The sequence below is a fragment of the Apostichopus japonicus genome, chromosome 17 (assembly GCF_037975245.1).
Source record: "Apostichopus japonicus isolate 1M-3 chromosome 17, ASM3797524v1, whole genome shotgun sequence".
Classification (NCBI taxonomy): domain Eukaryota; kingdom Metazoa; phylum Echinodermata; class Holothuroidea; order Aspidochirotida; family Stichopodidae; genus Apostichopus; species Apostichopus japonicus.
Genome location: NC_092577.1, coordinates 23,823,075 through 23,894,946, shown reverse-complemented (window position 1 = coordinate 23,894,946; position 71,872 = coordinate 23,823,075). Strand labels below are relative to the sequence as shown.

General features: G+C 39.8%; 4 protein-coding genes, 1 long non-coding RNA gene and 3 pseudogenes across 7 annotated transcripts; 6 read left to right on the top strand and 2 right to left on the bottom strand.

Annotated features, from left to right (window-relative positions):
- The first annotated feature begins 2,327 nt into the window (after positions 1-2,327).
- On the top strand, positions 2,328-4,516 carry LOC139984775 (uncharacterized). Its single transcript, XM_071998815.1, has 3 exons — positions 2,328-2,876; positions 3,572-4,010; positions 4,376-4,516. The coding sequence occupies exons 1-3, from the start codon at positions 2,328-2,330 to the stop codon at positions 4,459-4,461; spliced, it is 1,074 nt and encodes a 357-aa protein (XP_071854916.1). The 3' UTR covers positions 4,462-4,516.
- A 172-nt stretch (positions 4,517-4,688) lies between these two features.
- On the top strand, positions 4,689-7,607 carry LOC139984776 (uncharacterized; annotated as a pseudogene).
- A 3,190-nt stretch (positions 7,608-10,797) lies between these two features.
- On the bottom strand, positions 10,798-14,620 carry LOC139984773 (ATP-dependent DNA helicase RecQ-like; annotated as a pseudogene).
- Position 14,621: 1 nt separating this feature from the next.
- LOC139984774 (uncharacterized) lies at positions 14,622-25,092 on the top strand. Its single transcript, XM_071998814.1, has 11 exons — positions 14,622-14,958; positions 17,048-17,527; positions 18,173-18,281; positions 18,407-18,627; positions 20,019-20,186; positions 20,668-20,804; positions 22,059-22,164; positions 22,591-22,674; positions 23,507-23,599; positions 24,121-24,198; positions 24,818-25,092. Exons 2-9 carry the CDS (start codon positions 17,054-17,056, stop codon positions 23,549-23,551), a joined length of 1,344 nt encoding a protein of 447 aa, XP_071854915.1. The 5' UTR covers positions 14,622-14,958; positions 17,048-17,053; the 3' UTR covers positions 23,552-23,599; positions 24,121-24,198; positions 24,818-25,092.
- Positions 25,093-35,552: 10,460 nt separating this feature from the next.
- Positions 35,553-42,301, bottom strand: LOC139984968 (uncharacterized). 2 transcript variants are annotated; one of them, XM_071999131.1, is made up of 6 exons: positions 41,028-42,301; positions 40,452-40,539; positions 39,595-39,764; positions 38,871-39,015; positions 37,771-37,848; positions 35,553-37,138 (listed from the first exon to the last, which is right to left on the bottom strand). In XM_071999131.1, exons 1-6 carry the CDS (start codon positions 41,064-41,066, stop codon positions 36,966-36,968), a joined length of 693 nt encoding a protein of 230 aa, XP_071855232.1. In that variant the 5' UTR covers positions 41,067-42,301; the 3' UTR covers positions 35,553-36,965. The 2 variants fall into 2 exon arrangements, with proteins under 2 accessions (XP_071855232.1, XP_071855233.1); XM_071999132.1 differs by lacking the exon at positions 40,452-40,539 and having other exon boundaries at positions 39,595-39,717; positions 41,028-42,297.
- Positions 42,302-44,702: 2,401 nt separating this feature from the next.
- Positions 44,703-47,045, top strand: LOC139984976 (uncharacterized). The gene is made up of 3 exons (XR_011799249.1): positions 44,703-45,623; positions 45,993-46,072; positions 46,823-47,045. It is a non-coding gene; the product is annotated as an uncharacterized lncRNA (long non-coding RNA).
- A 7,712-nt stretch (positions 47,046-54,757) lies between these two features.
- LOC139985200 (uncharacterized) lies at positions 54,758-67,096 on the top strand. Of its 2 annotated transcripts, XM_071999459.1 has the most exons (7): positions 54,758-55,327; positions 63,208-63,413; positions 63,738-63,837; positions 64,237-64,496; positions 64,820-65,043; positions 66,169-66,328; positions 66,909-67,096. In XM_071999459.1, exons 1-7 carry the CDS (start codon positions 55,323-55,325, stop codon positions 67,079-67,081), a joined length of 1,128 nt encoding a protein of 375 aa, XP_071855560.1. In that variant the 5' UTR covers positions 54,758-55,322; the 3' UTR covers positions 67,082-67,096. The 2 variants fall into 2 exon arrangements, with proteins under 2 accessions (XP_071855560.1, XP_071855561.1); XM_071999460.1 differs by lacking the exon at positions 66,169-66,328 and having other exon boundaries at positions 54,766-55,327; positions 66,909-66,932.
- On the top strand, positions 59,412-63,199 carry LOC139984496 (uncharacterized; annotated as a pseudogene).
- Positions 67,097-71,872: the final 4,776 nt, after the last annotated feature.

Genomic DNA, 71,872 nt, shown 5'->3' with positions numbered 1-71,872 from the left:
GAACGAGATCTGTCATGTGCATTGGTGTCTCTGGACCAGCAGAAGGATCGTGGGTTTTTAATGAATGTATTGGAGACGTTTCAGTTGCACCCGGATTTTCGTAAATGGATTTCTGTATTGTATGAGGAAAGTTTTAGTTCTGTTATCGTAAATGGGTTTTGTTCGGAGGTTTTCAGCGTGGAGAGGGGGTGCGCCAGGGGTGCCCTCTGTCTCCATTACTTTATGTTTTGTTTAGCGAGTCCCTCTCTCGTCTTTTGGAAAGGGACTGAAGACTTGTTCCGTTCGTTGTGCCAGGGGGTGCCAAAGTGAAATGCGTTCAATATGCAGATGACGTCACGTGTGTTGTTTCGAGTCTGGGCTCATTTCGTGCCCTCTCGCAGGAATTATCTATCTTTGAGAGAGCTACCGGGGCGAAGTTGAATCCGGAAAAGACAAAGGGCCTTCGCCTTGGTAGCTGGAGATACAGAGACTTACCATTCGGTGCATCGTGGTCGGATCAAAATATCAAATTTAATGGTATATGGTTCGGCTGCGATGCACCTTGTGATGTAACCTGGAACGAGAGGGCTGAGGTACTTGAGAGCAGGCTGGAAACCTTTGGCACCCGCTGGCTTTCGATCCTAGGGAAAGTCACCGTAATTAATCGTTTTGTTTCGCCCATCTTGTGGTACCCGGGCGCGGTGTATTCCATTCCGCGTCGCGTCCTGGTGCGGTTGGAGAGAGCGATATTTTCATTTATTTGGTCGGGTGGTACAGAGCTTGTCAAGAGGGCGGTAATGTACCAAAAACTGGAAAAGGGGGGGGGGGGCTAGGGGTGGTTCATCTGGGGAATAAATTTACTCTTTTGTGATTTAAGCAATCCTTTGTATTGGTAACTGACCCAGGGTTGCCTTGTTCATATTGTGTACGTTTTTGGGCCGTTTGCACCTGCGTCGATGGGTCCCGGCGCTGTTTAGCAACAAAGAACCGCATAGTAGTACTTCAAACAGGGTGGTGCGTGTCATTTGCTCCGCTCTGATTGAGTTGCCCCCTGTTGACCTGTCACAGCCGGCCCTCGTTCACAGTTCGTTGCGGGATAGGGCCTTCAATGCAATTTTTGTCCAGGGACGTCATTCTGCCGAAGTATGGCGTTCGGTGCATTAAAGGCTGAATGGTTGCAGGCTCCGTGATCTTGCACGGAGAATTGCACACGGCGCCTTGGTGACCAACCTCAAAAAATATCATTGGCGATTGGGTGATGGACTGTGCCCAAGGACCGGCTGTGACAGCTTAGAGAGTACAGCTCATGTTTTTTGGCATTGTTGCTTTGTAGTAAACTTATGGGAGTGGTTCCAGACCTGGACCGACCGTGTTACGGGAGACCGCTCATGGTCGGTAGGACAGGGCTTTATTTTATATGGGGTAGACCCTCCAGTTTGTTCGGTTGCTGTGTTGCACCGCATTATTTCGGTTTGCTCTATTGTGAAAAAAACATGTTTGGCGGAATAGATGTGATGTGGTTTTTAGGGGGAAATATGCCAGTTGGCAGGTTATCTGTGCAACCGATGTGAATGCTCCGCATTCGACATCTGTAGTTGTTTACCACTTTCCGATTTCTGACCCTGTGTCGCTAATAGACTCGACCAACAGTTGATTGGTTCTGAAAAATGAATACACGTTTCAAATGGGCGGAGCTCGGACACAACTCTAGTACGTTGAATATAATCTAGTACTAATTCGAACAAATGTCAGAAAATTGTGAGGCTCAAAATATATCAGCAAAAATCCTATTCGTCATGTATTCCCCTACACAATACTCATTAAAGTGTAATAAATTATAAAAAAATACGCAGCATTCGCTACATTTATTATTTCGGACAAAAAGCCCTGGTCCAGAATGTATCTCCCGCGAACACACACTTCTCGTAAATGTTGCTATGCTCGTGTCGTCGTCCGTACGTGCTAGCCATACTAGGCCTATACAGTTTCTACGATTCTTGACTCCTGTCACTTGTAAGTTGTAAGTTGCATCGCAACTTAGTCGCCTGAACTACTTAGTACTGTGACATTTCCAACTGGGAATGTAGAATATTGGGAAAATTGTAACTCATTGAAAAACATTTATCGTCACTCGTGTGACATGGAATGGCTTAGGCTTGGCCTGACACTGTTACTGCTTAGGCTTGGCTTTATGCCATGGCCTAGGTTACCGAACGCTAGCTTTCAAATCAAATTATATCAATTATCTTGTGGATCAACTGCTTTCTAATGAGAGCCCTCTCTTTCATTGCAATATTATCACGTAAGTGGAATTATTACTGACCGTGCTGAGCATTTTGGCTTGCAATATGGCATTTACAGGCACTCCACTGAAAACTGTACGTATACTACGTAACTACTCCGGTACAGGCCAAACTTCCACTTCTGGAAAGAATTGTTTTGTGTGTGGCAGAAATGTTGACATTCTAGGGAGAAACTGGAGCAGTATCTTTGAAAGTGGTATAACTGCCAAGCCAAAAAACTTTCATATAAGACTTGCCAAGATTTTGGATATACCACCCCTGCACAAGGAGAATGTTGGCTCCCATCACTGCATTTGTCGTGGGTGCATTTCTAAGCTTGAAAAAATTGAGAGAGGTCAGCAACTATTGTCTGAATTCACCAAACAATATGCCTCCCGATTTCAGAGGGTAAAGAGGGGGAGCAAAGACTCTCCTGGGATAAAAGTGGTTAAGCAGAGGCTCACTAGAACACCAACAGAGCAGCAATTAGGAACACGTACAGTTTTAAAAAGAAGTTCGATCCAAAGTGAAGGCGATCCATTCCATGTGGACCCAGTGCCGATCCCGACAGCCCAATGTACAGATGGAGAACAGAGTCATAACAGTATTACCAGAGTGAGTAACAAAAGTCATCATTACCAACATAGCATTAGCCTACTTCAACATTTAAAAGATTAATGATAAAGACATGCTGCTGGAAGAATTTGTGCCCAGCTGAGTTTTATATGTCATATAATTGAAACCGAGGATGAACTTTATGAATTTCATCGACAGAATTGTCAGTACTGGCCTAGGCTAGATTAGGCCTGGCTTTGTAATTGTCGAACAGTTCTAATCATCGTCCATTTGTCGATGCTGAGTAATTTTGCCACATTTGGAGTTTGAGGTGTACTACGATGTGCTATCAAATACTGTACAGTACATGTACCTTTGTTCACTAATCATGTTTTTCTCCTGAAGAAAGCAAATAATTTACTATGTGTTTCAATAACCTTCACAGCACAAGGGGTGACAAGGTAATTTTGGGCACCCTAAAGTTGTCTTTTGTTTGTGACTCTCCATCGTTCCATCATTGAAAACTATTTTGACGCAGGCATTGCTTTTCATTGAGCCAAAACTAAAGAGCAAGTTCTTCATATTTTACTATATGCTCCAAACAGCTCAAAAAGGTAGTTGTATACATATAGGCTACAAAAAAATTCCGCCAATTGTGAGACAGGCCCTACAATGATGCACAAAATTATTGACGGTGACCATCCTGGACATCAGATAACCAAATTTAACACTGTATACTTCAATCTCCTTCCCAGCTATTAATCGAACATCCAAAGAGAAGACCAGAGAGCTTTCAGTTCAGTGATGGAAACATCAAAGATGCAGTAACAGCCTTGGCTGAGAAGAAACTCAAGAAAGCTGTTCAGCACCTGACATTAGAACCAGAAGTGAAGGAGGAGATCCTGACACAGATAAGTAACACAGTGGACCAGGAATGTCAAATATTGTGCAGTACTGCGAACCCATCCTTACTGAGGAAATGTTCGCCCCTGGATATTGTGGGCCTCACACAAGAGAACATATTCGCTGAAGCAAAAGAGAAAGCCCCAACCATGATGAGACTTTTGGGAACCATAACCGTCAGCTTCACACATGAGCAGATAATCTTCATTACTGAAAGCGAGGAACAAGTTCATGAATGCTCTGGCATACAGGAATGGTGTGCTGCTACATCAATGTGGACTCAGCAGTCGGGTAGGTAGATTCTGATTTTATTCTACAGCGTACTCCAGTTGTTGATGTCTTTGTATGTTTTTTTGGTGTAGTAGGGGTTTGTGTCTGTTGTTTTACACCAAAGACTTTACATCACATTGAGGTCACATCATTACAGGCAGTGCCTTGATCCGCGTACTTGGTGAAGGATCCCAGAAGACATTGCAGTACTAAGGTCTGCAAACTCCAGCGAGTCATTCATTAACAAAATAATTTATTGTTTACACAGCAATGCCTGGATTCCTTGGAGAATGTACATCCCACACTTCGGATGGAACAAGTGGAGGTTATGTGCACATCGGACTGTTTTGTCTTGAATCTGATGATGTTGTTTCTTCCTGTTTCAGGCTATTACCATCATGAACAAACAACATGTCACTGTGTCAGCCCGGCGGATACAGCTGTTCCTTACCGAGCTCGGGAAGGGTCATGATGAGTCCGTGCAGAATTGGAAAGATGAACTGATCACTCACAGCAAGATGAAAGCCATGGCTTCAGCTTTGGAGGAGGCTGTTTCAAGACATGACATCAGCGGTAAAAATTTCAATTATGAACTTTCACCTGCTGATATTTCAGTGAACATGGAACCAACTGTTGATACTATCCTCTTCAGAGCTGCGAAAGACTCACTATCAACTAGCTTCTGTGAGTCCACATTTGATGACATGGAGGAGAGTCTGTTCCCTTGTTCGGGAGGGACATGCTGTTGACAGTGCAGCGGAGGTCATCAAGTCAGAAATTATGAAGCTCACTCCAGACAAGTACCAAATAATTGGGGACAATATTGACCTTGAAATCAGGGCAAAGCATATGTCTTCAATTCGCCAGAACCAGTCAATTCACTGGTTCAACATGTATGCAGTAAAGGATGCTGTAAGTGGACGAGAGTATGCCACAACTGAGGCCACAAACCTGAATGACATTCCAGAGTCCACCTTCTTACCAACCCCTGAAGATAACACACTGCTGCAAACCGATTTTGCCTTCCTCTGGTCACGAGTTATTGTGAACTCTATACCTGATCTGGAATCACTGAGGACAGCTGCTGTGTGGCACATCCCCCATCCATATTCTGAACAGATGCAGCAACCTTCTGAACAGGTAATTAATTAATCCTTGTAAATGTGGTAACAGAATGTAATGGGGGAGACAGGGGATCTATCCTGTGCAATGGATGTATTCTTTTATGATTATTATGATGGTCTGTGAAGCAACTAGGCAATTGCCCCAAGTACACAACAATGAAATTCAGTGGCAATGAACAATTTTGTATGTTGGTCAATAACATGCTCCTCTATAATGTCAAGGAAATTACTTATTTAAACCATCTTTACCTACAGGTTCCACTGAGCATCATTTGTCGAAATGAAAACAAGTCTGAAGAGATGATAGCCATCTTAGAAGAAATCCACAACAAGTACCTTCCTTGCCTAGATGATGATGAAGCCACTAAGAAGGTAACTGGCAACAATGAAATGCATTCTGTTAACCATGACAACGCAGTGGACAGACAAACAAGAAAACATGTTACTCATCTCAATGTCTGGAGCAATGAGTACACCTTCCTCAGTAGTGGAGTGTCCATCTTGTGTGACTTGGTTGTGATGGCATGGAGAAAATCTGATCTATTCCAGTTTCATCATCCTGGGAATTTCTGTAATTTAATAATTCTCTCTTAACTTGCAGCTGTTCTTTGGAGGTGACCAACTGACTGATGAACGGTGTCGCAGTGCCCAGAGGGCTCGAGCCGACGGTGACACTACCCTGCAGAAATTGTCTGGACTTGTTCCCAAATTGGAGGACTGGCATGCTTTCAGGATAGCTTTCCAGGTTGGTAAAATTGCTGCACCTATTGTACTTCAATATACAATGGTTTATTTTCTGATGCTGACAGACAGGGCCTCACTAAGCCTGTGAATGGCCTGGTGCACACATTTTATGGCGGGCCCTATACTGCAGTTTTGTCAAAAGAAATTGGCGACTGTTTCAAATTAATAGCGACATACAGTATAACGCTGTAATACCTCGTGATGGACCAGCATCATGTCAAGGAAATAGAGATGAGAGCCAATCTAATGTTTATTATATATGTCCTTTCACCACAATAGTTATAGGCATTGATGAAGGTCAACATGCAATCTTGTTCCCGACAATTCACAATATCACTGTCTTATTTCACAGGTTGTCATCAAAATTTTACGCAGCCCGGCATCATCAGTCGACAAAGGAACATTTTTCGCTAATGCCAACTGTGTGAATAATTCGAATGCAAAGAAGGATGCACTGCAGTTCTATGCTGAAGTCAAAGAATTCTTCAACACACAGCTGCGACTTTGAGCCATTGGAAGATGGACTCCATCAATGAAAAAGTAGTTCCAGAAGAGGTGAAGAATGGTACGCCACAAGAGCAACGGAAGTGGCTGCACCAGAAGTGTTTAGAGCTAGTTGAGAATTTTGCTATGCTGCCTAGTTTTAAAAGGTTGGAAAGAGTTGAGTCATTCCTTTGCAGGGCAGATGGGTGCACAAAGGTGCTGCAACTTGAAGCAACTCGGAGGAGCCATGAAAGTCATGTGCACGGGAGAGCAGACCAACACACTGAAGAAAGTCAACGCCAAGAAGAGGAGGATCACAAATCCAACTATGGATGTGCAACAATCGGTCTCGGTCTTCTCCTGCGTAATGCAGATGATGCAGTTAGAGAAGGAGATGGGGCCCGAATAATTCAAGTTTGGAAATTCTTGATGCCTCTATTCAAGTTGCACAAGCACAACAAATATGCACTAGCAGCACTGAGACTTCAAGCAGACATTTATAGTCTACTGCCCGGGGACCTCTCTCATGAACTGATATGGAACAGAACTGTAACTAATCGAGGTGGCAAAGGGAGGCACATGTCTAGGGACCTTCGGTTGGAGCACATCAATAAGGTTGCCAAACAAGCTCTGAAAGCCCAGGGAGCAATGAACATATCAGAGACACTAGCACAAAGAGCTGGTTATGCCATTGGAAAGGTTGAAAAGCTCATTACCAATATTGAAAATGATTTGTCTTTGTCAAAGCCAAAAGGTTACCACAAATCAACATACTGCATGGAGGATTTCCAAACACTCCTCACGCAAGTGTTTGATGAGGCTGACATCTTCACCCCCAACTCGGGCAGATCATTCACTGCTTTTCCCGATTTCAGTCGCGACATTTTGCATCAATTGGATGTGCGTGCATTCCACCGTTGGATACAACATTACAAGAAACTCTGGAGCAAAGACCAGTCCATCACCCTAAGGGCCAGCAGTGAGTGAAGGGAACATTGGCAGGAAGACTGTGTATGTGCGAAGCCAGTGAATCTTGTAGTTACTCAGGGATATGCATTATGCAAGTAGTAGTTACTGATAGGTTTAAGCATGACTTGGCCAAGGACAGAGTTGAGTTCCTTTAGAACAACACACTTGTGGTAGAGAGATGTTCATTCATAAACAAATGGTGTTTCCTGAGGCTGTGTGCTTTTCAATGACACTCATAATATGTGACACCATCTGCTGCTATCACACATGCTCTGACCAAGTTTGAGGCATTGGAATTTTAAAAATACATTTTTAGTCTTACATAGCACTCAGGTCCAGCTACTAACGGCTCAAGACACTTTACAGCCGCCCCCCCCCCCCCCCTGCTCAGTGCTCATTGAAATCAGGTAGCACTCAGATATTCTCAGGGAGTATGTGGCATCAACACTGATGGGATTCTGGTTCCCCACAGGACCCCTTCCTTCTAGCATATGGGTGTTGAGAATCAATTTGAGATGAATATCTTGCTCAAGGGTAATATGTGGATTTCTCCATGACCTCTGGATCACGAGCTAGAAACCCTGACCGCAAAATCACCAGAATGTAACTAGGTCACCAATATCAAACTAATTTGAATAAAGGGTGCAGCCAGTCCATATACCATATGACCCAGTCTGACTCAACCAAATTAGATATTGAGAAAGGAAAAGTGGAATAAAATTGCTTTTTCACATTTTATGGTATTTATTAGGCAAATAGTTTTATGTGGATATGAGCATAATTAAATAGCAGGGACTCTTTTACCTTTAATTCATAAATGCCTAAACCAACTGGACCAGTCTCGAATGCGATTCGAGACTGGTCGAGTGTATAGAGAGGAGAATTGCTTCAGGATCGAAATGTTAGACAAACACTGGTTTGTTGCCGTGGCAATCATGAAGTCATAATTAAAAGAAATGAAGACATGGTGTACATTGCCATGAGTATATGCAAATATGTTTATGGATAAAGAAATGTTTCAAATTGCAAAAGAATACTGTATAGTATATATAGCCTACTTGCAATTAGTTACAGCAGTAGTACTGTATATGTTTTCACACACACCGAGTCTCAATACACACTGTACGTACTTCTTAAATCATCCAGCTAAATACTTCGAGTAACATGAAAGACTTGGGGATTAATTTTGAGCTAGAGTCAAAGTCAATGTTGACACTATAACAGAAGAAACCTTGTCGCTAAGCCTAGCAATACCGTAAGCACTAGGCCTACTACTAATTCGAGCAGTAACGACATGACTGACCAGGGACTAGGTCTAGCGATCTTTCAGACTCGCAATAACACTGCGGTTACTACAAGTCCAAACCTCTTCAAAAACTGCTCATTCTCAGGCCCAGTAAACGTTTATTTGAACGGTTCATCTACCGACTAGGGATAGACGAGTTCTACTCAAAAGAATGTTAGCTACAGGCAACGTTGCTATAGCCCAACTTTTCAGAACACACACATCGCCCATAGTGAGAGGAAGATCCCTATTGTTTTTGGTGTCTGCAAAGGTCAGTTAGATGCCAAAAACCAATATATTAAAAACAGCAATCCGACATGGTTGATATTTTTGGAGTAGTTGTGAATGGGGTAAGGGATCGTTTCCAAACATAACGGTAATGTGATCCAAGGTCAACAAAGGTCAATTAATGATAAAAAACTAGTATTTTTACGATAACTTGAGAACGAAATGTCCGTTAGGGTTGGGAGTTGCTTCAATGTAATCTAATTGTCGACCCGCATCTGGGTGACCCTTGACCTCAATTTGACCTCTGGTGACCTTTTCGTGTTTTGGGAATTTTTACAGTTTCGATGATATTTTCAGATGTAAAAGGTACCTTCTGATCATAAATGTTGGACCCCCGTGTGACCTTCGTGTGCCAAGTAAAACGAGGTCAAAGTTAATTTTCAGACATTTTAATGCAATAACTCGCAGTTCCAAGGTGTGACACGTTGATATTTTTCGACAAGTTGCAAATGGTATAGGGGAATATTTTCAAACTTAACGGTCATGTGATCCGAAGTCACCAAAGGTCAATTAATGTTAAAAAACTAGTAGTTTGGGGGAAGAAAATGGGCAAAGAAAAAAATGTTTGAATTTTTATAGATTTTTATGCTATATTCACATCCCACCGATCAAAAATATCAATTGGTTGACCTCCGGGTGACCTTTGTGTGTGAAGTTATGTATACAAGTTCAAAGTTAATTTTTAGACATTTAATGCAATTAAATCCCAATGCCAAGGTGTGATTACAGATACGTATTTTCCGGTTCCACCAGAAATATGCTTCATTTTATATCTATGCACTGTATTCATGATGCAATATACATGGTTTAACATATACAGGCCTACTATTTCTCATTCCAAGACAGAGAGCAGGCCAGTGAGGCCACGAGTCACTTCAGTTTCTAGGTACAGCATCTTGGATTCTCCACATATAACAGTAATATTTATGCAAGTTTTACCAAATGACCTAACACCAAGTGATCCCTACTAGCTCACATCCTTGGCTGTGACTACATAATGACTACATTCCTTTTTGCAAAAGACATGGAAACTTAAATGAAATATCAACCTCTGCATGAAACTGTACTGCAGTTGCCTCGAAATTCATACTCCCTCTACTGATAAAGACAACCTTCCCCCATTTCACAAAAATTAATGAAATGGGGGTGTAGGCGGTTTTACACTATCTAACGCAACGTAGTAGCCAAGAACCTGAAGTATTTTTAAGGGAGGGCCCGAAGAACATGAACTTATAGCATGCTCCTCATGGTGAAACATAATTGCACCTATTAGGTGAATTGAGTGTACTTTTAATAGTAAGAAAGACTAGCGTAGGTTCTTATGAGCAACTAGACCGGTTTCTGCTCTCAACTTTTATAGGAGGAGCTTCATCAGTAGTAAGCCTTTGAATATTTTATATTCGGCATGAGCGTCTCGTTCTCAAAATGCATCTATTTTCTGTGCACGAGTTTTTATCGACTCATGGTGCAACTATAAGAGCATCTAAAAAAGATTTGTGTGAACCTTGAGAGTTAGCTGATTCTTCGTTAGTACGAAACCTTGAGTTAAGAAGTAAATCTTTGAGATTTTGGGCCTTTTTGTAGGCTAGAATCGGTTCTTTTGGAAACAGTTTGGATAAATCCGCGTGTTGCGAGATTAAGTGCCAATGTTTCAAAAGTGCTTTTTTTCAAATGCGTTTTGTAAACCTTTTTGCTTTTTTGTGTAAAGACGAAGCGGATTCTCATTTTTCTTTGTAGGTCTTTCAATGACTTGAGAAGATTACTTCGTTTAGGTTTTTCTGGAATGGCTATGAACTTCAGACCTTTTTCCAGCGCAAAAAACTCTGTATTGGACATGTTTCTGTCTGATAGGTTCTTTACGAACTTTTTTAGTGTTTCTGCTTCTTTTCGAAGATTTTGGGCTTTTGAGTCTTAGCTGTACACAAAATATCTCCGTCGATGTCATTTATATAGGCAACAAACAACAAGGGACCTAATACAGACCCTTGTGGAACCCCACTAGTAACGTTCTGCCAAGAAGAAGAAGCACAGCCTTTAATTACCACCCTCTGTTCCCTATTACCAAGCCAATTCCCCATCCAAGACAGTAAATCCCCTATGACACCCATGATCTTCGGCCTAAGTAAAAGACGCTGGTGGCGAACTTTATCAAAGGCCTTCTGAAAACCTAGTCAATATATAGTCAAAATGCAATAAACAATGCATTATCTAGTCATCCTCAAGGTCAGATAAGCTGAAATCAGCCATATTAACTCTATCATCCAGGATCTCACTCAGTTCTGGAAATACGGACTGATCATCATCTGATCCAACGTCAAGCTCATGGATAATGCTGAAAATTGCTATGGCATGGCTTTCACTAAATGAACACAAATGCTGCTGAATGTAATCTGATCCAGATATGAATGGCAAATGCTGTACGACCTGATCGATCAGCTGGGTGGAGAATCCTGATCCCACCGAATTGTAATTTGCACTGCATCGGAGTAGACAATCTCTGTATTCAAGTAGGGCACATCGGAGCAGTTTCTCATCCTCGGACGTAGCCACACGGATGAGTACAGGAGATGTGACCTTTTGTGACTCATTCGATACAGCAATACTGTCAACTCGGCTCGTTGTTTCCCAGACACTGCACTTGCACTTTGCCTCACATAGATCACAACAGTCATGATGAGGTTCAGTCTCTTTCAGGGCCTGAAACTGCTTCATTAGCAATGCCCTAGGGCAAATAGATGTATTTCTGGCGTAGGATTTCATCGTCTCATCAGCTTGCAGAAGATGAAAAGACTTATAGAAGAGAATGACATGTGATCGCTGTCCATCTCTTCCAGCTCGGCCAATCTCCTGGATGTAGGCTTCAATGTCTTCTGGTATGCCAACATTGAACACTCTCCTCACATGACGTGCGTTGATGCCCATCCCCAATGCATTTGTAGCAATGATCAGCCTGTAGTGTCCATCATCAATAAGTGATTTTAGGACATCATTCTTGATTTCATCTGGAGTTGAGTGGTGGAACATTGCAAAAAGTCGGTTTGCACTAATCCTAGCAGCACCTTCAAAACTATAACCCTCACTGCCTAGCTCACGGGAGAAATACTCGTATACCTCACCACACTCCTTAACTGTTCGACAATAAATTATTGTCAAGTCACTACCTCGCTTCTTCGTCACTATGTCTTCCACCAAAGGTTTGAAGACATGATCAAACTGTTCACTCGGTTCAAGTTTCACCTTCTCCCCATCTATGATTGCCACGGTTGGGATCTTTCGAATTGACAGAAAGAATGTCAAATTCCTCAGGAGAACGTAGACATAATGAATGGTATATCATTCTCCTTGACTTCTTGGTTGCTGTCGCTGTCATGGCCAATATAGGGGTTCCCTCTGGAAGTAAGGTCCTCAGTTCTCCAAGGCGGCCAAATGTCTCCCGGAAAACAGCCTCAGCCTTCTTACGGCCCTGAAGCCCCCTGCAAGAGAATGAATAGGGGAAATGATGCCTTTTTTTAATATTGTTCCATTATCCATGTCAGACAGCCATGGTTGTGATTTCTCAGTTCACATAGTACAGTATATAATCTGCCATTTGCTAATGAGACGACATCACAGCAATATCGGATGCAGTATATATTCAACATGCTACCCAACTACTCCACAGTATTTTAACATCACTGTTTAGCCTGAGAAAATTTCCTTATTGAAAATGGTAAATAGTCAACGTCGACTGGAAATATATACTGTACTACTGTACTCTGCATTTAGGGTAGGGAGGTACTGTACATGAAGGGGCAGGGTTGTCAGAACATTCACCATTTTGTGGCCCTCCTCCCCACAAATTTTGGATGGCAAACATGTGAAAATTGCAAGTATGCTTAGCTTTGTTTGCAGACAACTGCCATCAATAATACCTTTCTAGAGACATGTATGTAATTTGAGTCCATGTAAAATTTTATGATGTGCTATGGCTGGTAAGTCCATTCATATGAGTATTAAACTGCAACATGACTCCTTTTACATACAAACTCTTCAAACTAGGGGAGTCTAAAAATGAAACATCACTGACACTGACGTGAAGAATAAAATGCAATGTTTGGCACCCTCTATGTTCAAGAAGAAAATAGTCACCCACTTTTTGATGACAGTTTTGCAAAATATGGCCAAGATTTGACCAGAGGAGGTTGTTTTAGTGCTGTATCTCTGAGCTAACTGAAACTATCATGTCCTGAAAATGGAAAAATTTACTGCTGTGTATTCTTCAAGTGCATATCTGGGGGTCAGTAGCAATTTTTAAATAACCATATAAACTCGAAAACCGTTTGGAATTTGTGCCTTTTTTTTCCATCGGTTCAGAGGGAAATCTGCTCCTGACATCACCCAGCCATGATTTGCAGGAAATTTGTGGAGTTGACATAGAATAACCCATACCGGAGAGGGGTTTATTGAGTATCAAGCAGAAACTGAATTGCAGTGGGTCGAGGGGGTGATACTCGCAGTTTCTCTGTCAAAATACAGACTGACATCAGGATCTATTGGTCACACAATATCCGATGTACAAACTTACAAAAGCTGCCGCAAGATCTTGTACCAAATGTACATTTACTATCATACCGGTCTTCTCTCCTAATCTTTCCCCCCCCCCCCCCACTGGATATTAAGTATGAATCACGCCCATTTAGACTCACCATTTTGGCACACAATGGACCTCATCAGTCACCAAGCAAATGATCCGTTGTTGAAACTCTGGAGTAAGCAGGACCTCTCTCCAAGTTGTCGAGTTGAGCCATGACTCTGGAGATCCTAAAACAACCTCAAAATGTCCCAGTTTGATCCTCTCATCCTCTGGGGAATTGAGACTTGCTGCACATGGGATCGCATCAGGCTAAGCAGTGGGCTCACAACAATGACGATAGGTTGAGATGGGAAGTGCTGTTGATAGGCCTTGTCATGTTGCCTCAGTTCCTTCACAACACTTGAAACAATCTGGAATGGCAGTGTTTTCCCTGAACCAGTAGGCAGCATAAGAAAGGTATCTTTACCATTTACCACGTTTTCAATACATCTTATCTGTTCTGGCAATAACTGTTCGAAGGAAATGTTGACCGGTACCTTCTCAAGCGTTTTCCTGATGCAGTCATGCAAAAGTTCTTGTGGTACAGGAAAGTAACCCATACTGGCCATATTCATATCTGCGGTGAATTTCAGAAGTCAGATGTGACAAGTGTGTCCGCACTCCACATTTCCAAACAGTTCCATAGACCTCATAATTATCGTATACTGAACAGCGCCTGAGCCTACATCACAATCAGCCACAGACTTTGCCCGCGACACGGGCGGGTATTACTTCTTGCACAGATAACCGCAGACTAGGCCTAGGAATAATAGGATAGGCTACAGGGAATAATCCACATGTGTAACGTTAGACGTATGCTACCTTAACGCACACTCAGTATAGTATCCACTCACTCGTTGAAAAACCCACCAATTTGAGAAATTGTACTGAATGCAAGCTCCAGCTGGCACGAAATCATCGGAAGTTGATAGTGACGGTGACAATTCACAATATTCCAACTCGGTGTTACCAAAAATTCGCGTGAAATTGCCCGAGTTTGGCGACACAGGTCCAGCGATAAATTACAATTACGTGTGCAGAATTATATTCTATAATTAGATGAAAAACGGCAAGCGACTCCTCCCACTGCCGAGTTGATATCATTAATATTCAGTACCATGACAGCTTTTTCCACCCAGTTCGTACGTTTGCAGTAAGGTTAGTAGCGATTAGACATATGTGTATTGATAGGGCAATAACCTTGTAGAAATGTATGAGAAATGTATGTAGAAATGTATGTAGAAATTCCAAGTCAATAGCAATGAGCTGTTTAACCCGTACCCTGGTATTACGCAACAGGTGACATAGTTAATTTACCGAAACTATAGTATAAATATATTTGCTTTACGAATGGTCGAGAATCCCAAGGCAGCCTGACGAAACAAGAACGTACGCTTATTAGGGGGTGTATTGTATCGACCAAATTTTGTGACTTGTTATCTCCTGATTTTGTGAATTGTTGATGTGAGTATGTTATAACTAAACTAGGCCATGCTGTAGCTAGGCCTAATTAAGTTAGGCGTAAATGTTACTTGACTCGCAGTTGCAGAACTAGTTGACTTTAGTTAATTTCCAATTAATCTTTTTGGGCCCCCATTTTTCGGACCAAATTTTTTTTTTGGGGGACTTAATTTTTTGGGCCACAAATTTTTGGGGACCCAATTTTTTTGGGGGACTCAATTTTTTTGGACCAACATTTTTCTGACCTACCTTTTTCGGGGACACAATTTTTTGGACGCAACAAATTTTGTATCAGGAAAAAAGGGCCCAAGGTTTCTTATGACCCAAATAGTGCTTGTGACCCGAAAATAAATTGTTTGTAGTGAAATTTTTGGGACCAAAATCAGTTTGATCCAAAAAAATTTTGCTCCGAAAACATGTTGGTGTGAAATTTTTTTTGGGGGACCCAATTTTTTTTGGGGGACTCAATTTTTTTGGACCAACATTTTTCTGACCTACCTTTTTCGGGGACACAATTGTTTGGATGCAACAAATTTTGCATCAGGAAAAAAGGGCCCAAGGTTTCTTATGACCCAAATAGTGCTTGTGACCCGAAAATAAATTGTTTGTAGTGAAATTTTTGGGACCAAAATCAGTTTGGTCAAAAAAAATTTTGCTCCGAAAACATGTTGGTGTCAAATTTTTTTTTGGGGACCCAATTTTTTTGGGGGGACTCAATTTTTTTGGACCAACATTTTTCTGACCTACCTTTTTCGGGGACACAATTTTTTGGACGCAACAAATTTTGTATCAGGAAAAAAGGGCCCAAGGTTTCTTATGACCCAAATAGTGCTTGTGACCCGAAAATAAATTGTTTGTAGTGAAATTTTTGGGACCAAAATCAGTTTGGTCCAAAAAAATTTTGCTCCGAAAACATGTTGGTGTCAAAAATTTTGGTCCAAAAAAAATTTGGTCATAAAAACATATTGGTCTTAAATAATTTTGGTCCGAAAAAAGTTGGTCCGAAAACATGTTGGTCAACAATTTTGGTCCAAAAAAATTGAGTCCTAAAAACTTTGGGTAAAAAAAATTAGTCCAAAAAAATTGTCGGAACATAGAGACGTCGGAACATAGAGATGTAACCGCCCTGAACGAGTTTCATAAAGTGATGGTTAGGTTAGTTAAGTTTTTAGTTTAGAGACACAAGGATCAGGAAGCCTTACATTAGCTTATTTGAGACCCTATCGATGTTAGAACACTGGCTTATTTCAAGCCTTCACTTTTCAATAGGTGTTAAGAGGATAATTAGACAGCTGAGCGGTGTGAATTCGCTCCCTTTCCTGCTCCCGGGGCGGCCCTTTAATGTCCCCATCCAATAGACGAGAGTGTATACCCCAGCATCTGACCACTTTCTCAATTCATGAGGTAGACAAATGCACCCCTTTCGACATCGCTGCAGTGCAGCCATGACAAACAAAGTTGTTTTGAAACCAAGTGAAGGACAGAAATAAACCCCTTTTCCCAAATTCACAAACCAGAAATACCAAATTTTCCAAAGGAAAAGTTTTTTTTTATTCTTCCCCATATGCTGTAGCATGGAGCTCTGGAAAATTAACCAAATTTTGGGCTTAAGAATAAAGTACTTAATTATCTTCAAATGACATTGGATGTACACTATTAAATGAAGGCCTACAGTCTAACAAACAGAAGTTTCTATTGCCATATTATTATTATGTTAATGTATAGCACCTATTGAGGCATTTCACACAGCAATTCTGCTGAGTTCAATTTTTTTTTCTTGCTTAACCTCCAGGGTTAGTTATCTCTTGGAAATGTGGAGACATTTTGATGGTTATGCAAAGTATTAAAGGTGAGGGGGGGGGGTGGGGGTGTATTAAATTTTGTGTTTAATGGTTTATCCTCAGCTCAAAATGTAGGGCCTGTCCCCCTGTGCCTGGATTTGGTGCCCTACTGTATATGATAATTATGGTGTTGTACAGTTCATGTGAATCACAGTGAAGGAATTCTTCTGGCAACATTTGTTTGAGGGATAGGCAGAACTTGTGCCACCGATGGTTCCAGTGCTAAGTATAATCCTGGTGTCATTTTTCAGGTACATATGTCATACCAAGCAAAGGCCCAACTGGGCAAGCGCCCAGCAAAATTTTCAAGGATGGTCCATGTCACACCAACTGGGCGAGTGAGCATCAAGAAGATCAAGGTTCATTCGAACAGGAACAGGAAGAGGAAGGCAACCTTCCGTGAGCTGTTCAATAGCCTTGTTGATGGTGATTTGGCTCCACAACCCCCAGAGTGCGATGAACCTAGCAGTGCAGAAAGCAGACCACAAGCTACAAGGTCATATGCAGAGAAGAGGCGATCCAGCCAAGAGGAATGGGCTAAACAACGTGAGGAGTTGCTGGCGCAGTATGTGAGGACAGAAGTGCTACCTTCCACTGCAACCTGCAACATTAGTGGTTGTAACTCCTCACCAACCTGTAGATGCAGTGACTGTGGACCAGCAGTCTACTTTTGCATGAAGCATGCAGTGGCTACACACCAGGGAAAGCTCCACCTTCCTAGCTTTTGGAAGGTCTGTTCATTAGTGGTCTAGTTTTAAAGCTCAATTTCTTTTTGGTGGCATATATGTTTTGATCGTGTATTTGGGTGATTCCATAGCCAGTGATATAATGTTTATATGTTTGTCCTTTCAGATGGGAGTGTTGCCCCCCCCCCTCCCTCTGCAAGCCTTTTTTATCATGTACACCACTGTAATGGGCTGTCATGAGGTACACTAATATTGTCCCTCTAGATACGTATACAGTACACTAATAATACGTCTGGTATCAGGCTGTCATGTGATACACTAATATTGCCATTTTCAGTGCTATACTTGTAACTGCAAACTCAACATGCTCTTCAACAAATGGCTAATAATGGAAAATGTTCAAGTAATGACATATAAACACAAAGTCACTGCCATTAATTTCCAAGCACAACTTAAATTGAGCACACATTTTATGCCTATCTCTAAGTGTTTCAAGCTGGTTATGACCATCATTTCAATTATCACCATGCAACTTTGTCGTTCATTTTCAGTATTTTTTTAGAAGTCAAGTATTTCAATTGAGTCAAAAAATGCAATTGACATTCTTAGTCTTCTTTTGATTAAAATGTGTCATGTTTGTAACAATTGAATCTTATTGGCTACTCCTTTTTTTACCTTTTTATTGTAAAGGATGGAAGTTTCTCTCCAGCCTTCATCAAACAGGAGCCATGGGAGCCTCATGCACTGCACCAATGCAGCTCCCAGAAGGAGCGTCCAATTGTTGTTGTAGACATTAAAGGTAATACTTAATTCCACTGTTTACATTCTTCAGGTTAATAATTTGTTTGAAAAGTTTGTCTTTATGGTTGGCTACATATGCCATATATATATACAGTTTTTGTCTTTGTGTCCATTTACTGACAGGACGACAGCACTGTGTCCCAATTAAATTGTGTGGCTGCTGGACAGACACAAAGCAACTTGTGTCCATGAGGTTATGGCCAGGAACACCAACCAGACCAGAGGTAGCTTTCCATTGGGACCTTATGTGTTGGTTGAGGGTAATGTCACTGGAGTGTCACATTTCCCTGAAAAGCCTGTGTGATGCTCTGTTCTGGATACCACCACCATGTTTACCATCTCTGGTAATGTAATACTTTTTGGTATTTATTTATGTATGTATGCGTGTGTTTATGCGTGTGTGTATGGGTGTGTGTATGCTTGTTTGTGTCATTAAGAAGCTAATTCTTGATTTGCCTCATTGATGACAAAAAGATAAATGCTTTCTGTTATCAGCATTGGTTTATTGTTATGTTATATGTTTTGTGACCGTGTTCAAAAAGGGGTATGATGTACTTGTGCTGCTGAGGGAATCATAACCCTCACCTATTTATGGCCTCTGCATTACATTGTCAATTCTGCAGTGTAAGTCATTGACACAACTCACTATATTCCATGCATGTTGATTTAACATACATGTTTTTTTATGTAAACTGGCATACATACAGGCGAGACTTACAGATGAGACACAATCTGAATCCTACTTTAATCTATATCTCATGTTGCATGATATGTTCTGCACGGTCAGTGATCGATATCTCTTTGGCCAAACAATGATACAAACTTGTGGCCATGTTTAGTCAGCAATACCATGGTAGACTGTTTTTTTTTTTGTACATTTAAATATTGTGTCCATCAGTGAATAATGTCTTATGATTTTGGATAGAGGCAAAAGATACTTTGAATAAACACAGTCTCTGGTTGTTTCTTTAAAAGAATTTACAATCCCTCTTGTACTAGAAAAATTGTGAATTTAATTGTCAATCAATACACATATGCAGGTGAAGAATCCATACTCAATGCTGTCACGAGACTGCTTTGCTGAGTTTAAGTTCCTGTTGAGCCAGATTGACAGCCAACAGTTTTTAGATGCAAGCAATCCAGCATGTCCAAAGGTATGGCTAGCTCTCAATTGTCAGAAAGTTTTAAGTGTTTTGTATGAGGGTCCAATCTTTTCGGTGCCTTTTATGTTACTTCTTTTTATTGTTATCTCTTCCCATTCTGATGTGATACACAACCAATCTGTACAGTTCATTGGCAGAGAATGTCATCTGGTGTTCAATTTCATGTTCAAGGGAGGATATAATTGTAAAATTTGTGTAATCTATGAGATATGTTCTTAAACCATGATTTTATAGCTAGTGACTTGTTTGTACAAGCTGTGTACACCAGGCACACATTTGTATTTAAGGGTGCCACATGTGATCGCACTTGATCACACAAAATCATGTTGTATCTGAAATAAAAAATTAACTAAAGAACTATGGATGAGAAAAATGCTTTAATTCAAAAGGTAAACTGGTTTATGGTGGACATCATTGGCCCTGCTCAGCCATATTTGGAAAGAAAATGCATCTTACAAGAAATTCACAGCTCTTTTTCCCCTATTGTTATTACTATCACAAGCAGTTTGTCATAGAAAACTGAAAATACAAAATCTCATATGCAAGTCTCATTTCTCTGTTTTCACCCAAAGACAGGAGGGAGGAGGATAGTAAGCCTCGATGGAATGTTTGGGCTGAAGCGGTGGAAGAAGTCTGGCGAGAGTTACTCCCCACCAAGATATAATGAAACTTTTTTTATAAATCAATCTGAAGTTGACACTTTCCTTAAAGGATACAAGCAGGCTAAAACCACAGAACAAGTAAGTCAGTTTACTATCACTGTGTTTCACCGTGAACAATGAGATGTACATCTATAAATCTGCATAGCATATATGCACTGCGTGATGTTTAAGGATGTTTATTGATTCCAGGGTGCATGCATTTTTCACATTTTAGTTAACTTTAGGATAACTTTGTTGAATGATTGCATTGCCTGGTAATAATCAGAATCTGTGCTGATGATACGATCCTGATTTGCAGCATCTCTCAGGTGTAAGTTGATGAAAGCATTCAATTTGATAAGGCAATCCATGTTACATGACTTACTATATCCACCAACAAAAGTCTCAAACCCAACCACTCAACAGAGAGAATCATGGACTCTGCTGCAAAGGATGCATCAGACGTTGTTAGTACTACATATTGGAATACGATCTAAGTTAGTATTCTCATCTTCTTTAAATCAAATTGATAGTCTAATGAACCCATCATGTGTATTATCATTTCTTTCTTAATATGCAGAACTGCAGCTCATTCCAGGCTGGAAGCCTGATCCACACAGACAAAACTTCTGGACAGATAGATGAGACAGGTCTATTTGGTGCTGTGTGTCGGCATGAAATGACTCTTTTCTTTTTTAATTTGAAGCAAGGCGAGCAGTAAGTTTATCTGTATCTCTTGAAGCAGATTCTTGAACATGATTTGTTGATGACCTGAATGACATTGAACAACTCCAAACTATATCTGCTAGTGCTATTGAAGATACTTGGAGATATATGTGCCAGCTGTGCCTTGTTTATATTAGGTACACATGAATCTTCACCGGGGAAAACTGGGGTGTCTCCATTGTTTCATGTCCTATATAGCTTATAACTTTTCTCTACATTTAATAATTGTTTCTAAGTCAGTATAGAAATATCAATTCATCAAACCATGAATACAGCAATCCCCTTCAGTAGGCACAAACTTAATGCTCATGAAAAATGATTGTGACATTATGTCAAAGTTTGATGAAAACTAGATCAAATGTGACATTCTTCTGAAATTTTTAAGTATAAAAGAAGACACAACCAATGTGTGTGTAGCTCATGCCAGCAAGTGTGCTAATTAATCTATTGCGATGGCTGTCCACTAAGTACAAAATTGTAACCAAATTGATAAAATACAAAATAGAATGTTGGGTCATCTGAGAACTTGATCACAATGCTGATCAGATGAGAGGCTGTTGAATGTTTGAATGAATTCCATGTCAAACTTAAAGAACATCATATCATAACAAACACAAAAAAGTATCTTCTCACACAGTTTAAATGGGACAATGTTGATAGTTAATTGTTATGACAGTATCCACAGCAACTTAAGTGTTAAGGGCCATGTATGGGTTGGTGAATTTATTGAAAACACACATTGCAGATTCTCCTCGTACAAATTCTATATTCGAGTCTGTCATGATAATGCTTGTATAGTACTTCCGTGAGGGTGTTCAGGAAGTGTGGGATTATGTCATTATCTAAAGATCATTAGAGGTCATTGTCTGAAGAAAGGCCATGAAGATGCATCTTCTCCAACAGATTGCATGTTCTATCATTGAGGGGTGGTTTGTCATTAAATGCTGTGGTAGTCACTGTAAATTTTGTTTGGGAATATGGAGTAGACATTCTTAAATGGGTCATGCTTTGGTCATATTGCATGGAAAAAGAAGTATTTTTCCCTGAAGATGATAGGGATACATTAATGTTGCTCAAATATAATAATGCTACAACAGCTGAACTCATTTAATGGTGGAGTGAAATGAGTATTGCACCATTGATGCTCTTTTAGGTACTCATGCATTGTTGATTTTGTGTTTCCACAACACAGGACGATAATCATATTTCATGAAAGTACATTGTTCCAATATGTTTGTTTCTTAGAATTGGAAATGCTGTGTACCTCATCCGTCATTTGATAGCTGAGTCCCCAACAACAAAACACTACGTGCTCTATGATATTGCATGCATGTTGGCAGCCCACCTGAAGGTAATTTTCATAATATCTTTAGCACAAATGGACAGCATGCTGGCACACTATTGAGTGTCTGTCATAACAGTACTGCATTGCTAACTATTTTGTATTTATATATTGTATTGCTAACTTGAGACTGACACATACCAATGGACTCGCAAAACCAGTCGTCATTGAATTATAGGCTTAATTTTGGATCAGTGGTATATATGGATAAAATCTACTCAGAGGTGTTTAAATTATACTATTCCAAATATGCATGCATGCTCAGATGGAAGTTGATGAAATGTTCACCAAATGATAGGGATTGTATACATGTCATTAGTTTTATGGCATATGTGGAATGCTGTAAGAATAATGTCTGAGCTATGCACAACACAATGGTGCTCTAGTTTGTCTTTTTGGTGTAAAATGACATGCCTTTCCTTTTTCTTTTCACAGAAGACTGGGCAAACTGAGCTCCTTTCAAAAATTGCTCTTGCAGTGCCTGCCTTTCACATTTATGGCCACAAACCGTCATGCCAGGTAATAAGAGCTGATGAGTTTACCATAAATTTAACTAGTGTACTGTAGGCTGCTAGAGTGAATTAATTTGATTGTGAAAAATATTTTTAGTGAAAGAAATGCACTGTATATCACACAAAAAAGCTATATCACATGATTGGTTTATCATTCCTGGTTGTATAAGTCATTATTGTATATAAGAAACTGTAAAATGGTTAGAAGCAAAAGTTAAAATATATGACTATATGATTGTGTTCTTGTAGATTAGTTTCTATATTTAATCTTGGTGCTTTTAAGAGAAATTGTCACAAATCTCATCTCGATGATTCCACCTCTGATCTGGAACCACTTTCAGGAGAATACAAATATTCTCTGTGACCATTCTTTCTCTTTTTTTCTTAATTCTCATTAAAACTTGAACAAAGAATGCAAGTGAAACTTTGGTATCTTATACTGTACAGTGCCATTCGTGGGCCTGACTAATACAGTTGTGGCTTCATCATTGCAGTACATACAAGGTATAAAAGCCATCCCACAGTGACAATTGCAAATATTTGGAACATTTCAAATTCGACATAAGTTCATATTCAGTCCAATTGTCACAAATGTAAACAAAATATTCAGTGAACAATTTAAAGTGATCAAAACCCTTTTTTCACTGAAATTAGATTAAAATTTCTTGTGATGATGAAGGTCCTGCATATTTTCTTGAGTTATGTTTGCGATGATGTTGATGGGCGTAGTGGGCGGCAATTTGGAAATCTAAATGGTTCCACATTTCTATGATAGCACAATAGGCAGATGGTGCATCCTGATCTAATAAGATATTTGTTGGCCATTTGTTTCATTTCAGGTAACATTATCTTGCAAAGAAGTAAACGTGCTGAGGAGTCACTGAAAACTTCTAAGAAGGAACTGGCTGATGCATTATCCAACCAAACCCATGGTGAGTACATATATATATATATATAGATTTATATATATTTATATAGATACACACACACAAACACGCACACATGTTTGTATTACATTCCAACCGAGGACCCCATTGTATTTACCATTGTTCAAATCCACGTACAGTATACCCTAACCTTAACAATACCCCATACGATAGAATTCTTCCGAGGACGTGGTGATTCTTTAGAAATCACAACAGAGGACCTGTAGGGATGTTTCTAAATCATGATGTTTAGAAGGATCTCCTGCATGGGTGTTAAAGGAATTCAAAGATAAAGGTCATCTGTGTGACATATGGGTCATTTCAGAAAAATGCTTAAATTACTTGTTGAAATGGAATTGATCCTGTTCTGACCCAGTTGTTATTGAATGATATGAAATGTATTTTGCCAGTGCCATACTTGGTATTATCTTTAATTGCATCATTGCTAATTGCATCATTGATGGTCTGGTTTTGATAAATATCACTGCACTATTATTTACAAGTACCTGTTGCCCTTTATTTGGTAGCGCTCTCACCAATCACAGAAGATGATATCAAGCAATGGATCACAGAGAAGTCAACACCATCCTCTGTTCAGGCCTTGGGTAATCAACCATATTTAAGTTCTTTATTACAAAATTTTTACTTGTAAATTTTTGTGTATTTCACTGATTGTTCTGATCCCTAGCTTGTTGACTCATCGCAGCACAATTTGGAATGAACATGGCCTGTTGATCTCTGATAGCCCTATTCTATATATCTGTTTTACAAGTTGAGACCTAATGAGTTGGCATAGTGGCCAATTGTATAGTTTTGGGCCTAAATCAACAGACTTTGTCATGGTGGGAACAATGGATCAAGTGTATATGCCTACGGCTTTAGTCCTCCACTGAAAAAGTGTATGGATGCTTATTGCAAATTACCCCAAATGAGGTAGCAATTGAGAATTAAAGTTCCAAGATAATATTTGCAAACTTCAATGGTGAAGGTATAAGCCAAGGCCTATTAGAAAAACTGCTCAAATGAATGCATACAGTAAATGTAGTCATATGCTAGTTTAGGACATTTTGGGTAGTATGATAATGACACCAAGGATTTCACCTCTTGCATTTTGTAATATTGAGAAACTCTTTTCCTGATATGCTGTACTTGGGGCAAATGCCTTTTAACTGTTGCGCATGCCATGGCTGTGTATATCTAACTCGAATATCAATTCTTTTCCAGCAACTGGCCACAATCTAACCCCACAAGAAACTTATGCCATCCATCTCCGTACATATTATAACCTCTGGTAAGTTAGAATCTTCATATTAATGCAATGCATGCAACAATTTGATACTTTCTAAGATACTAAATTAGGTCCAGTATAGTCAGTCATAAAGGATTTGAATGGTATATTAAAAGTCAATTAATAGTCTACCCCTCATGCCAAATGCTGCTGGAAGTTGCTTTGATGAAAAAATGTTGATTTATGATAATTAACGTATTCTTCCAATTCATCACTTTTTTTTTGTACACATAGCAAAACAATTCCACCAGTAAGCTGTTATGTATAGTATGCGTGTGCGTGCCAGTATGTGTTTGTTGTGTCTGGGTTTTTTTTGGTGCATATATGTATGTAGTTCTTTGCTGCTGTTGTTTTTGGTTTGGATCAATAATCACTAAAAGTAACAAGAGTTGTAATTTGATAATCATGAAAACCAAAAATTTAAATTTCAAAGTTGGTTTGTATATATTCCTTGTGAGTACTGTAAAATAAGACACAACTTGTTTGTATATGTCCCTTGTGAGTACTGTAAATGAAATGCAACTTGTTTTTATTTTTTATTGATTGGAAACAGAAATGACAATTTCACATAAGTTTAAATGGTGACACTGTGTCAATGTGTTGTATAAACAATACTTGTGCCTGGCTGCAGCAAGCATATATTGTACATTTCAACTCGCTGTCAACTGTGAGCATGATGCAGATGTTGCTTGTTATACACGTGTTGGCTGCACTAGTTGTCACCTTGTATTCACAGGAGGTATTGAAATTACAGCGCTTCTCGCACATTCCCCAAAACATGTTGAATCTGATACAAAACTACCAATTACAGCAAGTTCATGACTGAAATGGGTCTGAAATGTTCCCTCTTCATGCTTCACAAGATGCATCACACTGTATGTTTTTATTTAACAGTGCTTCCTCTTACTTATACTGTTTTTCCTTTCCACCACTCCAAAAAAAAAAATAATGACATGTGAGCATAGAAAAAAAAACTATAATTAAGAGTCATATCATGATGTGAACATTTGTGATTATCGATGAAAACTACTTGTGAAAACCAGCAACAGTCCAATGTTGGGTTAGTTTTTGGTCTATAAAATCCCACTTTTTTCCTGTTTTATTTATAATTTTGGTCCTACTTGTGTCTTATGTTTACACCTGTGTCCACTTGAAAGCATGCACTAATGGAAAGTTATGAATTTTACCTATGGGGCATACCTCGAATAAATGTGATAGTAAATATGGAAGTAGAAAATGACAATTGTTTCTATTTCAACTCTATAGATGGACAGAAAATAGCCAAACGCCTCTGCATACAGGTGAAGACTGTATCATCAAAACTGAAGAAAGCAGTGGCATCATACTATAGCAACACCACCGAATTGCCATCCATAGATTTCCCAAATACCATTATAGTAGAAGAGGCCTTTGATGTAAAATCCAGGTTCTGGGAATGTCTATTCCCAAACCGATGCCCTACTGACAGCTACATCCCTGTACATGTGAAGCGAATCCTGACTGATGCTTTGCACAGGGTGCAGCACAGTGAAGATGAAGTGGCCATGCTGAAGGCTGAAATGCTACAACTGCATGACAGTCTCAATTCAAAGTGGCAGCACATTAATGAGACCTTAAAGAAGGATTCTCTCAGTGCAGGTGAGAGATCCATATTAGGTTTGCAATTAAGTAAAGCACACCATGATCTATACATGGTGTGCTCCCTATTCAAGGACAAGGTAGCTATTCCACCCATGGATGAACCTACAATAGTTCCATCTGTGTCATGGGTCAGGAATTGCGAGGTCTCTGAAGAAATGGACATGCCCATCATCAATGCAGAAGACGATGATGACACAGCCCCCTGGATGAGCTTATTGAAGCAATAGAGGATGATACTTTGTCAGATGATGAATTATCATCCTTATAATTGTGGATCACACATTCTGTGTTTGGAAATCTACCCCTTTAGTTACGCTTCCATTCATTTTCTACACTGCTCACTTCTTTACCTTTCAATGTTATTAGTCTATAAATTTAGGAGTACAATAAAGTTATTTGGCCATAGTTTTGGGTACTTATGTGTTGACTGACCTACATACAAATATACGGATTGAAAGAAAGGCTGTGCAAGTGGCTTTTTCACACTCCTTTCCTTTGTTATGCTTGGTATTGATTATGTAACACACAGAGACTAATAACCTTGAGATGTAAAGAAGTGGGCAGTGGCAAAAAATGAATGGCAGTCTTATTAAAAGTGTGGATTTCTTTAAAGCAGCATTTTCGTTTGGTCGCCGTTTTCTACTTTCTTGTCCATCGAGTTTTTTACATATAACAATTACAAAAGAACAAACTAAGATATTAGCCAAGTTTTTCCATGCCAACAACGTTAATTGGCCAGTAATTAAGGATATTTGCAGATAATGAGAAAATTGTCCACGACAAAGCCCACGCTTAAAATTAACCGCATACGGTTCCCCCAAACCCACCAGTTTGAATTCAACCAATCAGAGATGCAGGTTTAGTTATGAGCCGTTGCTAAAAATAGATTAAAGTCTTTGCGTTGGTACAACCAGGGAGTTGTTATGGAACTCCCTGGTGAAACTGCCATATAGACTGTAAACAAATCAAGCATGGTGTTATATTACGCATTGGTCAATGACGTTCATAGTGTTTAAATATTCATATTATGGCCGAGGTTTATTGGGATCCCAATGGAAAATATCTTGGAGATAAACAAACTTGAAAGTTTTTTCGACTTTTATGCCCCCATTTGAAGTGAGGTTTAATTAGATAAGCTAGTTATTTATGTCGTTATGGCATAGTGGAGTCAGTGAGGTTAAGAAAAATCATAGAAAAGGACGCAAAATGCTGCTTTAACAGACATCGTTACTGGCACTTCTAAGGTTGCGCCAGCAATAAGTGTAAAAAGTAATAGTAGTGTTTCTTAAGTTCCTACTCCTATAAGAGTCTATATAAATCCACCCGTATGTTCTCCGTGAGGAAAAGTGCCAAAATGCAGTAGGAGAACATCCTTTTAGATATCAATGATAATCTGGTTGTGGCTCATGTTGAAGAGCTTGAATGGTCATATATTTGGTATAAAACTTGGGTCAATTGAGGCAATTTTAGACCCCTTTAGGCCTCCCAGGAGCAGCCTTCGAAAACTGTTTACTACTGAGTGATTAGGTTTGTTTACAAGTTATGAAAACTTCACTGGCTCACATAGCAAACATCTACATGGTCATGATATGGAAAATTGATAGTGCCATGAAAGGCCATCTTGTCAGCTATCCAGTGATGGGTAGCGTTTAGCTAGTGAGACCTTCTATCTAGACTTGGAGACCGTATTACTCTTGGGATTTAGTGTGGAAGTCATTGGGGCATATTATGGGCATATGCTACCTTTCCCCTTTTCTAGAATTGCCTGCCATTAGTTTCTCTCTGAATTTGCGGTCAGTTAGGTTGAATTTTGAATGGGAATCTATTGTCAACATCTGTGAAGAATGTGGTGGGAGGACAAGCTTTGTTTATGCTTGTAGCAGGTGTTATAGGGAATACCTGACTGGAGTTTATTCTCAAGTGTACCCATTCTGTTAGTCACAACAGTTTTAAGTTTTCGTTTGCTGGTGAGGTATTTCGAGTAATTGTTTTAAGTCATATGTTTGGAGCATGGGCGGCGGAACCAGGGGGGGGGGCACAGGGGGCACGTGCCCTCCACTTTTCCTCAGATTAAAAATGTGCCCTTTTTTCTACATAAAAATTTCGAAATAAAAAAAGAGTGTACAAAGCGAAACCCACGTCGAATGAAATATTTCGGGAAGTTTTAATTGTTTACTACCACAGGCGTAGGAGCCCAATTTGATTTGGGGGGCTGTAACGACTTGCCCGAAAAATATTACCAAAATTTTTCACGCGCTTCGCGTGCGTTCAACATGTTAATGTGCATATCATATAGGCATGCGTTGTTATTACATCGCATGCCAATAACATACAATCATTTGCCGTGTTATAACCCTTCCAAATTGGTTATAATTATTGGGAAAGTGGTTACAATAATAATGATCATAATGATATCAGTTTAACCATTGAAAAAAACACATAGAAAATTGCTTTTCTTTCAGTATTTTGACATATTTCATTTGCTTTCATGCATGTATCCATCGCGTAACTTTATAATGATTTCACCTCATTTTGTCTTTTTCCTTGTTTCCCAATTTGCACATTAGATACTGCAGTGCTAGTATGCATTGGTTCCTTGAGGGGGGGGGGGTGGCGTTGATGGAGTGATGTGTATACGCAAATAAGATAATACAATAAGAGTTATAAAGGGTACTAAATATCAGGCTGCATCAGTCCAATCGAATTTCTGCAAAGTGCCCTTCGACGTTGGTGCCCCCCAGATTAAAAGTGCTTCCGCCGCCCTTGGTTTGGAGTATTGGGAATGTATGAGAAGAAGTCAAGAGCTACTGTAAGCCTATAATCTTGCAAAATTTTGCTCTTCCAAAGAATGTGATGGAAGGTTTGTTTGAACAAGTTTTAACCATAATTTGAAATATGGCAGTGTTGTGCAGAGCAGCAGCATGTATGTCAATGTGGGTTATTATTTGTTATTGGTACATACTTTATTGGCCATCAGATATTCATCTATACCCACATATTAAGTGGCTTTTGTGATGGGAACGGATAACAAAGTAGGTATCTCTTCTTGAATGCTGATAGTGTATGGTATAATGGACTTGAGAAAAGTGTTCATACCTGTACAATATATATCATGCAGTCATATGCAAACATGCGATGTAATTTTGCGTATCTTATCATCCATACCACGAAAAATTTATACCATTTAAATTCCTCTCAAAGAAATTGAGTGTAACAACCAACTGCAGTACCCTATTGACTACTCTATTTCCATTTCATGCTAAGATACGATTGGTCATTTTAATTAATTTAAATCATGATTTTGTTTCATGTATCAATTGAATATTGCATTGATGAAAGCCAATATGTATAGTAAAGAATACAATGGAGGAAATCACTTTGTTGGTATTTGTTTCCTCTTTTGGATGCTTTACACATCCATTCACCACACTTAATTTTCATATTTACGAGAGTACATGGGTTTTGGGACTGCAATGCCCCCAGTCAACACAGTATGCAATAATAAACATCGGATTCCCTTTCAGGGCCTCCATAAACAAAAGGGACCGTTTGGGCTATTTATGGCATGACCTATGGGCCAATGTCGGTTTTGGGAACGGGCCGTCCCCAATCAACACGGTATACAAAAATAAACTTAAGACTTGTGATCAGCGTGTTCCCGAGAACTACCAGATAGGATAAACATAGACGCTTTTTGCGACCAAACCTTTTGGCCAAACAAAACCACAAGAATACCAAAGTGTAGTTAAATCTTTTTGGGAAAGGTAATTGGTAATATGACTCTATTTATGCTAAAATGGTGTTTTGCATTGAAAAGTGTAAAATTGTACGTCCCCGAGTGTAGAATGAGGTAATTTTGCGGAGTGAAAATTTACCAAAAATAACATCCGCCCAAAGGACATAAAATGAGGTAATCTGTGCCCAGGAGAACAAATGTGCAACGGCCATGTTAATATCTGCTTCAGCGTTAGGAGATATGGGAGGTCCCACCCAGTAAACATTTTGACGTCGGATCGACGTTGGGTTTGGGTCGCGTGAAATGGTCGGACCGACGTCTCCCACGTTCCCGTTTGCAAAGTGGCGCAACGTCGATTCGACAGCGATTCAGACGTCCAATATTCGTTGGTCCGACGTTTGGCTGACTCTTCGGTGTACCGTTCAAACGACATTCATTGGACATCTTTCCAACAGTCAATGTCGACGTCGATTAGACGTCGATGAAACTGTCCAATATTCGTTGATCCGACTCTTGGCCGACTCTTCGGTATACATTGAAATGACTTTTATTGGACGTCTTTCCAACATTATAAAACGGTATGAAAGAGTCGTACTGTTTTTATGTTGTTTACATTAATTCAAATTTAAAATTGAGTTGCCGTGGCAACAGCCCTAACGCCCACACCAAATTAACAAACAAATAGATTGTGACCGGAAATGGAGGATGAAACTCCCTATAAATGAGTGTTTCTGTGTGTGTGTTGGGGGGGGGGGGGCACTACATGGCTATACAGTGGCCCAGAGTCTACCTAGAATTAAACCAATGGTATATGCATTTTGACAGACATGTCAAGAAAGCGTCAGTATCTCGACAGAACTACGATTTTTGTCAAGAAGTTGTGTTATTCTATAATGTGTGAGAAATGTCCCCATATGAACACCGTAAAAGTGTCGTGTTGCAGAATTACAACTCGTAAATATTATTAAAAAAACAACACTGAATTCCACTATGGAGTAACCAAAATTCAACTCAATTATATAACGCTATGTTCGCGAGATTAGTGTAGTGCAATTCGTCAAATCATTGAAGAGTAATTTTCTTGTTAATTTCCCGACTTTCTTTGAAAAAGTTGGGCACTCTTCAAATTACAGAAAATAACTCCGTTGACGAGATCCGTCGGTTGTACGGTCAATACGGCAATTTCTAGAATCACGTTACCATCTCAACATTTTTCATACATTTGTAGTTTTGTTAAAGTTGGTAATCTGCCAATTTGCAGAAACTTGAAGGAAATACTTTATCTCGTCAACATTTTCCGACTTCTGTCATTTTTGAGATAGTAGCAACTCAGTGTGCGACTCAGCAAATTACAGAAAATTTAATAAATTAACAACATTCAATACCAAGTTTGTGAATTTTATGACGTTATCGTCTCGTTAACTCGACAATTTACCGTTGTTTGTGGTTTAGAAAAGTCGGTAACTTTTCAATGCAATATCCCTTCTGCGCTTCCATAGTCTTGCACAGCGCATAAAAAGAAAACTGACATTCCTCTTTCACGTTCGCTCAGCAGAAGATGAAAGCGCTGCCGACGCACATTTGTCTACGGAAGTGTTATAAATACGTAGTCGGGGATGTGGTTGTGTTTGTGAGGATATGCGGTGGGGGTATATCGTTTATGATAAGGCTATTCTGACTGGTCGTTTGAGCGTCGGAGGGACGTTTTCAGTGCGACGTGTCCTGTCCGTAGTTGAACCGACGTCGATCCAACGAACTTTTTATTATAGGTCTATTATAATAGGTCATTTCGGCGTCGGATGGACCATTAAAACGCGACGTATATCAAAGGGCTGTCATCCGACGTCGAAAAGACTACCTTTATATAACTACGATATTAACAAACGTCCATCCGCCGTCGTTAGGACGTCTAATAGTGAAAGGATTAATTTGGGACGTCAATCCGACCTCTGAACTAGCACTTATGTTGGACACCAACGTTTAACCGACCATCTGGACCTAAACCCGACGTCGATCCGACGTCAAAATGTTTACTGGGCAATGGTGTGGTAAAAATTTGGCCTTTCTTCACAGTATACATAAAATATTGAAGCAACAACTGTTTTGTCCCAGCCAACATGAACTGACCAATTATTTTTTCCGTCAGTCCCCACCCCACCCCCCCGGGGGTCAAATATTTTTGCCCCAAAACTTTATTTTACTTTATAAGATGCGCCTTGGCGAGTAGAGTGACCCAAACTGAAAAATTCATAAAAATTGTTCACCGGAAGTGACCATAAAAATATGTAACGTAATATGTACCTAGATCCCGGTCGTCCATTTCTAGGTCCAAAGTGTCCAATTTTTGGTTCTATCTCCAAAAGTGGGGGATCCATAGGTCCATTTTTTGGTCAAAGGGTGGAACTCATGTAATAGGACGCCCCCTCGAAGCTTGGGTCACTTTCGGTCACATGACTTTTTATTACAGCCAAAAAATGCAAGTGACACTTAGTATACTACTCTTTTATTTATTTTGTGAAATGACTACCCTAGGGTTAAAGTCGAAAATCTTAAACTTTGACCTTTGACCTCCAAATTTCTTGTGGATGTTTAGGGTCAATAGGGCACTGACATATGCAAAGGGCAAGTATATGTCACTTCCGGTTCATGTGTTATAGGGGGTCAAAGGTTAAAAATGTTGTTTCTTCCAAAAAAGCTCAAAGATCGTGAGAGTGACCGATTTCCACGAAACTTGCAACGATGACGTGTGAGGTCATAAGGAATGGTCACCTGAGAAATTTTGGCCATGAGGTCATCGGGTCAAAGGTCAATCAGAGGTCAAAAATTTGACTCATCAAATTTAATAAGTCGGACCATCAAAAATGGTCAAAAAGTTTGTTTTTGACCTTAGGTGATACTAATCCAAGATGGCTGCCACTCAAAGTTAACCCCAACCCCTAGGGTTAGCTAGGGTTAGCTTAGGGTTAGCATATTCGACTCCTGTGTGTACATGATATGGTTTTTCGGGACACAAATTGGTGTCGTGATGTAACTCGATGCGTGCTATCATGTGATGATCTTAAACTTGTTTCAAGTTGTTTACTTCCGGAATGAGGGCGTTTCAAAGTTTTACCTAGGGGTCCGTTTCTGAGACCGGAGGAATAATCTATCGACCTGTAACTCACACTGGAGACTCATCGCTTTAGTCTGTACAAAATAAGTTCCGTTTTTGTGGCTATTTTATTCTGACCGGAAGTGACGTTAACAAACACAATATTGACGATTTTTACAAAAGTTGATGACCGATTGCCTTTTTAAAAGCAGCAAAAATATGTCGAGACTTGTTCTATTGATTCTGTGAATTTCAAAAATTTTCATCAAAATTTGACAAAATGGCGGCCTAAATAAAGTATTTATGAGAAAATATTTAAAAAAATAAATAAAAAAAAACAAAGACCGGAACAGAACAAAACGACGTTTATATAATGTCTAATTATTACTTTTGACAAAATCTGGATTTTCGAGCAAATTGGGTGAATTTGAATTTTTCGCCGAAAATAGCGCCCCCACCATGACGTCAGAAATTATAAATCGCGCAAAATACATGTAAATACTGTTCTTGATAGTTTCGGACATGCTGAATCCATTGGTGCTATTTTGGAAACGATCGAATTTTTCATGGCTGAGATATGGGTACATACATGTCAAAAAGTGGGTCGATGTGACGTCACGCTACATCAAAACCTGTGGAAACGGGACATCCGGTGATGAAAGGTCACAGATGGGGCTCTCCATCGATTTTAACTTTGTCTGATTTGACCTAAGGCAGGAGCGGCGGAACGGGAAAATTATTGGGGGGGGGGCTAATTTGTGGAGACTATCTAAGCGGAGCGCCACCAACGGTTGGCGCGGAGCGTACACAAAAAATTTGGGTTTTTCGAACCCCAAGATGGCCGGAAACGGCACTTCCCGAGTGTTTTATGCTGCGAATACCTAGCCCTAAAATATGGGTCTCAAGTCTGCAATTTCTAAGATTTCACGTAAAAATCTGTAAAAACAATGTAATTTGTATATTGGATGGTGTAAGTTAAGAGAGTAGCTATTGCTTGTAGTGTACTCGCAAAGACGTTTTTGAGTGTAGTAAATTACTACTTGCAATTAAATGCAATAATTAAATAAATGTCATAAGAAAAAACTGAAAGCATTTCTTAATGTCAACAAATGGGTTATTCCAAAACCATGTGCAGTTGCTAACAAATTTCTATGAACGAAGCACTGTCACGAATGCATGTACCCTATACAGTACAGGTGAAATGCTAATAATGTGTTTTGTTATCACACTTAAGGCACTTTAGAAGGATATACCCTACGAAAGGTACATCTCCAATTAGAAGGAAATGTCCCTGAAGGATATATCCATGGGAATTGTGCTACCATTAGAAGGATATATCCTTCGGGAATGTTGGAGAACTGGCTGAAATGAGGCAAGTCATTGGCCTAAGACGAAGTTGTGTTGCGCTCACTGCTTCCACTTTTCACGGGGCGTGAAGACGCGGTTGGGGTGACAATGTGGTCTATAGCTAGGGGACGGGCCGAGGGTCCCCCCAGCGATTACTAAAATTATTACACCTATATAGTATCCGTGTGCATCGGACATATCGACAAGTATGCATTGAAAAATGGGCAGATGCACGTTTCGGAGCCTTGGTAAATAATGGGGGGGGGCTTATCATGCATTTGCCCCCTCAACTTTTTCATTGGGGGGCCGAGCCCCCCAAGCCCCCCCCCCCCGGTTCCGCCGTCAATGACCTAAGGTGGTAAAAAAGCTACTCAAATGTTCACGTCGGCGCTGGCGTCCTTGCTTAGGGTTATTATAGCTACTACCGTTGAAAAAAAACTATTTTTATGTTTGGGGGGAGGGCATCCAAAACGTATAGACTATACCCCCTTCTCGAAGATTAATGCTACCGTATGAGTTGTCTACACGTAGCTACGACTCTTTTCTCCCACATATGAAAAATTCAGCCACGTCACATACCCTAGGTGGAAAGGAAGGGGTACCAAAACGAGGTACTTTGTATACTTTTCAAGACAAAAACACTTATTTTTGGCGCAAATAGAAATCATATAGACAACAAGCCTTTCCCGGTCAGATAATTACACGAAATAAGTGTACGACAATGACAAGGGTGTCTTCTACTCCACGTCAAAATTTCATGTCGATTGGTACTTCAGAGAGGACAGGAGGGGGCTGTTGTTGGGTGTTTTCTAAATGGGGAGGAAGTGGTTGAGGTCATCTTAAATATCACAACAGATCTGGATGATGGGTTGGGGTGTTAGGGTCTTTCATTTTTTACACTTGTGAATTAACATACAAAGATCATCATCAACATGCATATTTATCGGATTGAGCTAGAAATGACAGGATCCATGATTTTGTTATGTCTTATTTATTGGCAAGATGAATGACATACACTTGTAGTCCATATATTAAGCATAAAAGTTAAAATATCTCAAAAAAAAAACTTTTATCTGAGCAAGGTGGAATACATCAAGGATTTCATATATAAACTGGCAAGAGTAGATAAGGAATACATGAATGAGGGATGGAGTTTAAGAAAAGAGTGAGGTAAAATTGGCAAAATGGTGAAACAAATATTATTCACTGCAAGATAAAATAACACATTAAAATTGTGAGATTACTGGTTGTCATGGTGTCGTATAATTCAAACTGTTGAAGGGTTGATGCAGCCAACATATTGCACAGGATTAAAATTATGATGTACTGTTTATTCCTGTTCTCCATTTTTCCATTGAAAAGAAAAAGCTTGTTATTATCAAATGATAACAATGGTATGGGCATCCTTACTTACATCTAATAGTGTAAAGTTAAAAAATTATATCTCACGCTCATATATGGTGTGGAATGTAAAAGACATGTTAAGTCGAACTACAAATCATTGCACAAGTCAAAACATTAAACCATCATAGATGTGATACAACATTGAGGAGAAAAACATCTGAAAATTTCTGAACATATTTTTAGTTAATCTTATGCTGACAGGGATTTGTGTCATTGTTAGTGATATAAAAAAATTCAATGCAACCCCCCCCCAAAAAAAATATATATATATATAAAGAATATGCAGGTGGATCGGGAATATGGACAAAAAGGTCACTTTTGGAAGAACCAGCTTTTGCTATTTTGTCATTTCAAAATTCGAGTTATGTAAAGTGGCAATTGATTTTTTTAGAAGCATCACCTACAGTGCTTCCACTGTGCCATCCACTGACATGAAGCTCTCTCTATGTGTCAAGTTTAATGTTCAAGTACCCACCTGACTTTTTTAGTACTTGTAATAGTTAGGGCATTAAAATGAAACTATATTTTTAAGTATATTTTGGTTTTACCTCTGTGAAATTGGCATACCTTTTGTTATTATTCCATGTTACACATCCTTTGACTTTGTAATAATAATAAAGAGAATTTAAAATAGTGCCTGTATTAGCCAGATGACACTCATAATGGTTAATTTACGGAAGCTCATTAGGGGCAAGGGACAATTAAGGATTTTGGCCTTGAAGCAAAAAAGAACCATGGCTCTAATGAGCTTCCATACTAAAGGGTTTCTGTCTTAATTGCTCCCCTGAGAAAAAGATTCTTTGCATATAGCATATATAAGTAGAAAGGTAGCCTAACCCTAACCCTAAACTAACCCAACCAGTCACTATGAGCTAAGTAATAATATGACAATTGAGTCTCTGGCATCCCAAATTTCTCGCAACTGCTTTGTGCCATATCTGGAAGGCTGTCTCAGTTGTAGTCCGTCTGGAAGTCCAGACACTGTGAAACTGTTCTGCATGCTGTATGGCATCTTCTTGCCTTTACCAGCAACCGCAGCTGAAAATCAGAATGAAAACATGATTATATGCTGCTAGTACTTGGCAAGTGGAAGTCATAAGTACAGCGTGATGTACATGTCACACATGTATAGTAACATCATAACTATACAGCATTGTATTACCCAATGAATTACCCAAGATGACACCCAAATGGGGTGTCTGTTGAAAACTGGAAATCTTTTAAAAAAAATACACGAGGAACTGCAGGTTACAATAGTGGTAAATTTCATTGATTGGTAATTAAAAACATCACTTTGCCCCAGTGGAATTGACATTTTGGGGAGAAAATAAGTCATATAATAGTAGGTTGTCTTGAACATACAACAATTAACAATAACATATATTTACAACATACTCTTTACCACTCATGCCAGGAACCCAATGGCAGGATCCAGACTGCCAAGTTAAACAGTTCATATTTAGGAAATGAAAAATTGAGGAATGAAAACCTTTCAAATCAAAGTTTGATTTGAACAGAGACATAAACTGTTTTTCTAGTGCGTTGCAGAGTGCTATTTCTGCTGTTGTTTTTTATTTTGTCACCAGGGAGAGTCACAGACATGGTGATGTTTTGGGCAGTGAGATTCTCAAAACCATTTCCTATGACATGATAATGCCATAAATACTTACCATATTTCTCATTAAAGAGATCCCTTATTTGTTTCACCGTCACTTTACTAGAAGATGATTTGGCCCACACTCCTGGATCTGTAATAAATAATAAAATAAAAAAAACATATGACATACATGTAAATAATGAAGCTATAAAGGTTGACCCAGTACTTTGTGAATTGTACAATATTTCTATTACTTGAGTGTGATGCACTGTTTATTCTGTTTGAAACTGGGATGTAGTTTCATGTCAAGTTGGTGGACTGCCATCTGACATCTTCATCCTCTAAGCAGTAGTGGGCTCTGTGGAAAATGGTTGACCGCAGATATGATAGATATGAATAGATATGAATAGGAATAAACATCTACAGGACATAGAGTGTTGCCATTGACACTGATAAAAAACAAGCAGGAGATTTTGTCAAGGTGGCAAAGTTATGATCATGGAGACTCCTTGAACTTTACAATGAAGCTCAAGATATCTATCTACAAATTCTAGGAAGGCTATCAAGATTGATTTAACATGACTATTGCAATTCTTTGGACCCACTTACAAATTGACATAGTGAATTTGGTGAGGAGCAAGGACAGAATGGCTAGGACAAAGGATTGTCATGAAGATTTCGTCAGGGAATATGAAATTTATAGTAGAGGTACATAGAATGGCAATGCCTAAATAATAAACCACTTCATAAATATTACTGTAATACAATGATAATTAATAGCAACTTCAAAGCAATATACTACTGCATTACACTACCTAGTATATATGTATCAATACATACCCATTTAAGGGTAAAAATTTCCACTGCCCCATGGTCTCTGTTTGGTACCCAATGCCACTAACATTTGGATATTTGTAGGAAACAATCTTAACCTGACGTACATGGATATAATAGAATGTAAAATATTAAACAGCGATTAAAACCAAACAAAACTATGTGCACTATAACCTGATCCCAAGGAAATTCAAACAACTCTCAGACAAACCTCTGCATAAATGTAATATTTTATGAGTAAATTGTTTTCAACAGTATAGTTTATAAACAAATCCAGCCATCCTATATATTCATTTGATTGCAATGAGGTTACCTCTGTTACAATGTCTCACATCTTACCTGCAACAAAGCCCTCCACAATATGGAAATTCTCACGGAGGTACTTAAGTCCTTGTTCAGACCCACCAAAGTATTCATCCCTTGCAGAGTGTGCCATTACAAAGAAACCCTCTGTGGTTGGCATCAGTTCCTTTTGGTGATCCATCTGTTTGTAATGAATAATTAAAGCAAATGCATATACAACATTCAGGAAGTAGATGTTCTATTTTCATCTTTTATACATAAAGTAAAGTCACAATAATATGCAGATTTTCATCTACAATCACTGTCAAGATTCCTGTTTCAACTGTTTAAGTGATCACTAGGCTGAATACATTTGTTGCAACTGGAAAATTGAGTCTTAATATTTCATTGCTGACTTAACCGATAAATATCTTCATGGCAATGATGCTACTTGTACAACATGAATCACAACCAGTACTATTCTTAAGTACTAACTCTTATGCTGATAATGGTATAATGACATTGATTTATGTAGAGATCTTTCCCTTTCCAATCAGCATGACCCAATCATATGCATCTTTGAAATTGGGAATATTCTCTAGTCAGTGAATATTTGTAATAATCAACAACATGAGTTAAATGTGATTTGAAACATGTTGAAGCATATGTCAGGAAATGCCATGCTTTATAGGTATGTTGATGTGCAAAAGCCTTAAAAATTATCATAATCAAATTATAATCTTCAATTCTCATCTTAAACTTTAAAAACAAATTTATTTACCAAACGCTTCATCTTCCTCAGGTTTGCTTTCCATTGCCTCTCTTTAGAGGATAGTGAGAGGGGTTCACTCTTGGCTCTCTCTTTGTAGATAGCCCGCTCTTCATCACTCAGCTGGGCCCATCTCTGTGAAAACAGAGTGAACCTTGCTGAAGTTGTTAGTTCTTTAATACCTGAAACAAAAAAAGAGGATGTTGTCTATCCTAAACATAAATAAAGATGTAAGCGGTCAATCAACCTTTCCAAAGCTACATTTGTTAGAAACTTTCAGTACAGCTACAGTATGTAATGTAATTGACACTCTCATTACAAACCAAATTTAGGAGTCACAGGGAGGAGAGAAGTGTCAAGCCTTTGTGGTGGGTCAGCCAGGTAGCAGCTAGGGGTTTTTTTTTTTTTTTACACTGGCCAAAGATCGAAGAGTGATATGTAAAGTTTTGCTTTGCTACTCTGTTATTGCCATTTTTCAAAAGTTATCATTATAAAGAAATAGAACTAGTACTGTGTCAGAACAGAGGTATTACTGGAGGGGTAGCCGGGGGGGGGGGGCTATGATGATGTCCCTCTCTTATGAATATTTAACTGAAATGGTTGACTCATGAACACATGCATTTAAAACCCCACAACTATAAACTTATTTGGAATATTGTCAGTTACAAATATTCAACCACAGTATAATCTGTCTAGCACATGACAGAACTGTAGAAATATTGTCTTGAGCATCATTGTATCTTTCAAATGTCCAACATAGATACATGTGCAACATTTCAGATCATGATGGGCATGGTTGAAGGACCCACTGACCTATAAGCATAAACATGCTTTAGTAGCATTGCACAATGATCAAGATGCACACCTACCTTCCTCTTGGGAACAAAGCTCCTTGCAAAATATGTTGAAGGATGACAAACCCCCAGGCTTGTCTATGCGTATCCTTAGTTGTTTTGTCTATTTTGAATGAATTAAAAAGAAACTGAAAGTCGGAATAACGGGTTACAAAAAATGGGTTAAAATGATAAGATAACAAAAAGGTTATAATAAAATGAAGTATGGCTATAAATTATTAATAACAAAAAGGAAGTCTGATCTCCGTATTACCCCTGATCAGTCTTTCCCACATAATCTGTGGTTTGGCAGAAAATTTTGGGAAGCATAGGACACTTTCTTAAGTTGTACAAGAAGACACTGTTTTTTCCAGCCTTAATTTGGATTCAGCCAACATCAGCCAATATTCTACATAGGCCTAAGTATTACTTTACAGAAATTATTTTTAGAATTTGTAGTACTCACTGGTTATCCCAAGTCACTATTATTACTGTATGTAGTGGAAATCTTAGACACAGTGAAATACTTCCATCTTAATTTTAAGAATAATCATATTGTGTGGTTTTGCAACTCAGGCAAAACCTCTGCAAATTAAAAGAAAAACTCTATACCTGCTCTGAAGGTTGAATTTCCACTTGTGACTGATCCATTTCTCTGAAAGATAAAATAAATATTTTCACTTAGTCCTGCAGTGACACTGCTTCAGGCACAAAATGTCATTGAAAATAAGAAAGGTAAAGTAACGTTAACTCATACTTGTAGTGATATACAACTATACACCATACTACACACATTTTGGCTTTCCAAACAAATTGTGCAAAATTTGAGGGAGAAGGGTTGACATGGGGATGTGGCCAAATGCACGCGACGTTATCTGAACATCCTTTCAACAGGATGGTCTTGGTTCACTTAGACCTACAAATGCACATTTTTGTCCAGCAGTAAATCAAACCATAATTTTACAAATTTAACATACAAAAGCCAATATATTCTGTGATTTTGTATTGAACTACATGTAGCTTGGTCATAAATTTATCTCAAGGGCTAAAAGTTTGCATGATTACTTGATCCTGGCATGAGCATCCTTATACATGGGTTTTAATGTTTGGCTTGAACAGCACAAAGCCTTGTTTATTGGTTGTACATAGCATCAGATGAGTGGCTCAGTTAGGAAAAACTTTTACAATGTAGGCTAACTTGTAAAGCATGCTACGTGAACGTTGTTTATAGGAACAGAACAATAGATTTTTTGGGATCATCTCATTTTGAGGATTTGTACATACATATAGTTGTATGCTTTGGTTTTTCGTAATAGGCAATAAACATACGCTTGCTTAGGTAACGTTACGAATACGAGTGCTAATTGTGGCCTAGGCTTAGGCCACGTAATGTACAGTCATATTTACTGACTAGGCCTACATTAGCACTAACTAGGCCCAGGCCCTATAATTAAGCGGGGCTAACGTTGGTGCTCACTAACTTGGTAGAATTTGCCTACTTCGACTTTTCATAATACTTACAAATCTTCTCAGTATGAGGCAGACAAAAGTTAAGTGGTACTGGTAGCGTCGGTAGATTAGTTGAGCAAAAGAGAACTGAATACAGCTCGGTCGAAAAGTAGATTTCAAGGTTTCGAATTTCGTCAAATTTCCTGTGCATGTCTGACGTCACCTTGCAGCGCTCACTATACTGCACTAGAGATCAGTGCTGTATTGTCGTCTGCCAGTCTAAGCTCCTATTCTTTACGTCACCGGCAACTAGCGCATTACCACGCATGCGCTGGTATATGATGATGTATAAGGATGTAAACATGTGCCTTTCCTATCGGTTAGTGCCTGCCTTTTTGCGTACATGTCCGCTTGGAGATTGCCTGTTAGATAACGTACGCATCTAGTGGCTTTTTCTCGTCAGGTAGTGGGTAATTGACGTGAGGTCACAAGGTGATTCATTATTCATATCGTAGAAATCTAACGCAGAAATGGCATTTCTAGAGGTGAACGTCGGAGGACGTAGGTATTACGAAGTGCTAAGTACACAAGTAATACACGTCCGTGTCGCGGGCAAGTTGGCAGGCAGTCCTTGAGGCGGTGAAGTCTGACATTCGCCTTCAAATTGAAGGCGATTTTCCCCTTTAACTCTTTGGACGGTGGTGTGCTGGGGAGGGGTTTTTCGTTTCGCTGCGTGCTGGTCGTGCTTTTGTGGTTTTTTGAATGTTTCAGTGGGGGGTTGGGCGTTTTGTCTCTGCAGGTCGGCGGGCGTATGTTTTATTGGCTCGCTTGACCTGAGTTTCGTTTGTCAGAATGGGATGGTTCGGTAGTGCCGTTTGGCCGTGACGTTTTGTATCCCGCATGGCGGGTGACGTAAAAAGCACCAAATATGTAGGCTATACCACACTGTATCGTCTAAATATACTCGTGTGCAACCTGTGGGTCAAATGCCACTGGCGGCCCGCTCATTTTTCTTTTGCGGCACGTGGCACTATCGTGTACACCCACGTGCGGTCCTTGGTTTGTTATTCTGTCAAGTTTTCGGGTTGACGTTCTATCTAGTCAAGATCCTGCTATAAACAATCACTATAATTCAAACAAAGAACATGAATGGAGCTTCTCTTACTGCTTTGAAACGAAATAAACCGGATTGTAGAAACATCCATAGTAGGCGACACAGTCTTCTACATATTACACTAAAAGTACGGGTATCAAGTCATGAGTCCAAGGGTATCAAGTATCAAGTCATGGGTCCAAAATAAAACTAAGTCATATACAGTGGGTACCGGTGCGGTCCTGACAAATGGGTACCGGTGAAGATCTGGGACTCGAGTATGGGTACGACTACGGGTTATACAGCACTGGTTAGCATATTTGAACTATTACTTTATTCTATATCTCACAATTGCATTTAGTTACTACACGCGATCTCAATTATATGAATTACCTAATATGAATGGTAGTTACATATAAGATAACCAATTCAAACGGCGTTTATGTCTTGTTCATAACATTGTAGAAAGAAAATGAAATTTTGTAACTTATATAATATAGAGACGGTATTACTGAAGGAAGCAGCAGGCTTATTTTTTGTGATGTTCCAGCTGCGAAGAAGAATTCATTTTTGAATTATTGTCGTATTAAGATAAGTATTTTCTAAGTCAACCTGCTCTACACTGCCAACCCACCCCATTTCTTCGGCATATATCAATATCTTCGATTTTCAAATTTCGCCAACAACTTTAAAAACTGCTTTTATATTTCGTATTCAAAGTTGGAACAAAATATGTATATCTGTCCGGTAGGTTTTAGTTTGTCAATGTGTTATCATCATTAATGTCACATATGTTCATACATAGGATCTCGAAGGCGATACATGTGATGTTACCGACCAGGTAATATGTTGTTCAATGTCCAAATAAAGACAGAAATACTTCTATAAAGAATTACAGAAATGTATTGAGAGGTTAACACTCGGAAGGCCAGATCGCAAGAGGCCGATCCTTGAACATACAGGCTATGCACGAAACAGTAATGATGTTGGTGCGCGACATATAAAGTAGCTCTTAAACGTATAGCTTAATAATGTCACAATACACATTATCATTAACTTATATTGTATGTGTATGTTGATATGTACATAATGGCCATCAACTTCGCAGTGTAAATGGTAGTTTAAATGAGTTCACAAGGTTTCCCAATCAATTACTAATCCAGATGACATTTGCTGTTTCTTCTTTGCATATTTTGTACCTACTTTTGACGCAGTCACAAAATATTGCAGTCTCGTAGATATTTCATGGAAAGCCGATACATACCATAAACAAGCAAATACTCCGTACGCAAGGGATCCGTCATTACATTTAGGTTCATGAAAATGTGTGCTAACACTTAAAGAGTTTTATTTTTTATTCCTCAATGCTATATTTTATGTAAGAAGATTCCCTGGTCATTCACGGATCCAAATGAAATGTGTTTTTCTTTGGATAGTCTTTGTATTTACTTAAATAAAGAGAACTATCACAATCTATTCCGTCTCAATTAGTCTTTTTAAGTTTGACTTTAATTGGGACCAATTATCTCTTGTCTAACTAACGTAAATGATGAATAGATATGTTTAAATTGAGAGCATCTAACAAATGTGGCAGTCATTTCAGTATGAATCTGAAACGGGGAGGGGAATCTGCTGAGGGTTTAATGGGTGCAAACATCCCCATTTTGAGGGGGGAGGGGTGGTAAAGCCCTGAAGGTAATATATGATACAAAACTTAGAGCTCATTTCGCCCCTGTTCCAGTCGTATAGTTTCAACAGCGAAGTCAATGTCGAGAAACTGTGACCGGGGACGGACTCCCTTCTATTCCCGCCACGTCTCTTTAATTCCATTGCAACGGCAATTTATTAGCGTGAGAAATTGAAATAATAAATTCCCACTCGGGTTCCTTTAACACTTATGAAGAAATGAAATGTAACAGTATGCTTATAAATAAGGAAACTTTATTATTGTACGCTACAATTAACTGTCTTTTACATAACATAATCTTAACGTTTATTAATGCCCTTCTTTTAATCAACAGAAAATGTTCCTTTTAACTAAGGAAGTCGGTTTTTTCTCTCCGCGACAATTCCCTTGTTAAAGGTCAAGTGAAACGTAACAGATTTCCTTCAAATTTACACAAATTTAAAAGGTACATATCAAAACACTATATTCCAAATTTGGAGTTCCACAATTGTTTCTTTGCTGTTTTAATTAAGTTAATAATCAAGCTAATTCCGTAAGATAATGAAGTCACGGGGGAACCGCCAATGTTACCAAAACTAAGTATGCCTAATATGCTAACCGAGATCAAAGCCGTAAACAATACGTCACGAACAGTAAACAAAATATCAGATGAGAATGGGTGCACAACAGTACAAGAAAGTTTCGTGTTCGTCAAACACTGTATACAGCGATAGCTTAGTACCAGTGCACTCAGCCAGCCTAGCTGCCTATAAGTAAAGATTGGCTGGAACCTTCGAGCGAATCTTATGTGTGCAGTGCGCCCTTCACTAGTTAAAGTTTCGATTCCTATCGCCTATCCGCGCAACTTGGACTTGGAACACCAACAGCTCGCCGTCTACAAGACAATGCCGTTCCTTCTCTATTTGGAGAAAGTATCTTCAAATCTCGAGGAGATATAGAAACAAGTAGACCGGTAGTTGCGAAGCTGGATCGGAAAAGAGTAAGTGTATTTTCTGGCCTAGGCCTACTACAACAAGGACTAACTTGGTATTATTACTAACTTACAGTAGGCTAATTCTTATAATTTCGTTCAGTTAGTTAGGCCCTAAATTAGGTACGGCGACGATAAAGTTATGCGTAGACTAGGGATATATTAACTTTTATCTGTGGTACATCATGAAAAATCCAGAATAACAAGCAATCAGATGTATAGCTCATATGTTTCACAGTAAATGACATCCTTATATTTTGCCATTTTTGTTACAAGAGAAAACGCTTGTGACAGGTACTTTCAAACATATCAAACTGCTTTCTTAAATGAACTTTCATAACTTCCTTGTTATTTTCTTTCCCAATTTTCAATACTTAGATTAATCTAGAAGCTGTTCCCCAAGCAACTGCAGTGAAAATAATGGCAGGATTCTGCAGAATGTACATCTCCATCTAAAGGTAGCATGATCTTATAGACATGTGCTTGATATTACCGAAAAACAGTTGGGAAATGGGGGAAGGGGAGGGTGGTGACGGGCATTAAAGATTTAAGTAGTCAGTTTTGAACGGGATACAAGGAATCTCCACCAGTAAAACATCGAGGCATGTATATGGGGGGCAAGCTACCAGACAAAAAGGAGGCAGCAGTATTACGGCCGAAAGGTCCCCATAAATAGGCTTTAATAGAGTGATGGATGGAGAGTGGGGGGTGGGGGAGAAAATGTGGTAGAGAAGTGTAAGCCAGGGTAATACAAGGAAGAATGCAAAACTTTCATACATCTATAGAGTATTCTATAGCAGAAGTGAGTACAGGGGCCAAAATTTTAGAAACAGTACTCGTTGAAAGCAAAATAGCAATTAAAACTGCACATCGGGCAGGCTGACTAAGGGATAATATACATTGCATTTTATCCATCATATCCGCGTGGTTGAGGAGGCTATACCTGATGGCTTCACAGGAAAATATAAAGGCTACATCTATAGTTACTGAGAGAAGGGAGATTACATTGTAGTTATACAATATGAAACCAAGCTGGTCATTTGCAATAATGCTCATGGTGTGAGTGGCCCATATTTTTGCAGCCACATAAAGCAGGAGGATATGCTCTCCTTCAGAGAAGATAAGTGAACCATCTAGGCAGCTGACCCCTGTCCATGAGCAGCCTACTGTATGTGTGTGGTATAATAAGCGTTTATTCTAATTTTCAGTGAATGTAACACATGTAGAAGTCCAGTGTTCACTGGTCCCCCTACCATCATTGAAGTTGCTAACTGGACCAACAGAGACAAGAACACCATCAAAGCAACCAGGGCCATCTGATAGTGGCGATGATGGTCCGTCTGCTGCTGTGGCATCCACATCGGGATACACCGAAAAACCGCCAGGTAGTCCGGACTACACTCCATCAGTTACTCATCTGAACATGACAAAGATGACGCTTCGAGGTAATTTTGAAGATTGATAGTAGATTAGTCTGGAAAATCAATTGGTGCCATAACTTTCTGGAAAGAGGATCATTATTAATTTTGACACCAACACTGTGGGGCAGTCTGGAATGTGTGGTGGAGGCCATCAGTCTTTACTTCAATTAGCATATACATACTGTATCTGGTAGAGTTGTCACAGCTGTATGTGAACAAGAAATAAAGGCACAAACAAGTAGTTGGATTTAACAGAGTATATTATATCTTCACTTGGCTGGATATCTGCTACTGAATACAAATGGTGCAAGTTGCATCTTATACACTCTTTTACCATGGATTACAAGGGGATGGGACAGGATGTTACTCTGTCCACATGTTTACTTTACTACATAAACAGTGGTTAAGCTACTGAGACAATGACCACACATCCTGCTGAAGATTACATAATCCATAATATTAGGTGCACAAACAGGTGTAGGGTTTTTGTTGTAATCAGTAACAAATATATTGAAATTGTTCAGGCACAAGTTGTCAGGTAAAACCTGACCCATGTATCCACACCAATTGAGGTGTACTCAGCTGTCGCCTTAGTTGGGCATCCAAAGACTTGACTGACAACTGTGCCATGCCTATTGACCTAAATGGAGTGATTGGAATGCCTCTATCTAAATGGTATGTTTTTATGAACTATTATTATATTATTCTTCATATCTTTACTATTCTACAGATTATGTATGGGAACTTCTTGACTGCTTGCAACAACTTCTGCAGAAGTGGAACTCTGGGAGAGGAGCGTCATGTTCCTGTCAGAAAAGAGCCCCCACCACTTGCAAGCTCCTATGTTCATCCGAACAATGATGCCATAAAACAACACCGAAGCAGATTTCAAAAGCTTTGCTGAAGTACTGTAGTTGATGGCCTCCCAATTTCTAATCTTGTTTCATTGTAGTGGGGAGCAATCGACTCTGTGAATCGTCTGTTCACATGGTGTATGGCACAGCTGCAGAGCAGTGTTAATTAACAGGTCGCTACCAGCCTTAGGGAAGTTGCTTAAGTTTTACATTAAAGTAACTAAATGATAACATTATATTTACAAAAAGTTCCAATGATAAGTATTCCTCTCTAGAGAGCTTAGACTTCATAAATATAAATTTCATGCTGACTTACTATTTGTATGTAACTTTGGTGTTTCAAACATGTTGCCAATTTTTTTTTTTTCTGGAAAAGAATTGACAGAAATTTGCTGTTTGTTCCCCGCATGGGATAAAATGTGATTTTTTGGTTTTATCCCATTTATGATCAAGTAACCTTGATATTCCATGGATTAATGAACAATTTCAGATTGATTCTCATTACACTTTTATTAAAATGAAAGCCTAAGCTCTCCAGATCCCATTGACATAGTGGTTTAGGGTACTTTATTCAAACTATTCTTCTATTTTAACCCTGGTATATTTGAGATTTCAATCAACCAGATTCTGTTGGCAGGCTACTACAAGTGACAGCTTTGCTCAAAGAGAGAATACATACAAAAAATTAACTTGAGTTTTTATTATCTATTACTGTTATGTACTGTACTTCCCAAACTTGAAAATGTAAAATTTCATCCAAGATTGTAGGTAATACCATGAACCAGAAAAATGTAAGCTGGAATTCCAAAGTGTTCACCATTCAGCCACAAAACAGACAGGACTGAACCCTGTTTCTATAAAACTTTGCAGAAATGATACTATGACTTGGCATAAACAATCCACATTCTCACAGTCTTGATAATTTAAATCCTTCATACTGTTGAGATGGTAAAGCTTCTCTAATCCTCCTTACTGCATAGGCTGGGAGAACAACACAAATCTCCTTCCCTAAAAACTGCTAGCTCATCCGTGCAAGCTGTCTGTATGCTGTGTGTCTGTATTTCCTGTAAAATAATCATATGAAAACCAGCTATAAAAGATGAAGACACACAAAAGCTTGGTAGCCATCTATGCCATCTTGGTAGCCTAGCTATGCCATATATACAAACTGATCATTGTATCTCGGGGACTAAAATTTGTAAATGGACCGTGCACAAGCATGGTGGACATTTTTTGTGTGGCATTTGGTTCCATGGCTCAATGTTAATGACTACTATGTCAGTCAGCATGATAAGGGTTAACCTCAAGGGCATTACACCAGTTTTTCGACAAAATGACCTAATCAGAATTAGGTTTTGAACATGGGGCACAAATTTTCTTGATCAAATCTATATCTTAATGTTATTCCTTTCATAACGAAACTAAACTAAGAATACACCCTCTGTATTGTTACATCTTTCAACAGCAGGTCAGAGCAATGAATAAAGGTATACAACAAAGATAATGTATTCTATACTTACTCTTGGATCCTGTTTTCCTGTGCACGTCCACCATACTGTTGACGGTACATGTAGTAGGCTGTCTGAAGAAACAATGGGTTCAGGCACCATAGCTTCAAAAACCTGGGTGTAAGGTGATGCATGCAGCACCTTCTTCATCCATCACAGTCCTTACTTATCTATTTCGCTGCAGCATCTACATTCCCTTGCTGTAGGCATCACAGCACACTGGCCACAATGACACCTGTAAACAATACAAACCAGTTCAAATAATAAAGAGCCAATTCAATGACTTCATACCGACCTCATTTATTGGGGCATACTGTACTAACATGTCAAAATAGAAAAGGGGCACCTCTGAAGGGCAATCTACCGTTCAAGCTCCTTACAAGTAACATCACTAGTAAGGAAGGGGTAGCCTCTTCTTAGAAGTCTTGCCTCTGTTGGGACAATGCTGCAAAGGAGAATAAAACAGGCCGATGTTGCCTCGTTTTCAACTCTTTCCCACTTCTGAATCCATTCCCTAGATTGAGAAAATCTGGTTATGAAATTAGCTCAATCGGAAATGACAAAAAGCTGGTGTGAGGTGCCACCTCCTCCCTCCCCCACCCTTGTGGTAACTTCACTAATTTGCCACTACAACTGCTAGGAAATTAATAATAGCCACCTCTGAATTTGTTGTGCACTCTTCCAATTGGCTCCTTCAATCTACTAACCAAATGAAATATGTCTGTGGGGCATGTGCTGCCACAACTTTTAAGGAAAATAGTAACTTCCTTAACTTAACTGGACCGCACTTTCATGTTAATTTTGCTGCCCCATCAACAAATTGGCTAGCTAAGAGTATCAGCAAAGTTAGGAAACATTTATCGGTTCTAGGCCTAACTAGTGACACAACTATCCTATGTACAGTATAGTGCGCTAGGCGTAATGTTACCTTTGTATTCCGTCAAGACGAACGATTTAGACATCGCTGTCCGGTCCCGCTTCCTCTTCGCTGGTCTCCGGTTCGAACATGTAGGGAAAAACTTCCCCACGATCGTCCACCATGTCCTCCATTTCCCTTACTACTTCGCCGTTGCTATCTAAATACTGTGTGTCAATGTATAAGCTATGTATAAGCTATGCTGTGCTGTGTATATATGCGTACTACAGTGCGTGTATAGAAACTGTATGTGGTAGCAATAAGTAATAACTTTCGACTTGGTAAAGAAATGACGTAATTTGTTTTCGGCTTTCCCTGAACGAGTCAATGTAGCCGATATTTGCGGAGTTTATGTTGCTTCATAGGAAGAAAATGCTAGAAATTTATGAAAAAAGAAGTCAATGGATGTTTTGTTTGATGTCTTATGTATTAATTTGTGATTTTTCATGTTAATCCAAATCTTTCTTGTAACAGACTGCTGAAAAAGGTAATATTTTCGAGAAGTTTGAGATTTCTACATACCCAATGCACTGCGCAGAACATATACAGTTTGCACTCTTCTGCGCTCCCCCGTGACGTCACTGAATCTATTACGTAATAGTACTTTTTACCGATTTCTACCCCTTTGGAGACGGAAAAAAATCGCGGTGTTGGGTTTTTGTTAATGTAAGAATTGTTAAGTTTAATATTATGTAAAGTCAAGTATACGTGTCGCTTGACCTTTAACTTATTTGGCGTTATTCAATATCTCTTTTAAATACCGTTTTCTTCGTGTATAACCATATCATGTTACCGTCCAATACACACTACAAACGGAGGGAGGGCCTCAACGTTGGTTGCTACGCACGGATCTTCCGTCCCGTTGCCCTCCTTTCTCAATTAAACAAGCTATCAACAAAACGGAGAACTGATTTTCGTCTTCCAGGAAATGGTATAATGAAAAGGTTTAGACAGCCTCTGAGTCACGGCATGGGGCAGGTGTCTCCATTTGGTCGGTGAAGGGTACTCTCAATCGGATATCAATACAAGTATACCGTATACCCAGACAATGAAGCCTCTCCCGGTAATATATACCCTAGGCCTGTCTCCACGACATATATACTATTTACTAACGCCTAAAACCGCCGTCTGCTCTGCCTAGATGCTCAGAGAGAAGTGAAGTTTCTAAACCAAGTGTTCCATTCCATTTGCCCATTCCACCTGGAAGCAATGCTTGCAATTAGGGGCATGTGTTTCAAATATTCATCCTTTGTAAGAGACCTTTTGTTTTATTAAGCGCGCCTCGTTCCGTAATAATACGGTTTGGCATTTACTGTTGGATACGCTACAAACACCTTGCATATTATGCTAATTAGTCTATGACCAGTGGAAATAACCCTACACGTGTCATTTGAACCATCACAACACCTCCCCTCTTAACAAGAAAAATGTTCACATTTTTCTTTATACTAAATTAATAAAATTACTTTTGTTAAATTAGGAAGTTTCACTTTCATCCACGAAACATCACCTTTTTCTCCCTTCCTATTTACACATTTCACTATACCCATTTCCTTTCCATCCAATAAATAATGTGTCATATCGTCAATTTGCAACTGACGTTTTCCTTTACTTTTCTTCCAACTTAACCTTTCCTTAACTCATTATCAGTACGACTCATATAATCCGCTGCTACATTATCCCTTCCTCTAATGACTTCTATTTTGTACCTATATGGCTGTAGAACAAGTGCCCATCTTGGGATTTCTTTTGAGACAAGCGAGTGGTTGGTGATCAGTCTTAATTATGAATTCTCTACCAAAAAGGTATGGTTAAAATTTTTGAACGGCCCACACTATACCCACGCACTCCTTTTCTGTTACCGAATAGCCCTTTTGTGCTTTATTTAATTTCTTACTGGCAAATGCCAAAGGGAATGTTTCTTCTCCCTCTACTTGCAATAACACTGACCCAATTCTAGTGTCTGATGCATCGCTCCGGAGTATAAATATTTTTTCCAAGTTAGGCAAATGTAATATTGGGGATTTAATCAGTGAACCTTTTAATGTTCCGAAAGATCTTTGTTGGCTCCCCCCCCCCCATATCATTGTATTAGGTGCTCCCTTCTTTATACAGTCGGTCAAAGGACATGCAATCGCCGCAAAATCGGGTATGAACTCTCTGTAATACCCAACAAGTCCTAAAAAAGATCGTAACTCCTTTTTGGTTTTGGGCCTGAGTGCTCGTCCCACAGCCTCTATCTTATCTGGCTGTGGTTTAACAAGTCCTCTGCCAATAAGGTGGGCCAGAAATTCAATCTCATCATAACCTATGAATTATTTGCTGGGTTTTGCAGTTAGGTTTGCTTTCCGTAAGCGTTTCAATACTTCCAATAATTTTCTCTTATGTTCTTCTCATGTTGGCCAGTGAATTAATATGTCGTCTATGTAGTTGTGGACTCCACTTAAGCCTTGGAGTAATTTCCTCATAATTCGGCTAAATGTTGCCGCAGCATTAACTAAGCCAAAAGGCATAGTTTCGAATTGGTAAAGTCCCTCATGTGTTATAACTGAAACAAACATTTTTCCCAATCTAGTTGCACATTAATGTTAACATCTGTTATGCCCTCATTTGGTACTACAGGTGGTAAATGCAATATTTCATCGCCATTGGGTTCACCTATTGACTCATCTTTAGCTTCTATCGGTAACAATGCTAGTGTTACAACCTCAAATGCCTCATTTGTTTTGCTCTTTTGTAGTGGTTTGATGTCCTCATTTCTCCGATAATATCTCTTAAGGAGGGTTTGCATGAAATGTTTGCACTCTATTCCCTAAATCTACCCGGTAGTTCATGCGATTTAGTTTCTCCCTAATCTTATATGGTCCCTTCCATTGCATGAGTATTTTACTTGTGTCCGTGGGTAATACCTCATATCCCCTACTTTAAACTCCCTATTCCTAGCGGTTTTATTGTATTGGATTTTATTTATGAACTTTACTTTCTTGATTTCCTGTTTAGCTAGTTCACACGTTTTCTCTAGCTTTTGTTGCAAGTCCATAACATACTGGTAATTTCGATGTCCTCACTCTTTCCTGTCCACAATTCTTTTAGTATGACCACAGGCCCCCTCCCTAACAGTCCGCCCAAATAGCATTTCAAATGGAGAAAACCCTGTACTGGGATGAGTAGTTTCACGACAGGCAAATAGCAGTGGGTTGATGTATCTATCCGAGTGTTTTGGACATTCTTCGCACATTTTTCTTATCATATTTTTGAGTGTTCCATTATAACGCTCTACCAGGCCATTACACATTGCGTGGTAAAGGGTTGTAGTTAAGGGACGAATTGATAACAATAATACCCAGCTAGCAAGCCGACGTCGGGCCGCCGGCGGCATACCAGCGGCATATCGGCAGCGGCAAACCGCTTAATACCCGCCGGTGGGCCGACGTCGGCTAACATGCGGCTTGCCGACGTCGGCCTGCCGCCGGCGGGCGGCGGCGATGAGCAGGCGGCAAGCCGCCCTCGGTAAAGGAGCGGTTTACCGCCGGCGGATGAAGGCCGAGATGCCACCGGCGGCAAGTAAGCGGCATACCGCCGGGGAGCCGGAGGCGTCATGCCGATATCGCTTACTTTACGTATTTAAGCCGTTTTGAGTGACCTGTTCATATCGTAAGCTGGAAATTTATCGGTAATAGATAAGCAAATTATATTTGCCGTCAGATTATCGTTCTATATAATCCTAATAACAGATCCGCTTGGACTTATGGATTACGTGTTAATTCACTGCAAATGTTAAATATATGAATATAACACCGGCCGTTCCGATCCAGTAAAGCTGCATCGGCGCCGCGTGTATATGGCAAAGCCATATAGGACAAACACCGCATATATCCTCGTATTAATATCCTCGTATTAATTCGAATTCATACGTGTATTAAATCATATTGCATGTCTTATATCTGTCACCCGCATTAGCCTCGCCAGTTCAATAAATGAGAGATGACAAAGTTCGTCTCTATATTGACGTACGCCCTGGCCAACGTACTAAATCTAGACCACATCATGACTTAATACGCGATATATATATATATATATATATATAAATTAAACCGTGTGCATGGACTTACCCAGGGGAGCAATCACTCCCCAACCCTCCACTTTGGAGTACCCCGAAAATTCAAATCAAATAGTAAAAAGTAGGAAATATCATGAAAGCCTTCTATTCCGGATGAAGGACGCTAAGCGACCCTTCTCAATCTTACCCCTGGAAGTTAATTCGTCAACTTACACACGGAGGCTTAATAGGAACAAAGGAAGGAAAAAAGTTGTCCTCAAATCTCAAAATGTTGGTTTTTTTTATCTCATAATTTGTAACTTTCTCAAAATGTTGAGATTAAAAATAAAACAAATCTCTTTTCATCCTATCAAGTATATTAAAATATTAAAAATATTAAAATATTGACTTTAAAGTCAAAATTTTGACCTTTTATTGTACCTTTTATGTCACGAATTTGACTTTAACAATCAAAATTTGGAGATAAAAGGTCAAGATTCTGACATTTTGTATACCTTTTGGGTTAAAAATTTTGAGGAATTAATCCTCATATATGTATTCGAATTAATTCGTGTTTATAATCGAATTAATACGCGGATATATTTGGACCTTATGATTGGTTAAAAATATATACACGTATTTGTTCGAATTTAATTATACGCGTATATATTGAAATTAATACGCGGATATATTATGCGGTGTTTGTCTTACATGGCTTCCCATACGCGTTTGCCGCCGATCACGTATACTTGAAGCCTACGTGAGACGTTGCTATCCGTCATCGAACCAGAACACAAGGAAAGTGAACCAGACGATATTCGTTTCGACGCATGCGCTCATGCCAGAAGTAGTGGCAATGTGGGCGCGGCTATTACATTGTGCATGCGCATAAGGGAGAAAAGAGAAAAAGCGCCAAGTTATGAAGTGCAAGAAAAGTCGGAAAGTTGATCATTCAAGCTAACGAAACAGAATGAGGTAAGTCGTGTCAATTGTTGTAATTCCTTAATAAAGAACTTAATGAGTTGATTTGCTGGGATTTACTGCTTAATTGATAAAGAGTAATAGCTGTTGAAATTTCTTCCAAATGTCAAATAAAAATATAGAAAAAAAAAAGAACTTTCTACCTGTTAAAAAAGTGCATTTACAGTGGCAAACGGGAGCTTAGTCTTATCGGGAACGGCCAGAAAAATTGTGTACATATTTAGTACCACTATAGTAGTACTGAGGGCCCCTACTGCAGGCTTACTAAAATTAGTACTAGGCCTACATTTTTAAAAATGTTTACCAAAGAAATATAGGAGATCAATGAAATTCCCAGCAGAAAAAAAAGTTAATTATAATTCACATGTACACATGGCATCTAGACTTCATCGCTGGTCTTATTTATAGGTCAGGGTCAGACAGTAGGTGTGTATATGCATCAACGAAAATTTGTACAGGAAAATTTGGAGCATTTTTAATTATTCTTTTCCTCAACATTGAAGGTGAAGCACATATTATTTTAGAGAATTGCAATAAAAATTAGCCAAGCAGTAGCAATATTAAGTTAAAACAGCTGATATTTTTATAATATTCTCAGAGGCTAGGCATTGGCATACCAAAAAATCCTGATGTTTATGTTCCTTTGAATTTAAACTAAATGTTGCCAATGGGTCTCATTTTTAATTGCTACAATTGGCATCTTTCAAACTCAATCTTGAAGTATTAAATGAGTCAATGATATTTTTATGAATACTCCAGTTTGCAAAATATATGGCCTACAATGAAATCCTGATGTTTATTTTCCTTTGATTTTAAATTGTTCTTAGGCCTAGGTATGAAAATCTAATTTCTTTTAAATGTTAGGCCTAGAATTGGCATCGTTCATACTCAATCTTGATTTATTAAATGAATCCATGATACTTTTTTATGAACACTCCAGTTTCCAACATATGTGGCCTGCAATATCGCCCACAAAGAAATCCTGATGTTCCTTCGATTTTAAGTTGTTGTTGGGCCTATGGAAGTCTAATTTTTTTTATTTCTAAGCCTAGAATTGGCATTGTTCATACTCAATCTTGAAGTATTAAATGAGTCCATGATATTATAATGGACACTCCAGTTTCCAACATAAATGGCCTAGCCTAACACGATGTCCACCCTCTGCGGGTAGCACATGGGTCCACACTCAAGACAAATCCCCAATAATGAGCCAAGTAATTTTACCAAATTTTGAAGTATCAATACATCTTGATTCCTAGCATAAAGCATATTTATGCTGGTGTAGCAAAGGCTATTTAATTCAATTTTATATATGATATGTTTAATTTTGATAGCCTACTTACCAACCACAGGCTTCTAACTATACTAGCACATCCTTTGCTTTATAATGCATATAACTTGGACTTTATATATATTGCTTAGCCAAACCTGGGTTAGGTCAGACCTAGTCATTTAGGGCATAGCCTATAGCTACATAAATACCATGAAAATAGATCTTCCCCATCTAACCGATGACAGTATAATTATACTAGAGTACACCTGGACCAGGGCTACCAGTAAGGGGTACAGGGCCCATTTTAATTTTGAGCAGTTATTAGTAGCAGTACAGCCTTACAACTTACATGTGCAATGAAACAGGTTTCAGCCTGAGAAATTAATTCTTAAAAACTTTAAGTATGTTCAGACTAAAAGCAGCACATGGTGAATATAACATCCTATTACTAGGCCTTGCCTACCTACTGCATAGACATGATTGGGTATCTGAACAAATTTCAGCCTTGCATAACATTAATACTAATAACAATGACATATAACTATGGCCGTGGCTATTCTTACGACTAGTCGTAACAATTATTTATAAACTATTCTTACGACATTGGCGAATTCAAACACAGTAAAGTAAATAAAGCAACTGCGCATGTAGTAGGGGTAACCCTAACCGGAAATTATTGTTAATTATTCTTACAACTAGTCGTAAGAATAGCCACTTTGTATTACTGTACTATAGACCTACCTAGCATTATTTGCTCATGTTTTTCTTCCAATAAGAATACTTTGTATATTTTGCCTAGGCTACATAATGATACTGACATGATTGTTACTTCCTAGCATTCTTTCCATGTACAGTAATACCAATTAATATACACTCATAATACTAACTAAAAAACAAATCGAGCGCATTGTACAATAACTCTAGGCCATTCAAACTAGAGTTGGGTTTCTCCAACCCCAGCTTTATATAACTTTTGAATAATATGATACAACTTTTGCAAGTATTGTACATAGGACTACAGTGGTAATACTAGTTCTATTCTATAGCCTTTCAACTACAAAGGCTAGAATAATAGGACTAGTACAACAACTAGGCCTACTGTGCTTGCTGCTAGACCTACCACATATTATTTAATAGCCTACACAGGATCGATTAAAAGTGCCTTACCTAGTCTAAAGCCTAGGCTAAAATTCATGTCAAAGTTCTCGACAGGGTATGGTACATACTCGTCGTGAATAGCTGTATACCACTGAAAATGCGGCCTATTAATAACCCATTGATATAAGGCCTAAACTCACGAGCTTATTTGACCGTGTGTTTGTCTCTAGCTTAGACACGTTAGGCCTACTAACTGTGTAACATAAATCTGATCGCGTACGAAAGCCTAGCCAGACTTTAGAGGCCCAACGTGACCTAGAATAATTCAGCTTGACTCGCTGATTTAAGCAGGAAAGTTACTACATGCGACACACAACGTATGTAGACTGTATCCTTTCAGTACGCCTAATCTATGTCAAACCGAAATGCGTACTCGCATGTTTGAATGTATCACAGATTATGCAAAATTCACTACTGTTCTCGGTAAAAAAATAACCTTTAAACTGGCCTAACACAGTACCAGCACAACACTGAAGTACGTCAATGTGGGAGATGCACGCAAGGTACGTGCAAAATGCGATCTGCTTTGAAAAGAAATGGAACTGACCAGAGCACGCTTCGATATTTCGGCTACATTTCTGTCAAACGAACCATTGGATTCGTAATCTATGTTGAAACGAGTTATGCTATAGTCCAAAATATGGTCATCTATTTTTACTTATTGGGCTCAGTACGTGAACTGACTGTAAACAGTTCAACACAAGTGAATATGCTAAAACTGTAGTAATGTTCTACCTTCAAGTGTTTCACCAAACATGCAGATATATATATATATATGAAAAAATCTAGGCAGCCAACTGAGCACAGTTCATTTTTTTCAAAAGGGAATTTGGACAAACTGCCTAAAAGGCATACACCATTTTTTCCTTCTAGAAGTAGGACTTTCCCGTTTAAGGGTTGTAATTTGTAGCCGCTTTCAGCCACCCTTGACTGTGGAATGGGACTTGCCTTAATGTGAAAAGTTCCCTCCTGCACTCACACCTTGAAAAATAACATTCATAGAAACAGTATTGCTTGCAAAGGTTGTAAAGTTAAAACTCCCCTTTATTTAACGAATAATTTGGCAATCAACAAATGCTAACTGAATTTCTGTTACTAAAATATACATTTTAACATTCGAAACCATAAGATAAAGAAGCTAAAATAGTGAAGAAAGGCTTATTTAAAATGGACATGGTATAAATACATATATGATGCATTACACTTATTACTTATCTAATAGACTGAAGGATACTGGTGAACAATTGCAATTGGGATTTGGTTTTCAACAAGTAATACAAGGCAAATTTTTGAAACAACTTCACACAATCATTTTAAGCATTGTAATCAGGTGTCCCTTTTTGTGTATCGGTTCCTTCTCTCCAATAGGGTCTTTGATGGGGACTTAATTGTCCTTCCTGATCCTTTTTTCTACAAAACTAAACTAAACATTCACCACCTAATCTATACTGTTTGTACTGTAACTGTTCCAAACTTGGTGTATCTCCCTCATAGCTCATCATGGATCATGGTCCACAATCATATCGCACCAAGAGAAGAAAAATCAATGAAGTGTTAAACTACATACAAACAATATCAGATGAATCTTGCGGGCAAAATAATTTCTCTGGACCAATAGATAACACCAGGAAGGACAATTAAAAATCTTTACATATCAAGCAAAAAACGAGCCAACTGCAGCAGTTGCACCAACTGGAACAGTTGTCTGAAAATGATGATGCTGATGGTGTTGACAGTGATTTGTTCCAGACCTTTCACTCAGATGTTCATGAACTATATTCTGACTCAGATGGTGAAATTGATGGAAGTGATGAAATAAATTCCACACTGAAAATTGACCTTGGGCAATGGGCCTCAAAGTATAATATTTCTCATGCTTCACTCTCTGAGCTCCTTGTCATTCTTCAAAATGACCATCCTGACCTTCCAAAAGACCCTAGAACTTTACTAGGCACGCAAACCAAAGTGGACACAACAATTGTCTCAGGAGGTGAATATTACCATGTTGGGATTGAGAATGGAATTACCTCTATTCTGAACTCAAGACAAAAGTCCCTAAGTAGTAAATACAAAACAATAACGTTGCATGTAAACATTGATGGTTTACCTCTATTCAAAAGCTCAAACTCGCAGTTTTGGCCCATATTAGGTATGATCACTGCATGTGAGAGAAAGTGTCCTTTTGTGATTGGCTTGTACTATGGGAGAAGGAAACCAACTGATTTGGAATTTTTTAATGAATTTGTAGCAGACTACCAAAATGTTGAGCAAAATGGTATTCAATTTCAGGGAGAAAAGCTTACAGTGGTTATGACAGCAATCATATGTGATGCCCCTGCAAGAGCCATGGTCAAAAACATCGAGGGTCATAGTGGCTACTCCGGCTGTGAAAGATGTGTTCAGAGAGGCGTGTACATCAACAAAGTAACTTTCCAGAAGCAGATCATCGCACTGACCAGTCATTTAGAAATATGCTAGATGAAAATCATCATCTAGGGGAAACTCCACTATCCCAACTTTCATTGGGTATGGTATCCAACTTCCCTTTAGACTACATGCACCTAGTATGTTTGGGAGTGACACGCAGACTGGTAAAGCTTTGGTTGAAAGGTCCACTAAAGACAAGACAGAGCCCTCAACTTATCAGAGAAATTTCTGCAAAATTGCAATCGTTGAATGGTGCTCTACCACGTGAATTTGCTCGCCAACCTCGATCTCTGAATGAGTTTGAACGGTGGAAAGCCACAGAGCTTCGGCAATTTCTTTTGTACACCGGTCCAGTTGTTCTTTACAGAATCATTCCAAAGCCATTTTATGAAAATTTCATGCTTGCTATGTTGCTGTTGCTATGTTTATATATTTGAGTCCATTCAACTGTAGCAGTTACTCTCAGCTTGGTCATCAGTTAATTGTTACTTTCATCAAGCACTATGCAACTCTCTATGGCAGTTCTCTATGGCAACTCTCTATGGAGTTCAGTTCAGTTCTCGTGGAGTGCGGACGTGTTTTCGGCTGCTCTCCACCTTTCGTTGACCACACTTATTGTGTTTTTACGTTGGCCCTTCATTAGTTTACAGTTTGTTTTAGTGTAGTTTGTGTGTTTTGGGTTTGTTTCGTTTTGGTTTGTGTATAGGTGCGTGGCTTTGCCACACCCCTAGCTGTCATGGCGGCTCGCCGTGACAGCAAAATCGTATTGTTGAGTTTTTCGGGGGAGGCTAAGGTCGTCCCCGTACAAGTTTTTTCAGTTTTGCGTTCTGTTGGTTTAAAGGTCCCTGGAGAGGTTGACGCGCTTCAGCGTAAACCTCTCCGGGGTATGAATTGTTTTGATGTACGGTTTACCTCGGAGGCTGCCCGCGTCCGAGGCGTCCATGTGTTGGAGGGAGTGGAGGGACTGAAGGTCACACCGTATGATAGTTCGGTGTGGGTGACAGTCCTCCATCTCCCTCTGGACATGTCTGAACAGGTTGTTGTGCGGACACTGGGGCGTTTCGGGAAAGTGACCGGCTACGAGGAGCTGGAATTCCTTGAATGTATGGGTGTCAAGACCGGGACTAGACGAGTTAGAGTTGAACTCAAGTCCGATATCCCCTCTACCTTGTGGGCTAATGGGCACAGGGCCCACGTTGCATACCCGGGCCAGCCTCGCACTTGTTGGAGGTGTGGGCTGGAAGGGCATGAGGCCAGGTTGTGCCCGAACAAGCGGTGTAGCCGCTGTTTACAGGTTGGGCATACCCTGGCCGAGTGTAAAGGGGATATCGTTTGCAACTCGTGTGGGAAAACGGGCCATCTCGCCCGTTTATGCCCAGACCGCTCATACGCCGCGAGAGTGGCTACGGGCGTGGTTGAAGCGGTCCCGGCCTCTGACACCGTACCACATGATGCTCCTGTCATCGCCCCAGTGTCCGACGCTAGCGCCCCGATGGAGGCTTTGTTCCCCCTTTCGTGTCCGACCTCTCCCCTGATCGAACTTGCCGAGACTGCCAGCCTGCCCACTGAGGCAGAGCAGGACAAAACGGCGGAGATGGTACTAGCGGAGTGGCACGCGGCGCAGGATGCCGCTTGTACTGGTTCACCGGTAGCTACGCCCGCTATCGGTGATACTAGTCGGGCCCCGAGTCAACCGGCCCAAGAGACATTAAGTGGCCCAGATTCTGACTCGCCAATGGAGGACTGTACTACAGCCTTATTAGTTGTGGCTAAGGAGTCCTCCGATTGGTTTGATGAGACAAAACAGGCCACTGATCTCATTGACTCGAGTGGCCCTTCCACCCTACCCGCAGCCGCTTCCGCTATACCGGACACGATGGTCGCTAGTGGACCTCCTGTTCCTGACAGGGAGGTCCACTCGACCAAGGTTGACGAGGAGTTAAGAACTCTGCTCCCTCGTAAGAAAAGGGGGAATACTGTTAGGGGCTTGAAAAGACCCGTATTGGGAAAATTTCGCAGGTAATGCGCAAGCCTGTCGTCTGCTATCGGGACGGCGTACCCCGGATGAGTTTTGGAGTTAGTTGTTATGTGTGGGGTGGGGGGTTTGTGTGGTCCTTACATAATATGGGTTGGGGGTTTTCTGTTTGTGGTTTGGTGTTGGCTTTTTGGGGCTGGTTTGTGGAGCTTTATTGTTTTGGTTCTGTTGGCCTTTGGGTCCGTGTCCTTTTCACGGTCACGTTAAACGCTATATTTTATACATTTGTGGGTTAGTGAGAGATTTCTGTTTGTGGGTTTTCAGTTGGGTTTTTGGTGGTTGTTAAACAGACGGATTGTTTTTGGTTTTGTTGACCTTTGGTCCGTGTCCGTTTCTTTGCACGTAAAAAGCACACTCTCTATGGCAATGACATGATTACATACAATGTACATGGACTTGTGCATTTGAAAGAAGATGTACAACAATACGGTGCATTGGACAATGTATCCTGTTTCCCTTTCGAAAGTTATTTGGGACAGATAAAAAGAATGGTTAGGAATGCAAATTACCCCTTACAACAAGTTATTCGACGTCTTTCTGAAAACCATGTAGCATTTCCTACTAAAAGCAAAGAACTTTTTGAGCAGCCCCACAATGGTGGACAGATTCATGAGACCATGGTAACTTCCTCACAATACAAAGTACTCAACCTTCAAGATTGCACTATCAAAATATCTATGGGGGACAACTGTGTTAAAATTGGTGAAGAAATTGTTCTTGCCAGAAACTTCTTTGTCAGCGATGGCAGCAAGTTCATCTTATATGAAAAGTTTTGTCACAAAGACAAATTTTGGACATATCCACTGGATTCCACCAAACTTGGCCTATTCAAGATCAAATTACTCAGTGGGAAACTACAGTATGCTCCAATCTCAAGTATCCTGGAAAAATATGTCCTTATTCCTCGGAAGAAAAGCTTTGTGGTAGTGCCACTCCTCCATTTTTGAATTTGTACCGTACCTGATCATTACTGTCTTTCAGCATGTCTGATACTCAAACTTTCTTGGTTGTTGCCTTTGCTGGTGAAGACGGTGTAGGAGTCATTCCATCGCAATGGAGAACTGGCGAAAGAGAATGCTTCTGGCCACCATATAAATCTTCTACAAGGTTTGAGAAGGCAGTCAAGTCAGTGGAAGCCCCGCAAGCATCTTGGACGAGACATACCATTCGGGTTCTGTCAACAACAGGTATTGTAAACACAATTAATTTAAATGAAAGTGTAAAATGATTTGCAATAACAATGTTTCTTTCAATAACATTATGCTTTGTGGTTACTTTGATGGATCAAGGTGCTACAAAGACCACAGTATCTCACTGTATAGTGTTGTAAATCTCCACGACGTAAATGTTGAAACTGAGAAAAGTGTATCTTTCTGTACATGTGTGTTCTGTACGAGATTAAAACCTTTCATTTACAGATAGGACCATACCACTGTATAGTGTACAGTAGTTTACTAGTTCATCACAAATGCCCACTATCAAGATTTTTTTCAATTGTTTCATTTCTTCAGGTTCCTATGCACGGGCAATGATCTTATTGACAAGGGCTGAGGAGACTTCAGACTTAGCTACTGAAAATGAAGATGAGAGGCCATCAAAGCGCAGGAAGTTGTAAGTGTCCAATATATAAATATGCTAATGTTCGATTTAAATATACCAAGCAAAACTGCTACAAAAATAAATGCAGGTTATACTGTACATTCCAAAATTACCATCATTGATCTTTCTCATAGAGATGCTGACAGTGAACATACAGTACAGTCTCACTCAAACAACTTAAACCAAAAGTGCCATCCTTACTGACTTAACAAGTATGAAACTCAGAAAGTTCAGTAATATTTTATGAACTCTAGCTCCATATTTAAATTGACCTATAATCAGCTTAAATCATATCGGACATAAAAATCCCATATGTTCAAATCAGACACAATACTCTCAACATGGATGTTATGGTAAAGGCAATATCTGTGATGTACTTACTCAATGTCTATTTCCTTTTCATACTCATAGGCAAAATCGCCGGTATGTGTCTTCCTCTGACGATACAGAAGAAGAAGCTGAGAATTTCACCCTGCCTCCACCGATTCAGCCATTGGTTCCCCTCACAACGCCATTGACCTCCAATATAAATCCTCAATCACAGAGGCAAAATTTTCCTGATGCTGTCGTATCACCAATAAGTGCAAGGCACTCTACCGGGTCTACCCAGTCACTAGCAGGGTCCAGTCGGAACATATCTCCCATGTCAACCCCAGATTTGATTGTTAATGGTGTGTAGTACCGTCAATTTAAACAAAGCATTGTACATGATCTGCATTTGTAAAGGTTCAAGTACTGCTATAATGCACATTTCTTTGACCTGCTGACCAAGCCTTGGTGACTGGTAATGTGGCAACCATGCAAACTATTACTCCAGTTACTGTTTACTAAGGCTAAATATTTCTCTTTTTCTTAATTACTGGTACTTCTGTGCCAGGGAATGCAATGTATATACAGTACCAGTCTGCTATTCTCACATTGCACTTCCACTTCAAAGTGACTACTTTTAACATCTGATGTTGCTTTTACGAAACTTTCTCTGATTTTGTCTGAGCAACTCAGAAGAAGATCCTTATGATTTTGGCAGAAATAAAAGCTGAAGTAAGGGACCTGAAGCGCCAAACAGTTGCAAATTCCCATTTAATTCAATCCCTTAAGACCTCCCATTTGGATTTGGAGGAACTGCCAGATGATGTAAACTTGCCCCTTTCATCTGTTCCACTTCTGACAGCTCTGGATGAACTTGCCCGGACTGATTTTAATGTGGAGAAACGTTTGGTAATTGCCCATACTTTGTCCTATGTAAGAAGGAAATTACATACACTATATATAAATAAATAGGTTGTACTGTATGAAATAAGAACTCACCACTTACTAATATAGCTTAGCAAATAACGAGGGTGCGTCAATTAAGAAGTATTTAGCAGACTCGTCAACTCTCCCGGTTTTAGCGGGAGTCTCCCGGTTTTTTAATGTTTCATCACTTGCGACATTTCTGAAAATAGCCAACAATTAGTCCTATGCTTAGTAATTCCCACAGTAACGCTGAACAGGAAAGGCTATTGAGTGTAGTTCGCAAGAACAAGACAGACAGTCGGTTAAGTCTCAAGCTTGATGGGACTCTATCTAGCATACTAGCCATGAAGTTACAGTACCCAGAGTCCACTGTTCCCTGTTTCAAATGGAAGCCTACTAAAGAAACCCTGTAGAAAGCGAAGTCAGCTGCTGCAAACTACAACAAGAAACACTGATTGGAAGATTCTCTCACTGTATTGCATAAGTAGACTAGGGCCTATACTTATTTAGGAGTATTTATATCATTTCAGTTGAAAATGACCAACCTCCCGATTTTCCCCTTGTGCTCCCTATTTTTTGGCCATGAAAAATGTTATTCTCCCTATTTTGGGGTCAAACAGGTTGACAGGTTTGATTCAGTAAACCTTGTCAATTGAGCTACATTAGCCTAGTCATTTACCGAACCTTCCACTATACTATTGAAAAACCTATACTACAGTAATACATACCTTATCAATGGTAGAACCTTGAAAATTGTAGTGCCTGCACAGTAAAGTAATCGTTACTCGATAGTAACGGCATGACTTCTTGCATTGTTTTTGCGAAGTCATAGAAGTAGTTGTTGTCGTTGTACGTATAGACAACAGGTATTCAAAGTTGGACAGTTCACGATATAATTTGGAGCAATATTACTTTAGACGAATACAGGATGTGGAATAAGCTATTGATTTATGGTAGATTGTATCACTCACTGTCTCGTGCACGTTTCTGGTGTAAAATAAGCATGCTGGAAAAAACGTCAAGTTGAAGCTAGTTGGAGCATAACGCAGTCCTCAGAAAATTCTGGCTTCCATGAAGACTCAAAGATTCACAACTGTTTTCTTCCAGATTTTGACACTGTCGTCAGTAGGTGGGCAGATCTTGCCTGTAGCAGTAAGGAGGATGCTGCAGGAATTGATCCAAAATAATGTAGCCAAATGCATTCATTGGACAGGTCAAGGGGAGAAGTTGGCGTTTAAGGACCTGTTCCTTCGAAAAGTTTTAGAAAGTTCGTACAATTTATTGAATATTTGCTTACTTTACATTATGTACGCCTTACTTTTTGCAAAGCTATTTTCCCGTATCTGTTTGCTTTATTGTAACGAGAACGTCCCCGGCATCGCTTTCGATTGATAACGGACAGATCCACGGCCAAGAAAAAATCAGTAGACAAGCACTTAGGCCTATTATGATATGCATATTAGATAAGGCTATTAGTTGATAATTGTATACCAAGATATCTTCGGCAGAGACTTAATTCATATGTGCTTCACCTTCAATACTAAGATTATAGCATGCTATAATTTGGGGCCAATACAGAATACCCTAAAGCCCGCAAATGAACTGACGAACGTGCTCCGGTACGTGGGAGCTGCAACCTGGGGCGCGAAACTCGTGGCTCACACACTCAGGAAAACTACCTGGAATTTGCTGGTTTCATGGTTGTAGTTCATATTAAAAGGACGAAGTTCCCTTTTCTCTAAAATATACACAAACGATGTATTATTATGAAGAACTTACCTGCATGTTCTTTCAATGTAAGGAACTAAAAGGTTTCTTTTTGACTTTCTTCTTTTTTTTAACTGTAGAAGCTATAAGGAAGAACCAACCAACTTCCAACTCCACTGCAGTGGAAATACAAAGGGAATTTGTAAAGTTCTTTAAAGGAGCCTCTGATAGAGAGGAGGACGTAAGGCAAGACAACAACGCCACTTCGACGTTCAGTTTGGCTCTGAACAGGAGGAATAACCTTTCGTTATAGCTGTATCCTTCGGCAGTTTAATATATCTGCAGAAATAAAAGCCATGTATACATGGCTTTTATTTCTGCAGATATATTAAACTGTTACACTTACATTGTTACACTCTTCATAATTTTCTTATGTTGCAGAATCTACTATGTTCCTCACGATATATGCAAATGCATGCTTACCATGCAATATGGTCATATATTTTGGCTCATCTTTTTGGTAGTATTTGACATACTTAACCACTAGTCAAGATTTATCACCAGTACGTCCAATTATTGCATATACTGTATCTCTCCCCTATGATACTTTTTGTAAGAATATTTGGTTGTTATACTGAGTTTTCCCTCAAGAGAAATACTCTTCAGTCGTAGTATTGTTTAATTACATGTGTATTTAACGAAACTGTAGCTCATAATGAGATGTAAAGGCCAACAATGCGAGGTACGGAATGATCATGATATTCCGAGCAAAGGGTTCAAGTTCTCCAAAGTCCCTGATATTAATGCTCTGGTATAAAATATAACAAATTGGTGTCCCTGTATTACCAAATAAGTGGTGGCCGAGGGGGGGGGGGAGGGTACGGCAGGGAGGGTGAAACGTTCCGTTTGTAAAAACAAGTTTTCTCATATCATATCAATCCGGTTGCAAAGTCAACATATAATGTACTGATTTTGCTTTATTCTTGTTGAAACAGCTTTGTGATGGTCCACAGTATAATTAAGCAAAAAATGGAGGGAACGCCGAGCGCATTGTTCCTTTCTACACTGTTTCTATTTCGGCGCACTGTGGGCGTCTTCATTAGATATTATGATGGCAAGTGTTTTGATAAATTTGCTTCACTCTTTTGCTTCATTCTGTGGCTTTATGAAATAATTAAAGTTAATTGTTCATAAATGGCTAAAACCATCTAGTAATTAAGGGAAAATGCATTAAATTAATAAATTGTGACAATGTTATTTCAATGCTCCTTGTCTTATGTTTTTATTAAAATTTTGGTTTCACTTAACTGTCGTTATATCTGGAATACAAAGTTTTGTTGTCCCCTACAGTGTTTCTGGATATTCAATTAATAAAACTTTCGAAAATGTCCCACTTAAATCTACACACATGCAGTGACTAGTTTCCAGCTGGAAATGTAATGCGAATTCCATATTTCATCAACCGTCACAATTTTTGAAAATAATCTATTTGACTATTACAGCGGGGTCTCAGTATAAATATAAAGTATAAATGGAAGAAAAAAATAATTGAAAGACATCGGCATACCACCGACGAAACACTCAGTATACGACTGTGGACGAGCCTCGAATTGCGGGCGGTCCAGCGGCGTGCCACCCCAGGGCTGCTGATTTGCCGTCGGCCAGCCGCCGGTGGGCCTGCTTTGAGCCGCCGGCGGGGCCAGCCTTGAGCCGCCGGTGGTCCGGCGGCGTTTACGCCCGCGGTCCGCCGACTTGCCGTCTGCCAAATCTACGGCGGCCCGCCGTCGGGCCGACTTCGGCTTGCTTGCTGGGTACCTCTCGAGGAATCCCTAACCTACTGTACATTGTTAGCAGTTCTCCTGCTACCGCCTCAGTGTTAAGAGGGGTCGCTTCCGGATACCTGGTTGCATAATCCATGAGTACAAAGATGTGCTTTTTACGTGACCCGCCATGCGGGATACAAAACGTCACGGCCAAACGGCACGTACTATCGAACCATCCCATTCTGAAAAACGAAACTCAGGTCTAGCGAGCCAAAAAAAAAACATACGCCCGCCGACCTGCAGAGACAAAACGCCCAACCCCCCCCCCCACTCAAACATTCAAAAACCTAAAAAAGGACGACCCGCACGCAGCGAAACGAAAAACCCCTCCCCAGCACACCAGCGTCCAAAAAAGGCAGCCCCAAATAAACGGCGAAGATGTACAAAGATGTACCTATGTCCCTTATCAGTCACTTGTTTAATTGGTCCTACTAAGTCGATAGCTACGCGCTCGAATGGGTGTTAATTAAAGGCATGTCACCTAGTGGGACTTTGGTTATTCTTCCTTTTGATATGGTCCTTTAACACATATCACAAGATTGGCAATACCGTCTAACATGCTTCTCGGCCTTTTGGCTAAGATCATGTGTAGTATCTGTTCCCTTCGGGAATGGTGATGGCACACCTGACGATGATCACACAGTCACAGTCCCGATGCAAGGGACTGGGGCTGAGAGCGGATCAGTCGTTTGGTTTTCGTGCCCAGGTTCTTTCCTGGGTGACTTTTTCTTAAAAAGTAGATTGGCAAGACCGTCTAACATGTGCTCCTATACCCGGCCAATAGAAGTTACTTAATATTTTATCCAGTGTTCGTTTAGAACCGTGGTGTCCCCCTAGCTGTGAGCTGTTTTTAGTACTTGATTCGTGAGCTGTTTTTTCGTGAGCTGTTTAGTACTTGATTCCTAAGTTTATGAGGTACCACCACTAGCTGCAAACTCTTCCCAAATTCGTCTTTCAACCTCCTATACAAAATGTCATCTTCTTTAAATTACTCAACCGTTTTACCCTTCTTTCCCGATTTATGTTCCCCTGTATCCGCTAATTTTCCTACTTTTATCTAGCGTAGGGTCATTTTCTTGTTTATCCTGCAAAATACTTGGGGTCACATTAAATTGATCCGCCTCAACCACTCTTAGAGGTTTCCTTGGTTTATTTTCTTCATTTGTTGACCTCTAGTTTCTACCACTGCGGTGAGTTCAGATTCTTGTTGTATTTCCTTTTCCTGGGATTGGGGTACGTTTACTATATCTTCCCCGTATGAACCCTGATTAATTTGAAACGGATTCTTAATCCTTGGGATATTGTTTCCTAAAACCAAGTCGCAAATTGGAGTTTTCATACAAGCAGCTTCTAGTTTCCACACATAGAATGGAGTGTCTACTTCGATTTGGACAACTGGATATCGCATAATAATAGTCCTGTCCATAAATGTACATATCTTGTGTTCGCCAGTAGATTGTGATGGATGGACATACTTTTCGTCTACAACCGCGCCCTTGCGTGTGCTTTTTACGTGCTAAGAAACGGACACGGACCAAAGGTCAACTAAAGCAAAAACAAACCCAGTCTGTAAAGCAACAACTGAAACCCATCAATCTCTCACTAACGCAGCGTTAAACGTGACGCGAAAAGGGCACGGACCCAAAGGCCAACAGAAGCAAAACAAATAAAACACTACAAACAGGCCCCAAAAAGCCAACCCCAAACCACAAAGAGAAAAATTAAACCAACCTATAATATGTAACGACCACACAGCCCCCACACCTACCAACTAACTCACTCCAAATTGCATCCGGGGAACGCCGTCCCGATAGTAGACGACGGGCTTGCGCCAGCGTCTACGAAAGGCAGTGTCGGGAAGCCGTGCATGGTCCGCCTCCATGCGCAACCTGATGTCACTCTGCACGAGGGAGACAACATCCTCTGCCCTCCAGACGTCCCCGTCGAAAACTAGGCGGCATCTGCTGTTCCAGATGTGTCTCCTGATGACAGCGGCAAACAACAACAGCAGATCCCTAACCCAGGTTGGGCACACAGGGGGCAACAAACCATACCAAACAAAATCACTACTAATGGCCCACTGTGTGCAACCAATAACACCAATAACGAAGGCGTGAAACCAATCCCACACCAACCGGACAAAGGGACACTCCAGCAAAAGGTGTTGCATAGTCTCGATGGCTTTACAGCCCACACGGGGACAAATCCCATCACCTAATCGCCACCTGACTAGGCGAAAATGGTTAGTGATGAGGACCCCATGTGCAATCCTCCACGCCAAGTCCCTGAGACGGCTATCTAGTGACTTGCAACACACAGACCGCCACACATGTGGAGAGATGGCGGTCCGGCAAGCAGACGGGCACACAGGCGCGAGCATTGAACGAAACAATGGTGGGTATAACACAGAGGGGGCCACGTTCAGCAGAACATGTGGCCCACCCTCTTCTTTGATTCTACGAAGAGAGTCACCAATCTGAGTATAGACCCCAGAAGGGCGTGTCGCATTTGCCCGGTTATTGGAAAAGGATCCGGGCCAGTGGTGTCGAAAAAGAAACCCACCCCAGTACCTAACAAAAAAAGCAAAGGGAAAGGATTTTAAAAAGCAACAAAAACACCTTTCAAGAGGAGAAAGCGCAGTTTAGATGGTAGGTGGACCAAACCAAGCCCACCGCTCAAGGGGGTCTTATACAGAACGGTCCTTTTGACAAGGTTTGGTTTGCGCTTTCCCCAAATGAAATAAAAAATGATCCTCTCCAGTCGCACCAAGGCATGATCCGGTGCGGCGATCACCGTACCAGGATACCAAAGGAGAGGAACAATAAACCTATTTACAACTGTAACCTTCCCAGGGAGGGAGAGCCACCTGTGACTGAATGTGTCGAGCCTTGCCTCCACCTGATCAGCCTTCTCGGCCCAAGTGGTGGCCTCCGGGGCACCATAACCTAGCCAGATGCCATTTACCTTGATCATGACATCTGACCAAGTAGCATCGAACGGGAGGGATTGACCGCGCCAACCTCCCAATCGCAGCCCTTTGGTCTTGGACTTGTTCAGTCTGGCACCAGTAGCCTCTTGGAAGGTGGTCAAAACCTTCGATAAAGGCTTGAAGGAGGCGAGGTCCGACACAATACAAGTGACGTCATCGGCATACTGCACGCATTTAACTCTAGCCCCACCCGGTACGTTGAAGGGTCGAAATCCAAAGCATCTGTCCAGCGAGGTACTGAGCGTTTCGCTGAAGAGAACATACAACAACGGGGAGAGGGGACAACCCTGAC

Bases quoted from the DNA above. Each gene is read 5' to 3' on its own strand.
- LOC139985200 (XM_071999459.1), top strand. The intron at 63,838-64,236 runs GTAAGTGTCCAA...TCATACTCATAG, and splicing joins CCATCAAAGCGCAGGAAGTT to GCAAAATCGCCGGTATGTGT. The intron at 65,044-66,168 runs GTAATTGCCCAT...GTTTTCTTCCAG, and splicing joins TTAATGTGGAGAAACGTTTG to ATTTTGACACTGTCGTCAGT.
- LOC139984775 (XM_071998815.1), top strand. From the start codon at position 2,328: ATGGCATTTACAGGCACTCCACTGAAAACTGTACGTATACTACGTAAC. The intron at 2,877-3,571 runs GTGAGTAACAAA...TCTCCTTCCCAG, and splicing joins GTCATAACAGTATTACCAGA to CTATTAATCGAACATCCAAA. The intron at 4,011-4,375 runs GTAGGTAGATTC...TTCCTGTTTCAG, and splicing joins AATGTGGACTCAGCAGTCGG to GCTATTACCATCATGAACAA.
- LOC139984774 (XM_071998814.1), top strand. From the start codon at position 17,054: ATGTCATACCAAGCAAAGGCCCAACTGGGCAAGCGCCCAGCAAAATTT. The intron at 17,528-18,172 runs GTCTGTTCATTA...TTTATTGTAAAG, and splicing joins ACCTTCCTAGCTTTTGGAAG to GATGGAAGTTTCTCTCCAGC. The intron at 18,628-20,018 runs GTAATGTAATAC...TTTCACCCAAAG, and splicing joins CACCATGTTTACCATCTCTG to ACAGGAGGGAGGAGGATAGT.
- LOC139984968 (XM_071999131.1), bottom strand. From the start codon at position 41,066: ATGGATCAGTCACAAGTGGAAATTCAACCTTCAGAGCAG. The intron at 39,765-40,451 runs GTAGGTGTGCAT...TTTTTGTTTCAG, and splicing joins GCTTTGTTCCCAAGAGGAAG to GTATTAAAGAACTAACAACT. The intron at 39,016-39,594 runs GTAAATAAATTT...CATTACAAACAG, and splicing joins TGAGGAAGATGAAGCGTTTG to ATGGATCACCAAAAGGAACT.